The sequence below is a fragment of the Macaca mulatta genome, chromosome 13 (genome assembly GCF_049350105.2).
Source record: "Macaca mulatta isolate MMU2019108-1 chromosome 13, T2T-MMU8v2.0, whole genome shotgun sequence".
In the NCBI taxonomy this organism is placed as follows: domain Eukaryota; kingdom Metazoa; phylum Chordata; class Mammalia; order Primates; family Cercopithecidae; genus Macaca; species Macaca mulatta.
The window spans coordinates 56,312,735-56,384,823 of NC_133418.1; the positions used below are offsets into that span (position 1 = coordinate 56,312,735).

The 72,089-nt window shown below is 42.0% G+C and overlaps 1 protein-coding gene across 1 annotated transcript; it reads right to left on the reverse strand.

The window, feature by feature from the left end:
• Window positions 1–18,598: 18,598 nt before the first annotated feature.
• On the reverse strand, window positions 18,599–52,329 carry PLEK (pleckstrin). Its single transcript, XM_001094492.5, has 9 exons — window positions 52,227–52,329; window positions 37,294–37,449; window positions 36,874–37,055; window positions 34,165–34,256; window positions 30,133–30,317; window positions 28,315–28,419; window positions 23,157–23,240; window positions 22,231–22,300; window positions 18,599–20,677 (listed from the first exon to the last, which is right to left on the reverse strand). Exons 1-9 carry the CDS (start codon window positions 52,266–52,268, stop codon window positions 20,541–20,543), a joined length of 1,053 nt encoding a protein of 350 aa, XP_001094492.1. The 5' UTR covers window positions 52,269–52,329; the 3' UTR covers window positions 18,599–20,540.
• Window positions 52,330–72,089: the final 19,760 nt, after the last annotated feature.

Genomic DNA, 72,089 nt, shown 5'->3' on the forward strand with positions numbered 1-72,089 from the left:
GTTAAGTAACTGGCTGAAGGTCACCTAACCAGGAAGGAGCTGCTCTGCTGCTAAACTGCCTCTCAGTGACCACTCCCTGGAAGAGACGAAACTTCTGGGAGACACCCACAGCCATTATTCTGCTCCTTCTAGTATCATAACAAACCCTAAGAATGTGGCTGAACGTTAGTCTCTTTTTCATGCGTGTCCTTAGTTTCTACTTCTAAAACAAGTGTGCAATGTTTTTTAAAATCAGAAAAAGATGAAGATATATTAAAAAGTAAAATACATCAAATTAATCTACAAGAAAGGTCTTCTGGTCAGTTTTTTATTTCAAAAAGTATTTAAGACCGGGTGCAGTGGCTCATGCCTATAATCCCAGCACTTTGGGAGGCTGAGGCAGGAGGATAGCTTGAACTCAGGAGTTTGAGACCAGTCTGGCCAACATGGCAAAACCCCCGTCTCTGCAAAACACACAAAAATTAGCTGGGCGTAATGGCGCGCACTTGTAGGCCCAGCTACTCAGGAAGCTGAGGTGGGACGATTGGTTGACCCTGGGAGATGGAGGCTGCCGTGAGCCAAGATCACACCACTGCACTCCAGCTTGGGTGACAAAGTGAGACACTGTCTCAAAACAGATAAAATAAAAAGGATTTAACCTTTTAAAGCCTCATTCCTTAGAGCAGCATATCCTAAACTCTATGCATATGACATCATCCAGGAATCTGGCTAACATGCCCTCTTTGATTCAGCTCCTGTGTTACTAATAGACTCCCAGGGGATGCTGCTGCTGGTGGTCTGTGGGTGATGCTTTTAGCAGCACTTTCACACTCCTATGTTGTGGCAAAGATACCCAGCATTTTGTCTATGCCACAAGCCCAACCCCTCACCCCCACTCAGTATGCTAAAGCCCCCTGGCTCCTCCAGACTCCCTGGAGGGTATCCCACACATATCCTTAACCTAATCTACCGACACACTCTTAACCTGCTGCTAAAGACTCCACACTGGCCCCTGGCACCGAGACCATTCCCACTGACTTCCTCATCCTTGTCTTCAGATCACTAAGGACTTCCGAAGGTCAAGGGCTTTTCTACCTCTGCACTGCGTAGAGATAAATGCTCTCAATTCTCAGCTGAGGGGCCCCACAGGTCTGTTCTAAACCTCCTCTCTTCTCAAGCTACCAACAATTCTTCTCACCCAAATCTCACTCAACAGATGACCTCATTTTTTATTTTAATTTAGAGCCATGTCTGGGGCCATTTGACACAGCGGTGTCCTCTTTCTTCCTCTCAACCTCTGTGGAACTCTATTTCTACATCCATCTCTACTTCCTTGTTCACATGAGTGTATCCTCCCTGCTTTCCATAGTCAATCCACTCTCTGGGCCATTGGTTCAATACTTCTTCACCTCTGCCTCCTCCACCTCCTCCCAAATGCTCCTTCCTCATTTTCCTCTTCTCTTCCCATCTCTAGCATATTCCTATCCTCTATCTGCAACCTACAAATGTTCAGTTCTCCACTAAGAGAAACACCTTTCACTTGGTTCTTACCACTTCTCTGAGCCCCACCACTACTTAGATGACCCAGGTGCATCATATACAAGCAAAATGAAACCCCTGATTCTTCTCACCCTGCCAGGCCATAGCCTTGCACCTCACCCCATCTTCCCAACTCAGGAAATGGTCCTAGCTTTCACTCAGACCAAAAACCTATGAGTCATCCTTCGTTTGGCTTTCTTCTTAGACCCTCTCCCTCCAACATCATTTTGCACATCCTATTAATGTTTCTACCACCATAATATAGTCCAAAGCTGACCCCTTGTCGCCATTTGTGGTGTACCAACTGGATCTAAACCACTTTTATTCCTTGAATGAATTATTCAGCATCTTCCCATCATGTTTCCAACTTCAAGCCTTGCCCTATACAGTCCATTCTTCACAAAGCAGCCTAAGAGAGTTTAGAAGTTATAAATCTAATCACGTTACTTCTCTACTTAAAATCTATTGATAGCATCCCCTTGCATGTAGAGTAAAACACAAACTCCTTCTCTGCCTCTCTGATGTCTTCTACCACTTTCCCCATAGTTTATCAAGCACCAGACGTACTGTGCTCAATCTATGCACTTTCTCTTTGTATAGATTGGAATGTGCTTATTGTGTGCCATGTTTCATTTTCATCAGAGCACTTTTAATATCTGCAATTGTCTTCATCATTTACAGACTATCTCTCTCACACTAGAATGCAAGCTCCATAATAGTGGGGATCCTGCCTGCCTTACTCACCTAGCAGTGAACAAGCACCTAGTGGGGTCTAATACATACAGGCCTCTTGAACAAGTAAATGAATGAGTTAACCTCTTACTCCTGGAAGCTACAGGCCAGTTCTCTACTATGTAATTCACTGTAGCAAACTTCTGAAATGAATAATCTCTGACCATTGCTTTCCTTTTTTCACCATTGTTCCCCATTTTCTCTGTAGTGTAACTTCTCCCTTCACCATTCTTTGGAAACTTCTGCCCTGAAGCTCACCACAGTGCTTTAATGACCAAACCAAACTGTCTTTTTTAAGATCTTGGCCACCTTAACCTTTGTGCATTTGACATTGTGACCACTTCCCTTTTTTTGAAGAATCTCTCCTCTCCTTAGGCTTCTGAGTCACTTCTTCTGCAGAACAAATCTTTACCAACCCTTTTGCTGGCTCATCTTTCTACTACTGATCTCCACTCCTGAGTCTTCTCAGGTGTCCTGACACAGAGCTGTATCAGTTTCTCAATTCTACATATTCGTTTCTGGTGAACACATCTCCTAGAACTTCAGCTGTTACTTCTTTGCTCATGAGTCTAAGTTAATCTCTGCATCCTCACTCTCTCCCCTTACCTTCAAACTCATGTTCCAAACCCATCCTCACGCTATGACTTTCCTTTTTCTGTTAAGGAACTGCTCTTCCCAAAGAATGGAGAACACCTCTTAACTCTCACCATCTTACTCATTGCAATCTGTAGATTCTTCCTTTGAAATGGTTCTGTTCATCCTTCTTTCTAGTACCGACATTCTTCTCACCTCCCATAGAGATATACTACGGTAGTCCACTAATTAATTTCCCCATCTCTTGAGTCACCTTCTGATATGGTTTGGCTGTAGTCTCATCTTGAACTGTAGTTCCCATAATCCTCACATGTCATAGGAGGGACCTGGTGAGAGGTAATAGAATCAAGGGGGCAGTTTTCCCCATGCTACTCTCATGATAGTAAGTTCTCGTGAGATCTAATGGTTTTATGAGGGGCTTCCCCCTTTGCATGGCTCTCACTCTTCTCCTTCCTGCTACCAGGTGAAGAAGGATGTATTTGCCTCCCCTTCTGCCATGATTGTAAGTTTCCTTAGGCCTATCTACCCCTGCAGAACTTTTAAACCTCTTTTCTTTATAAATTACCCAGTCTTGGGAAGTTCTTTATAGCAGCACGAGAACGAACTAATACACTTTCCTCCAAGCTGGCTATATCCAGGCCCCCTTTAATAAATGGTTCCCCATTTCCTACAAGGAAAAAAGGCAAAGCTCAAGTTCTTTAGTTATTCATTCAACACAAATAGCACCTAAAGTCAGTTTTCTGGACTTTCCTGAACATTTCCATTTGCTTACTTCTTAGGGTATTTTCTAGAAGTGAAGGTATAATTTCATTACAGTGATCATCTATGTGGTTCCGTGGCATTAATCTTTATAAACAGCTGCTAAGCCCCAGAGGGCAGGATTGGGTCTTCACTTTTCCACACCTGTGTAACACATCCAGCTCAGGAGATGTTCAATTAACATTTGTTCTATCAATTTCTTTTGACACATAAATCTTCTACATCCATTATTTGCAGAAAAGAAGAATCAGATAATAGATAGAAGTGAATAATTACATTAATAAGTATGATGGGCTGGGCACAGTGGCTCATGCCTGTAATCCCAGTACTTTGGGAGGCCAAGGCGGGTGGATCATGTGGTCAAGAGATCAAGACCATCCTGGCCAACACGGTAAAACCCCGTCCCTACTAAAAATACAAAAATTAGCTGGGCATGTTGGCAGGTGCCTGTAGTCCCAGCTGCTCGGGAGGCTGAGGCAGGAGAATCACTTGAACCTGGGAGGCGGAGTTTGCAGTGAGCTGAGATCACACCACTGCACTCCAGCCTGGTGACAAAGCAAGACTTCGTCTTAAAAAATAAATACATAAATACATAAATACGATGAAATCACTGCAAATTTTAACAATATTAACAGTTATGTGTATGATCAACTGAAAATGTTTTTTCTTTCATTGACAGAAAAGTTTCTTTCAAGTGTAGATTAAAAATTCAACTAAATTTTCAATTCCAGCATGCTTCTTTTATCCTTAAGTACTCCCTTGGTTTCCTTTTCCACCTAACTATCACTTTATTTGTTTCTTTCCCCACACAATCAGGTTTCTTGAAAAAAGAGTCTACACTCCTGCTTGTCTTTAAGGAATGCACTCTACGGGTTGCTCTCACATTTCTTCAGTCACCACACAGTGGACTCTCAATGTATACTGAACGCATGAGGGAATGAATGCAGGGGCTCTTGTTTTCCCCGGGCATTTTCCCCCATTCTTACCACTTCATACCCACAGAAATGACTCCTTAGTGTAAAACTCCATCATGACCTTTCTCCTTTGCTCCAGTCCTGTAGATCTCTAACTGCTACTGGGCATTCTCTCCTGGATTCCTAAATGGAACTTTCAATTCAGTATTTCCCTATCTAAACGCATCATGCTTTCCCCTAACAAAGTTGTTCTTTTGAATTTGTTATACTCATCAGTGAAATGACCATCATCCTGGTCACTAAGTCCTAAACTGGCAATCATCTTAGAATCTTTCCTCTATTGCTGGTTCTTCCTCTTAGGTGGTTTTTTAATCTCTCTTACCTTTTTCATCCTATTCACCCTTTAAAGCTGTGCTCTGTTACCATCATTTCTAGGAAGCCCTCTCTGAACAGTGCATTTGTCCTCACTCATCTGCCCATTATAGCACTTAGCAACCAGGGGATGCTGAAATCATTAACTTAGGAGCTCTTCTCTCCCCAAGAAGGAGGGGTTCTTGAGGGCAGACAGCAAGGCTCGGTTACCTCCCATCTTAGCACAGTTCTGACGTAGGGTGGAACCTCTAAATATTTGTGGAGCTGTCAATCAAACTTAACTCCCACCTGCCCTACCTTCCCTGCTCTGATTCAAACCTAGTCACCTCTCACCTGGATTATGACAACAGGTATGACTGCCGTTATTCTCCCAGGGATGCCTAGCTCCAAACAGTCTCCACAATGTTGTCAGAATGAGCTTAGAAAACTCTAATGTTAATATGCCATGGAGAGGCCCAAAGAGCCAGAGACTTGCCCAAGAGCACACAACTGGTTAATAACAGTAGGAAACTCTACTGATTGTCTATCACCAGGCCTTAAATGCAACCGAGAACTCCAACCCAGCCAATACTATCCATAACCATCCACCAAGGATTTTTCAGAGTCAGAAGATTGCAAAAGTGACTGTTTATACTGAATTCCTTAAGCAGCAAGATAAAGGCTAGATGCTGCCATCCCTAATGTCTTCAAATGTGCATTGTTTCCCTATTGAAACACAGTTTGCTTAAGAATCAAAGGAAAATTCCCTATGAATGTTCTCAAGAAAATATGAACAAGCTCAAATTCCTCAAATGAAGTTACATCTGCTGTGGCAATCCTAGCACCTTACAACTTTGCAGGAAATGGGAAAAGAGGCACAACAGAAAGAGTGTGTCTGCTTTATCCAACAGCACCACTCACTGTAACAGGAAACACATGGCCAAACTAAGGCAGTGAGTCTTCTGGCCTTACGATGGCCTCACTGGTACCCAAAACCAAGACAAGCAGAAAGTTATCTCCCTTGTGTGTCCAGACATTGATGATAAAGGAAAACGCACACAGTGATATTAGATTTGCCATTCTCCTGAATTACTACTCAACCAGAGTCCAATACAGAGGATGAAGAAAAGTCTAAAATGATTCTGACATTTCCAGTTGTTGGGCATGGAGATGAGGGATCTAAATAAGAAAAGTAAACATTTGTGGAGATTTCAGAGGATAGGATGGTGAGTGAGTTCACTTCTGCTGCATTTCTCCTCCCCGCTAAATCAACTGAGATAGCCAGGGTATACATGATGCAATAACAAGCAACCTCAAGCCCCAGTGCTTTAAAACAGCAAACACTTATCATTGCTCCATTATGCACCCATTGTCGGTTGTCTGTGGTATCTACCCATGTTTTTGACAGCCTCACTTTAGGAACCATGCAGACTGAAAAAGGAATAACTGTCAGGAACCACATTGTCCAATTAAAACATAACACAAGGCACGAATGTGAGTCACCTGTGTGATTCTAACTTTTGTAATAGCCATATTTTAAACTGTAAAAAGAAGCACGCAAAATTAATTTCAGTAATATTTTTAATTTACCCACTATATTCAAAATAACATCTTTTCAACAAGTTGTAAAATATAAAAATTATTGATGAGATATTTTACATGCATTTTTGTACTAAGTCTTTGAAATCTGGTATGTCCTCGTCACTTATAGCACATCTCAATGTGGACTAGCCAGTTTCAAGTGCTCAGTGGCTACATGTGGCTACACAGTGGCTGTAGGGTGGGTCTGTACATTGATAGAGAAAAGAGAGCTCCAGAGGATCTTACACCACAATGAAATGCTCAACAGCGAACTGATTGTACTTCCCAAACCCAAGGGCTGGGAAGTACAGCCCTATCATGTCCCTGGAAGACAGAGAGCTGGGAATATGCGGTGAGCAAACCTTCAAGACTGCCACATTCGTCTTTGTGAATAAGATCTCCCTATAACAATAGCTACTATAACAATTATGTTGAATAAGCCAGGTTCCTAGGAGGCCATCAGAATAAGCCTTTAATTTTTTTCCTCCCATAACCCACTCAAATCAGTTCTTTCCCCACCCCAGCATGGACTCTCAGGCAGGTTCTATCATATTCCCCATCTCTCTTAGAGAATAAAAAGACTTTCAGCTACTTTGAGTCCCAAAACCATCTTGACTCAGTAATTAAAATATAACATTCCATCCAATACCCTGAATCGCATATAAGGTTAAGAAATCTGCCTTTTTCAAGTCGGGACTGCGAGGCTGGAGAAGCCTGTAGTGGGCAGGGTGGCCAATGTGGCAAGGTCCTCTCTATTTCCCTGTCCTGTGCCTGTCCCTGCTTTCTTCAGCTCTTCCAGAAATGAGGCAGGCTGGGGGCAAATGGGAGCCAGGGGCAGGAAAGGTCGTACTTTCTTGGTGCCAACCTAACCTAGTATTGGTCTCCTGTCAGCTTGTAGGTATTCAAAGCTGCCTTTTGGAGGAGGGCTTAGAAACATTTATTCTACCCCTCACCCCCACCCTCACCCCAGCAGCATTCAGATGCACTTCCCGTGAGGCAAGCCACCTGTGTTCCTGTTGCTGGCTGCCTACATTTTCTCTTTCAGCCTCTGAGAATCGGGTGGTCACCCCCTTTGTTGAGATCATACCCCTGCTGTTCAGGCAGTCCTCTTTGGCAGGATTTTCGCCAGCCCCATAGGGCCTTATTCTGCTTGTCTGCAATGGGAAGCACTCACTCAGGCATCCTTTACCCTGGCAATACAGGAGCACAGGCTGATTCCAGTGAAACCATTTCCTCCACCACCAGGGCACCAGTCAGCCACAGCCTCTGGCCTTTAGGCTGTTTCCAGGCATGATCTGCCACCAGCCTCTGGGCTACACAGATTCTGGTTGACACAGGTCAAAGTCAGAGGCTTCTTGAAGCACCTCACAGTCTGCTTGGGGTAAAGGGTAGCACCCTCCCACCACCCCATGGAGGGGAAAGAAAAATTCCATTGCGCTGCAACTGTTTGCCCCAAAGAAACTATTTCTCTAATTTTCACCTAGCCTCTTGAGGTTCTTCAGTCTTTTTAGATCTTCCAGATGGGAGAAGAGCTAAGAGTTGCAGAACTGGCTTTTGGCCATCCCTTTGCAAGTCCCTCATTGCTTTGATGTGGGAGTACTTGCCACCTACTATTGGTTCTGGTTCTTTTGAGAGCTTCAACTGAATAGAGACAAAAAGAATCTCATGTTAACATCTTGTTAAACTACCATATATTGAACATCCACGTTAGTGTTGCTTTATTTACATTATCTTATTTAATCCTCACATCAACAGTGCAAGCTAAGTATCAATATCCTCATATCACAGATGCATATACAAGGCTCAGAGAGGTTAGTTAGGAACCGATGAAGCAGGTCTGGTATTTAGCCTGTCTACAGATTATGAGATATTAAACCCTTCTGTAGAAGTGGTAGAAAAATTCAGAATCATTTAAAATCATTCAACTCCAGCAGATGATCCTCTGTTAGTGTCTTCTACAGGCTCCCTGTCTGAACACAAAGCAAACAGTGCTTCTGTCTCAGTGTGAGCTCTCCACTGCTAGGTTCGCCACCTCTGTGTCACTCTGGTCTTGTTTGGGAAGCTGTTTGGCTTTACGGGTTTGCACACTTCAGAAACTCTATTTCCTCTGAGCTGTCATTCAGAGGGAACTTCTCCAGTTACAAGAAACTTTTAACTAAGCAAAACTCCACTGATCAGAGCTCCAAAATAACAGGAATTTTCAGCTACATTTCATTTTTAAAAGAAAAGAGGCAAGTTACAGCAAAGCAGGTCAATGTGAGAGATTTGGGGTTGGGGGTGTTTAGGAAAACAACTTCCTGGTGATGTCTTGACTCTGCTCAGACACGCCTCACTCCCTTCCACATTCCCCCATTTCCTCCTCCATCCCTGCACAAGCGAAATTTGGATATACCACAATGCTTTGGGGATGCAAAGTTCAGGCTAACTAAGAGTTCTCACTCTTTGAGTATTAATCAGTCGCCCTCCTAATATTAAGTCTTTAGCTTGACAATCTTTCTAAAGCTGCAAGGCCAGGCTCCTGCCATCATAAGAACTGGAGTGAAGCTGCCTGAGATTCCCTCTGCTGACAGACAATCTTGCTGCCATTGGATGCTGCTCCCCTCACCAGACATGAGGGATGGTGCTTTAAATCCTGCTGACTTCTGGGCCAGCCCCTGAAAAGTGCTGAGAGCAGGGCAACTCAGCAAAGAAAGTCCTGGGCAGCTACTCACACTACAGGGCGCTGTGTCTGCCAGTCCCCAGATTCACAGCCTTGTATGTGCAAAGCATGGCTTCATTGGGATATAACTGACATACAGTAAACGACATCTATTTAAAGTATACAGTTTGTCAAGTTTTGATATATGTGTCTACCTGTAAAAATCATTACTGCAATCAAGCTGTATGGGCAAATCCATTCCTCTCAAAAATTTTATTTTCCCTTTTTAATTCCTTCCACCAATTATTCCTCACTGCCCTCCCCTCATCCTCATGATAGCAACAGGAGACAGACAAATTCCTAGGCAAACAGGGACAGGTCCCCAGTGAAACCCAACCATCAAGCCAAAGATGGCCTGAAGTCTGATAAACTGAGCCGCCTGTTCCAGATAGGGTCCATGACCAGAGTGAGACCTCCTATCCCCATCTTACCCTGTCTTTCTTGATTGGTTCCTTCTGGATGATGCTTTTTAACCAATCGAATGGTGCTTTTTCCAAAGACCACCCATGGACCAATCAGCATGCATTCTCCCATTCTAAGGCCATGAAAACCCCAGACCTATCCACACAGACAGCTACCAACTCAGGATCCCCTCACAACTGAGAGCTTTCCTTCTGTCACTCAATAAAATTCTTCTCTGCCTTACTTACTCTCCAGTGTCCATGTACCTCATTCCTCTTGGTTGTGGGATAAGAACCCAGAACCTGATGAATGGAATGAAAAAGGTGAAAACAGCTGCTGGTGCTGCACCCTCCCATTCATCAAGCTGCAGGCAGTGGAAGCAAATGGGCGCTAATCCTCCTGTTCACCTAGCTGCAGGTGACAGAAATGAATGAGCTGTAACCCATCCTTCTGCCCACTGAGATGCAGGCAGTGGGAATAAAAGGGTTTGTAACACACACACCTGCTCACCAGACTATAGGAGAAAGAGAGCTGTGACATGCTCCCACTTGCCAAGCTAGGGGAGTGAAGAGCTGCAACATCTCTTAGGGGCTCAGACCTCGGGACTCCCCGAGCAAGAGCTGTAACACCCTTTGGGGCTCCGTGAATGCTGCCATCTCTGAGTTTTTGGGCACCACCACGTTCCCCTTGTCTAGATTCTGGTGTCCAAGGTGGAAGCCGCTTGTGGCACACCCTATTCAACCATGGGCTGAGAGTGGAGCCACAGTGGGTGCAGGATCCCAGCCTGAGCATGAGCTGAGCCCAGCTTGCCGGGCTGAGCAGACAGAGTGAGCCCAGCGGACCCCAAGCAAGGCCTGGGCAGAGGCAAAAGCAGCCACAGAGATTTCTGGCTGGCAAAGCAGCACTAAAGGAATCCTGTAACACCCAGGCAACCACTGGTCTATTTTCTGTTATTTGCATTTTCTAGAAATTTTCATCAAAGATACACAGAATGTACTCGTTTTTATCTGACCTTTTTCACTTACCATACTCATTTTGAGATTCATTCATGTTGCACATAGCAATAGTTCATTTATTTTCGTCGCTGAGAAGTATACCATTGTATGAATATACAGAATTTGTTTCTCTGTTAACCTGTTGTTTGACATGCAGGTTGTTTCCTGTTTTGATAATTACAAAGAAGGCTGCAATGAACATTAATGTACAAGTCTTGTATGGACATAGGCATTCGTTTCTCTTGGATATATATCTAGGAGTAGAGTACGTGCTGTGTGTTTAGCTTTTTAAGAAACTATCAAGCTGTTCTCCAAAGTGGTTGTACCATTTTACTTTCCCACCAGCAGTGTATGAGAGCTTCAATTCCTCCACACTCTTGTCAACACTTGGAGTTGTCAGTCCTTATAACTTTGGACATTCTAATCAGCATGCAGTAGTATCTCATTATAGGTTTAATTTGCATTTCCCTAAAGACTGATGACAATGAGCATCTTTTCATGTATTTATTTGCCATCACATATATTTGGTAAAGCACCTCTCCTTTTTATTACGTTCTTTGTTTTCATGCTATTGACAAAACACGGCTTTTGCTCACACAGCAGTTTTTTCTCTTGGGTGTATATCTATGAGTAAGTGAATGGTGTGCGTTTAACTTTTCAAGAAACTATCAAGCTGTTCTTCACAGGGCATAAACCTAGTGCTTATCATCAGTAGACTTAGGCTTAAAAAGTTGCAAGTACATACACACATGCACAAGTATGTATATATAAATAGACACGTGCATGCTATCAGGAAAATGTTTTGTGGCATGATGTTAGAGAATAAAATCCCCAGAAGCCTCAAAACCAGTATCAGTAGGACAGAGCTACTTGCTTAGCTGTATCTGACCATAGAGGTTTTCCTTTAAACAAAGAAAAGCCTAGAACACAATGTCATGGCTGGCTGTGGCCTAAGGGGAAATGTTGCCGCAGCTGATAGGACATGAGTGGTGGGTACAATAATCCAGGGGTTCCCATGGCAACAAGATAGCTAGCCAAAGGGTGGCATGAACTAAATAGACCCATGACGGAGCCAAGTGCTTCAGTGCATGGATTCAGAAGCCAGGTGGACCTGGATTTGAATCTCTTTCCACTACCGGCCTAGGGCTTTTGAGCAAGCTGATTAACCTCATTTTCTTCATGTGTAAAATGTGAATGAAGCTGCCTCAGGTGATTGCTGTGCAAATTAAGTGAGAAATTTGTATGGTATACAGCAAAGACCCTGGCAGTCACAGTAAGTGCTACCTAAACTCTAGCTGATATAATGAAGGGGAATTTTAAAATGAGAATTAAAAGCATGAACTCTGGGATCAGCCAAAATGAGCAAGAACACTGACTCTGTCAATTCCTAGTTGTGTGACCTTGAACAACTCACTTCACCTCTCTGTGCCACAATATCCTCATCTGTAAAATGGGAATAATATGGTAAAACCTGAGGTTGTTATGAAGGTTAACTGAGTTAACATAAAGTATGCAGGACGGCGGTAGCAGACAGGACAGGTTTTCTATCACAGCTGCAGTGATCTTCCTAAGCTCACATCAATACACGGGATACCTTGGAGATATTACAGGTTCAGTTCCAACTACTGAAATATCACAATAAAGGGAGTCACACAATTTTTCTGGCTTCCCAGTGTATATAAAAGTTATGTTTACACTACACTGTAGTCTATGAAGTACGCAATAGCATTATGTCTAGGAAAACAATGTACAAACCTTCATTTAAAATTACGTTATTGCTAAAAAAAAAATACTAACAATCATCTGAGCCTTCAGCGAGTCATAATCTTTTTGCTGGTGGAGAGTCTTGCTTCAATGTTGAGGGCCTTGCTCTGGATTAGGCTTTAGCTGAAGGGAATGTCGTGACTGGTTTGATTTTCTGTTTTGAGACAGGGTCTCCCTCTGTCACCCAGGCTGGAGTGCAGTGGCACAATCTCACCTCACTGAAGCTTCGACCTCCGGGCCAAAGAGATCCTCCCACCTCAGCCTTCCAAGCAGCCAGGACCACAGGCTCATGCCACCATGCCGGCTAATTTTTTGTATTTTTGGTAGAGACGGAGTTTCACCATGTTGCCCAGACAGGTCTCAAACTCCTGAGCTCAGGCGATCAGCCCACCTTGGCCTCCCAAAATGCTGGGATTACAGGCGTGAGCCACCACGCCAGGCCTGATTTTCTATTCAGGCCACTGAAACTTTCTCCATGGCACCAATAAGGCTGCTTCACTTCCTTATCATTAATGCATTCACCACAGTTACACTTACTTTTAATTTCCTCCAGGAGCTCCTCCTCTGAACTCCCAACTTGGCTAACTGTCTGACACACGAGTCCTGGCTTTCAGCCTGTCTCGGCTGCCAGCACGCCTTCCTCACTGAGAGTAATCACCTCTAGCTTCTGATTTTAAGTGACAGATGTGGGACTCTTTCTGTGACTTGAACACTTAGAGGCCATTGTGGAGTTATTAATTGGCCTAATTTCAATATTGTTGTGTTTCAAAGAATAGTGAGGCCTGAGGAAAGGGAGAGAGATGGGGAACAGCCAGTCAGTGGAACAGTCAGCAGACGTTTATTAAGTTTGCAGACTTAGATGGGCATGGTTCATAGTGTCCCAACACAATAACAATAGTAACCTCAAAGATCACTGATCACATAGTAACCTCAAAGATCACCATAACAGATAGAATAAGCGTGAAAAAGTTTGAAATATTGCAAGAATTACCAAAATGTGCCACAGAGACACAAAGTGACCACACGCTGTTGGAAAAACGGTGCCGATAGACCTGCTCCATGCAGGGTTGCCAGAAACCTGACATTTGTAAAAACTGCAATCTCTGAGGAGCGCAATAAAGCAACACGCAGTAAAACACGGTATGCCTGCGTAAGGAGCCTCCTCATGATGACGGTGATTACTTCATTCCAACAGCTATTGATAGGCACCCACTATGCATAAGCACCGTATTAAGCATTAGAAAGGATTGAAACAGTTATGAAGCATGAATACTTTTCTGACCCCAAAAAACACAAACCCTAAAACATCCAACATGGTATGTGACTATTCGTAAATGCCTGGTGCAAATAGATAGTAGAGAAATTCTGTGGCAGAGGATCTACCATGGAAGTGGGGAAAAGTGCAATGAATAACAGGGAGGGCTAAGCCTTCAAGAATAAAGAAGAATGAGAGAAACAGAGCTGGAGCAGAGAATGTTCTAGGCCATGGGGTTATATAGGCAAGACAAGGTTGCAAAAGCTGACAACCCTCCAAGGACCATGAAGAGGCCGGTATGTCTGGAGTGAAAGGAAGGCAAAGGGGACATCCTTCTGGAAAGGGAAGTCAGGGCCAGTTTGTGAAGGCCTTAGATGCCAGGCTATTGCACCAGTGTCTGAACTGTAAGCAGTGGAGAGTCAAGCAATTTATCAGTAGCTTTTAACTTTAATTTTGGTGAAAATTACCGATTTTTTTTTAAAAAGCAGTAGTGAAAGTATATAGACCCTACTGCACGCTTAGGAAATCAGAATTCCTAAATTTGGGCCTCAGGCGTACGTTCCATGAAAAAATTCCACAGGCAATTCTGACACAGACCAAAAGTCGAAAGCCACTGCTACAGAGTGTAGATTGCCATGAGTACCTTCTGCAGCAGAGGGGTCAGAGGAAAGGAAACCAGAACTTGTGGAGTGCCCACCTGTTTCAGGTGACTTACAGGTATTCTTTCATTTAGTCCTAACAACCCTATGAGAGGAATATTACTTTCATTTTAGAGACAAAGAAACTGATACTCAAGAGAGGTCACAAATGCAGTAAAACCAGGGATTCAAACTGAGGCTCCAGGCTCGAAGACCACTGCCTTTCTCACTCTATCATTTGACCTCCCGTTAATGGCCCTGTGCATTTTCCCCTTGAAACTTACTACAGCTCAAATTAAATAGCAAATGTGGTGTTAGAAAACTTCTCCTCCCATCCTCTTTTTTCTCCCTCAGTGACAGCTAAATTTTACCTTCCGTTTACCCTGAAACTGAGCCAAAACCACCGAGGGCTATAATTTCACACTAAGTTTATTTTTTTAAAGAAGCTAAATTAACTTCCTCATAATTTTCTTTCTCTTTCTTCTACCCTTTCCTCTGTGACATCTCCCAATACACCTCGCAGTTCCAAAATTCCTTATTTAAAGCAGAACACACAATGAAATCCAAAATATTAAGTAATTACTTTAGTGATTTTCTTTTTACCCTAAGGCTGATGAGGACTGTCTATATCAGGCTTCACACAACATCCAAAAGAAATGATGATGACGCTCTGCTTAGCTTGATACAAACAAACATGAAGAGACTGGGGTTTTGTTTGTCTGCTTGTTTTTTAGAGATGGGGTCTCACTATGGTCCACAGGCTGGAGTGCAGTGACTATTCATAGGCATGATGATTGCGTACTATAGCCTTGAACTTCTGGTCTCAAGGGATCCTCCTATCTCAGTCTCTCAAGTAAGCTGACAAGCGTATACCACCTCGCCTGGCTCACTGTTGCTATTTTAACCCAAGGAAGTTCCTCTTTCTGCTTTTGGAAACCATTCTCTGTGGGTAGAATTTTAGCCACTGTATGTGTGTATATTTCTGTGTGTATCTACAAGAGAAGCTTAATATCTCTCCTTAAATCAGTAATGTATTTTCTGTTTTTTTCTTATACTTGAAGTTCTGGGATACATGTGCAGAATGTGCAGGTTTGTTACATAGGTATACAAGTGATACAAGTGCCACGGTGGTTTGCTACACCCAACAACCCGTCATCTACATTAGGTATTTCTTCTAATGCTGTCCCCTCCCTAGCCCCCAACTCCTCAACAGGCTCTGGTGTGTGATGTTCCACTCCCTGTGTCCATGTGTCCTCATTGTTCAACTCCCATTTATGAGAGAGAACATGTGGTGTTTGGTTTTCTGTTCCTGTGTTTGCTGAGAATGATGGTTTCCAGCTTCATCTATGTCCCTGCAAAGGACATGAACTCATCCTTTTTTAAAGGTTGCATAGTATTCCATGATGCATATGTGCCACATTTTCTTTATCCAGTCTATCATTGACGGGGATTTGGGTTGGTCCCAAGTCTTTGCTATGGTGAACAGTGCTGCCATAAACATACATTAGCATGTGTCTTTATAAACATACATTAGCATGTGTCTAATTATTTATAATCCTTTGGGTATATACACAGTAATAAGATTGCTGTGTCAAATGGCATTTCTAGTTCTAGATCGTTGAGGAATCGCCACACTGTCTTCCACAAAGGTTGAACTAATTTACACTCCCACCAACAGTGTAAAAGCATTCCTCTTTCTCCACATCCTCTCCAGCCTCTGTTGTTTCCTGACTTTTTAGTGATCAACATTCTAACTGGGGTGAGATGGTATCACATTGTGGTTTTGGTTTGCATTTTTCTAATGACCAGTGAGGATGAGCCTTTTTTCATAGGTTTGTTGGCCACATAAATGTCTTCTTTTGAAAAGTGTCTCTTCATATCTTTCACCCACTTTTGATAAAGTTGTTGGTTTTTTATTCCAAATTTGTTTCTTTGTAGATTCTGGATATTAGCCCTGTGTCACGATGGATAGATTGCAGAAATTTTCTCCCATTCTGTAGGTTTCCTGTTCACTCTGATGATAGTTTCTTTTGCTGTGTAGAAGTTCTTTAGTTTAACTAGATCCCATTTATCTATTTTGGCTTTTGTTGCCATTGCTTTTGATGTTTTAGTCTTGAAGTCTTTGCCCATGCCTATGTCCTGAATGATATTGCCTAGGTTTTCTTCCAGGGTTTTTATGGTTTTATGTCTTACATTTAAGCCTTTAATCCATCTTGAGTTAATTTTTGTATAAGGTGTAAGGAAGGGATCCAGTTTCAGCTTTCTGCATATGGTTAGTCAGTTTTCCCAACACCACTTATTAAATAGGGAATCCTTTCCCCCATTCACTGTTTTAATCAAGTTTGTCAAAGATCAGATGGTTGTAGATGTCTGGTGTTATTTTTGAGGCCTGTGTTCTGTTCCATTGGTCTGTATATCTGCTTTAGTGCCAGTACCATGCTGTTTTGGTTACTGTAACCTTGTAGTATAGCTTGAAGTCAGGCAGCCTGATGCCTCCAGCTTTGTTCTTTTTGCTTAGGATTGTCTTGGCTATACAGGCTCTTTTTTGGTTTCATTGAAATTTAAAGTAGGTTTTTCTAATTATGTGAAGAAAGTCAAGAGCAGCTTGATGGATAACTACTTTAAATTTCATATGGAACCAGAAAATGGCCTGCATAGCCAAGACAATCCTAAGCAAAAAGAACAAAGCTGGAGGCATCATGCTACCTGACTTCAAACTACACTACGAGGCTACAGTAACCAAAACAGCATGGTACTGTTACTAAAGCAGATATATAGACCAATGGAACAGAACAAAGGCCTCAGAAATAATGCCACACATCTACAACCATCTGCTCTTTGACAAACCTGACAAAAACAAGCAATGGGAAAAGGATTCCCTATTTTATAAATGGTGCTGGGAAAACTGACTAGCCATACGCAGAAAGCTGAAACTGGATCCCTTCCTTACACCTTATACAAAAATTAACTCAAGATGGATTAAAGGCTTAAATGCAAGACATAAAACCATAAAATCCCTAGAAGAAAACCTAGGCAATACCATTCAGGACATAAGCATGGGCTAAGACTTCATGACTAAAACACCAAAAGCAATGGCAACAAAAGTCAAAACAGACAAATGGGATCTAATTAAACTAAGGAGCTTCTGCACAGCAAAAGAAACTAACATCAGAGTGAACAGGCAACCTACAGATTGGGAGAAAATTTTTGCAATCTATGGATCTGACAAAGGGCTAATATCCAAAATCTACAAAGAACTTAAATGTACAAGAAAAAAACCAACAATCCCATCACAAAATGGGCAAAGGATATGAAGAGACACTTCTCAAAAGAAGACATTTATGCAGTCAACAAACTTACGAAAAAATCCTCATCATCACTGGTCATTAGAGAAAAGCAAATCAAAACCACAATGTGATACCATCTTACCCCAGTTAGAAGGTTGATCATTAAAAAGTCAGGAAACACCAGAGGCTGGAGAGGATGTGGAGAAATAGGAACACTTTTACACTGTTGGTGGGAGTGTAAATTAGTTCAACCATTGTGGAAGACTGTGGCGACTCCTCACGGATCTAGAACTAGAAATGCCATTTGACACAGCAATCTTATTACTGGGTATATAGCCAAAGATTATAAATAATTCTACTATAAAGACACATGCACACGTAGGTTTATTGCAGCAATCTTCACAAGAGCAAAGTCTTGGAACCAACCCAAATGCCCATCAACGATAGACTGGATAAAGAAAATGTGGCACATATACACCATGGAATACCATGTAGTCATAAAAAAGGATGAGTTCATGTCCTTTGCAGGGACATGGATGAAGTTGCAAACCATCATTCTCAGCAAACTAATACAAAAAGAGAAAAACAAACACCACATGTTCTCACTCATAAGTGGGAACTGAACAATGAGAACACATGGACATAGGGAGGGGAACATCACACACTGGGGTCTGTTTGGGGGTGGAGAACTGGGGGAGGGATAGCATTAGGAGAAATACCTAATGTAAATGATGAGTTGATGGGTGCAGCAAATCAACAAGGCACATGTATACCTATGTAACAAACCTGCATGTTGTGCACATGTACCCCAGAACTTAAAGTATAATAATAAAAAAGAATCATAAAGCTATTGTGATGATGAAAAATAAAAGATAGTGTTACCCTTAGTAAATAAAACTGAGTTGTAAGAAAGGAGAGTCATTTGTTTGTTTGGTTTTTTTAGTAGAGATGGGGTTTCACCATGTTGGCCAGGCTGATCTCGAACTCCTGATCTCAAGTGATCCACCCGCCTTGGCCCCTCAAATGTTGGGATTACAGGCATGAGCCACCATGCCCGGCCAGAGGGGAGAGTTATCAATAGAAGGGAAAACAGAGTCATCACACCAAAAATGCATTAAACAGAGTCATATATTTATTTCAAAACATTAAGTTGACTTCCCATTAATAAATAACACTGAGTGTAGAAAAACTTGTGCACATTCTATAAAGACAATTTATTAAAGAATCAGAGAAAAAGACAGTTCTTTACCTCTAGGCTATTGATAAAACCATCTAGGAGTAGGAACAGCCTCAGGAATGTTACAGGGGAATTGAGGGAGGGCAAGAGAAGAGTTGATAAAATGAGGAAAAAGGTTCTACTCTCCTTTCTTTCCTGGGGCCTTAAAATTAAAAATCTGGAATTGAAAAATATACTTTCGGCCAGGTGCGGTGGCTCAAGCCTGTAATCCCAGCACTTTGGGAGGCCGAGACGGGCGGATCACGAGGTCAGGAGATCGAGACCATCCTGGCTAACACCATGAAACCCCGTCTCTACTAAAAAATACAAAAAAGAAACTAGCCGGGCGAGGTGGCGGGAGCCTGTAGTCCCAGCTACTCAGGAGGCTGAGGCAGGAGAATGGCGTAAACCCGGGAGGCAGAGCTTGCAGTGAGCCGAGATCCGGCCACTGCCCGCCAGCCTGGGCTACAGAGAGAGACTCCGTCTCAAAAAAAAAAAAAAAAAAGAAAAATATACTTTCACACACGTATCTGCTTCAATGGGTGCTGCCTTTCTCAGTCTTGGAGAAGAATCACACTAGTTAGTGGTCAGGTCAAAAATTGCACACAAGTTCCCAATTTTAGTCTAGGTTAGATCACTCTGGTTAATCATAGGGCCACGATGCCCTCAGAACTCAAGCAGGAGCTGCTGCTACTTGTGCTTAAAGCTGAGGCACAAACAGAATATCATTAACTGGAGAACTGAAGATGCTGCGCAATGCTAACAGTCCCTCTCAGAGGTTCTGCGTGGCTCTGAGTCCTTTCAGTGCAGTTGTTGAATTAACCCATCATCCAGCGAGCTGGCTGGTAGTTCAGCCCCTCCACTTCCTGCAGCTGCCGGAAGACACACTCATCAGGCAGTTGCCCAGGGCTCTCACCCATGGGGGGAACCCATCTGACCACTTTTTTTTTTTCTGTAAACCTCAACTGAAACAGAATCTCACAGATGTGGGGTCCCCCTCCTAATTGTAATAAACGTTAGAGAAATGCTCCAGAAAGGAACAAAGGGAGACCCTCTCAGATCAGCCTCAACCCAGGGTGGAATAGGCCTCCTCTGGGCGGCTTCAGGGCACAGAAAAGACCCTCAGCTACTCCTGGCCTCCCCGGGTCTCTTTCCCAGAAGACACAACTTTCCAGGCTGTGAAAAGTAATAGAAGCCAAAACCCTCAAAGCCACCACTGCTCTCGGGAAGTTTTTGAGTAGGATGAGGAAGAAAGAAGAGAGCTCTCCTTCGTTTTGTTACACGATCTTGAGGCCAAGAGCAAGTAGAAGAGAACAAAAGAGGTTTCTTCCTGGTACTACAGATCAGCAACAGTTTCAGAGGGAAGCCTTGGCTCCGGTTCTGGTGCATTTCAAGATAACCGAAGGCCAAGACTTAGCCAAGGAAGGACACCAGCAGATCAACTAGATACGCTTTCACTTCTGTGAGTGTTAGAATCACAGGGGAGACTTTTTTTTTTTTTTTTTTAAGCTGGGGGAACCTCAGGAATCTCCTAGTTGAATTTCTTCATTTTCCAGAAGAGGCCCTGAGGCCTGGAGAGGGCAAGCAGCCTACTGAGGCTGCACAGCTTGTTTTATCTGCTTGGGGGTCATGGAGAGGGGCGGAGCGGCTGCAGTGAGCAATAGGATGCAGGGGAAGCTTGTGCGCCACGTGATGAGTTACATTCAGCCCCCCTGCACATGAAAACTTCCCACCCCTGGGCTCTTTCCCGTTGATTTGTCACGGAAGTGGACAGGTCCTGGACTAAGCTTGTCCGTGGGCTTCCCGCAGGAGGGGAGGAGGAATGCAGGAGTGTCTTTACTTCCCAGTTCGGGAGGCCACCTGGATGGCTTTGATCCACTCTGTGCGCTCTTTGGGGCTGGCCGCTTGCAAGAAATAGTGCACTTCATCTGCTGTGATGATCTCAAAAAGGTTCTCTTCCTCACTCTTCCTGCCTGGGGAAAGAGAAGGAGAATGGTAGCACACACGGGCATCAGAAAGACCACTTGGTCCACCCTTCTCTGCAAGCCACGAAATCTCTGTTTTCTTCGTGTTCTAAGGAAATTGACTATGTGGCTTTCAAACATACAAACAAGGTATGATTATAGAATAATTCATTGCACAGTTATATGTATAGTATTGATACAGTAGATACACAGTATGATTGTGTGTGTATATGTATTTTTAAGAAACAGGTAAAACACTTAAGGAGAAACATTTTCTTTCATAGTTTACAGGCAAACTAAATTTCTCACCTTGGTATAGCAACAGTGTTTAATGAGTAACCTCTAATAGTTCCTAATGGGTACCTTCCCTCTGCTCATAATATAAATCAAGGGTTGCTCCTGATATCTATCTATCTACCTGTCTTTCTGTTAATATAGATTTATATTTATAATATACATTTATATATTTATATTTATAATATGTGTGTGTGTGTGTATATATATGTTTACATACATACACAAAGCCAGACCTACCAATAGTACCACAAGTATAACCTGAACTGTTTTGCATCAAGGGCTAAGTCAGAGTTCTGCTGAAGACTAAAAGGCAATAACCTGGTCAATACTGTGACAAGGCTTAAAACATCACAAATCAAATAAAGAACCAGCATGCTCTCTGCCCCAAAACCAAAGTATAATTCTAGGTGGTGGGAGTGGAGGTGGGCAAATTCAGGCACAGTTAAACTCTAGGCATTTGCAATCATGATGTTTTCCTGTCAGCCTTTATCATACTACAAACCAAAATGTCAGGACAAAACCAGGGTATGGGATGTCAAAACCACATCTCCCCAGATATACCATTTGTCCTCAGCACCTGAGAAGTCAAACTACACCCACGTGGTTATTCCATGCACCAAATCATAGCCTTGTGGTCTGGGGTCCTCTAGTACAACCCCTTCATTGCTCTTCTTCTAAGCCATTGTGAAGTGATGGAGTTTTCCCAGCATTGCTTATGGACTTGCTTGAGGCATCCACAAAGCCATCCAACTCCCCAAGGCCTGGACAGCCTGGACAGCAGTTTGGAGACAAAAAATAACTCTTGGTTTCTCCAAGGTTTTCAGACAGGAAATTCATTCCTGCTATTTTTTTTTTCTTTTCTTTTCTTTTTTCTTTTTTTTTTTTTTTTTTTTGGCAGTGGGGGAGGGGGACAGAGTACTGCTCTGTCACCCAGGCTGGATTGCAGTAGCACAATCTCAGCTCACTGCAACCTGCCAAGTTCAAACAATTCACAGGCATGTGCCACGACACCCAGCTAATTTTTGTATTTTTAGTAGAGACAGGGTTTCACCAGGTTAGCCAGGCTGGTCTCGAACTCCTGACTACAAGTGATCTGCCCTCCTCAGCCTCCCAAAGTGCTAGGATTAAAGGTGTGAGCCACCATGCCTGGCCCATTCCTGCTTATCCTGATTAATTAATTGATTGATTAATGTTGGCCCAGGATGTCCAGGTGTGGGAGGGGAGTCTGAGCGGACACACCTCTCTCACACAGAAATTCATCTTACCATTCGAGTTGCTCTCCACTGAAGTCACCACACAGCCTCTCAAGTGAATTGCTCCCAGGGGATCTTCTGCCTAAAGAAGAAAGGAGTTGTTTGCTATGTTTCCAAAATACAGCATACAGACAGACCTCATCCTCTTGGTGAAAAAGCCAGACTCACTCTGGTATACATCAGGGTCCCCAAAATAAGTAAGAGCAGAAGGAGATTAAAGAAAACTGCTTCCAAATCTAGGGTCCTCCCAGATCCTCCACACCCTGCTTCAGTGGGCCTAGGAGGCTGGATGAGAAAATGCAAGTCAATCTGGACTTCAATCTAGAGAAAAGTGACAGGAGAGGTGGTGACGCTCAGGTCACTGTATCCCACCAAAAAAGAGCTACATGTTTCCAGAGCTCTTTGGTCCCACGCACCTGATGCAGCAATATAACCATCAAGGGGAAGTCAAATAGCCCAGTGCTACAAGCAGAGGCTGAGCACCCTACCCAGAGTTGTCTTCATGCTTTCAAAGTGGTTCATTTTACGGTGGAAAAAGCCCTCTTCAACAATCAACAACCCAAATTGCTGGATTTCATACCCTCTTCCAAGTTGATCTGGATGAGGAATTATCACCTTTATGCATATTAAACCATGGACTGATTTCATTCCCCTGAAAATATCAGACTGGGGAAACAATATGTTGAGTTGACCAAATAAATTACAATATAGTGATATTTTGTTCCATCCCTAAGCTTATACTGACCTCAGAGGCCCAAGATCTCAGATCTTTGCATTGAAAGTAGATAGAAAAAGGTAGAGGAGAATGGGAGAAAAAAAAAGTGGGCCAGTAAAGAGAAAAAGGGGATATCAACAGAGTAGAGGGGGAATAGGAAGCCCCGATTATAAATGAAGTGGATTTATTTACTTGAATGGATGTAGGAACCACAGGATCTTACCCCAGCAGGGTCGTAGTAGTGCAGGTAGGCAGGGTCTTCTCTCAGGATGAACTTCCTCACTTTCCAGTTTTTCCTCCTATGCCCCTGTATCCAGGATCAACATCAAAAGAAAGGATGGTGAATTCCCAGCATCACTCTGCACATACAATACCTACAGGATAATTATTTGCTGAATTGAGAAAAGAAAGAGAAAATGAAATACTAACTCCAGGATAACAATACCCCAGCCTAGGTCTTTGTCAGGGAGATAGTGCTACAGCCAATTAATAATTTGGATGTTATTAGATCAAAGAGGTGGATTGAATTATTTCTAATTATTGTCTTCCAGCTTTAGTATGATATAAGGCAGTATTGAGTACAATGTACTATGTTAGGTAATGTAGGGGGAATAAAGAGGCTTAAGATGAGTTTATGATTTTTTAAGATTTAAAAAAGTTTTAAGATTTAAAAAATCTTTAAAGAGTTTATGACTTATGTTGAAATATAAAGTAGCAAATGCCCAAATCAAATAATTGGTATAGATAATGGATCCCAAAGGCATTAAGTAAGAAATGTGTGATTGTGGGTTTTGGATATCAAAGAAAGCCTCATAAAGATCTGCACTTATCCATGTGGGATGCAGGATTTAGATGGGCAAGAAAAGGTGGGTAGGAGGACAATTGACAACACAAGAGCAGAGGTGGGAATGCAAAAGACATACTCAGGTATTGCTGAATAAGACCAGTCTGGCTAGAATGTAGGGTTTGTGAAGAGCAACAGAGGCAAGGTGGGAAAAGTGGACAGGGATTCAGTGGAAATAAAATGCAGGGTTTGTTGTTGATGGCTTTTGAGTAGGAAGTGAAAGAATGACAATTATATTTAAGAAGATTAATATGGTGACAAAACACAGGATGGACCAGCTGGCTAGATTAAAGGAAAGCCAGGAAAAAGATAATAAGTAAGAAAGAATTCATTAGGGAAGGATCACAACAATCCAGCCGTAAAATTATTAGGAACTAAATCTTAGGTAGTTGCAGTAGGAGTGGAAATGCATGTTCCTATAACAGACATGACAAAGAAGGAATAAGAAGAGGAGGAAGAGGAGAAGGAGGAGAAAGAAGAAGGAGGAGGAGGAGGAGGAGGAGGAGAAAAGGGGGAGGAAGGTAGGAGGAAGGAAAGAGGAAGGAAGAAAGAAGAAGAAAGAAGGTGACGACTTGTCCTTTCCCAATAGAATTAAACACTGACATTGTCTAGACTGAGTTTTAAGGGCGGAATTTGTGTCTTGCTTATCTTTGCTCCCCAGGGCCACAGTGCCTGGCATACAGCAGCTGCTTCATATCTGTTTGTACTTGCCATGAGTTGCCAAGTTATTTCCATTAGTGTATAGCAGATTTTAAACTGTCACGGTAAACCTGACTCTATGATTTCCCACAGAAAATTCAAATAACTTAACTCCAGAAGCCAAAAATAATATTATATTAAAAGATACATGGTTTCTATCTTGCCAATATAAGGAATATTATTTGTAATTTTTTTTTTTTTTTTTTGAAATGGAGTCTTGCTCATCGCCCAGGCTGGAGTGCAGTGGTGTGATCTCGGCTCACTGCAAGCTCCGCCTCCCAGGTTCACGCCATTCTCCTGTCTCAGCCTCCTGAGTAGCTGGGACTACAGGCGCCCACCACCACGCCCGGCTAATTTTTTGTATTTTTAGCAGAGACGGGGTTTCACTGTGTTAGCCAGGATGATCTCGATCTCCTGACCTCATGATCCACCCGCCTACGGCCTCCCAAAGTGCTGGGATTACAGGCGTGAGCCGCCGCACCCGACCTTGTTTGTAATTTTTAAACCACCACATATTGGCAAGCATGTATACAAATTTTCCAACATTTTTCATTGTACTTGTGCTGAAAGCAGTAAAACGTGTGTGGTTTTAGCAAACAGTGCCTCCTTTATAAATCCAGAGGAGCTTCAAGGAAGCTTTCAGAAATGGGCCTAAGTTTTTTAGCGAAACATTTGGTGAAGGAACTCATTTCCAAAGAACTTTCTGCTTCCTGAAGGATGGAGCTGGAACCCCTGCAGAGTCATATGCAAGGACAGAAAATATTCCTACCTGCTATATCATGTCCAAAATGGCTTTTGCAAAGCATCGACTTCCAAAAGTATACATTGCTGCTCTTTGCCTTAAGTAATGTTGCCCTTCAGAATAACGACACAAAAGTTGCCACCCCATACCGTTTCCTCTTCACTGACAGACACACATATCATGCTGTATTGCGCAATTGCTGGACAATCACCAACTTATTATGAGTTAATGGAAGAGGAAGGCAACAAGAGGATGTGAAATCAGCCAATGTTGCCCAACCACCATATTCCCTTTAAGCCCTCACTGACATCACAATGTGACACACTGAAGAGTTGGATGTTAGTGGTACATTTCTGGTCATCTTTCACTTAATGAGTATTTTCTAAAGAATATTAAGAAATGCTTGTATGCCTCGGGTTTCCAAGAGTTGCCACTGAACTGTCAAAGTCATCTACTTATATTTGACTTAACTAGCTCCCCACGTTTTCATTGCCTATGATAAATCAAGAAGGATGCTGAACTCTGCAGCAGATACAAGAGAAGCATATATAACACATTGTTCCTCTCCCTCAAGGAATCTAAATGTGGTTGAGAATTAAACAAGCAGATACTTTATTCATTGTTATAGCAGAAGCAATTACATAAAAAGGGATTATATTGAATGTAATCTAAGATCATTCGTCCTCAAACTTGTTGCCAAGTAAGATTATTTATCCTGGGATGAGAAAAGTGGAAATAATGGGGCAGGGGTGATGGCCTCCAGTAGGCCACAGCTACTTCCCATCTGTGAGGTGTGGAGCACAGGTGTCCTTTTTCATTATAACAAGGCTTCTATAAGGTTAATCCTGGCTAACTCCCAGCAGCAAACACCAGGGAGGCTTACTTTTGGATTTTAAAACAAAGTTTTAAAATTCTGAGAATTCCCTTGGGTGATTTTGATGTAAACCATGGTTACTAACCACTGAGCTAAGAGATTAGAAACATCAAGGGGAAGTGTCAATTCAAATTGAAAAGGTTTTTGCTCCCCATTCCCTGAAAAAAAAAATAAAAATCAGAGGAAAGAATATTGGAAAAGAACAAAATTCCTGAATGCACATAGATATCTGTTTTCTTCACATAAAAAGGAAGCTTCTAAGAAAGACTATTTAACTTGTATACTGATAATAGAATAAATTCGCTTTTAAGAAAAAGGCTGGCTCAGTGGTTCTCAGCCTTGGCTGCACATCAGAATCAACTGGGAGCTGTAAAAATCCAGAGGCTCTGATTTAATTGGCCTGGCATGCAGTTTTAACAGTTCCCTAGGATATTCAAATGTGCACCAACTAAGCTAGCTAAGGCAAAATTGTACCTATCAAAGGCCAGGCAAAGGAAGGCAAAGGAAAACACGTAAGTTCAATCCTTGTCCCTATTGTCTTCAAAATACCTCGAGCCACCATTACCTACACACAAGTTTTGACCATCCCAGGTCTCCTACTGGGCTGCTTCACTGAGACATGGCTCCAGTCCAACTTTATCTACTCTTTATTAACCTTCTTCCTTGGCTTTCCAAGAGCCCCATTCTAGATTAGGGCTTGTCCAATCAACTAATTCAAGAAATAGCTGATAACAATATAGAATGATGGAAGAAATCAACAAAATAAGGAAATTCCCTCCCAAGTTACTGTTCTTGCTTTCTCCCAAGTTACTGTTCTTGCTTAATAGCCACATTCCAGCACCTGCAATCAAAGAACCAGGAACATAGGAATGTTTGTCAGAACCAACGAGAAAGCAACAGCAGGCAAACTGTCCATGGGCAACTGCCCGAGCCTTCCCGGTGTAAGGCTGGCCCTGCCCCATGCCTTTCCTTTAATCTAGCCCGCTGGTCACCCTGTCATCAAAAATATTACAATAGTCCATGAATTCTTTATAAATCCTTGCCATATACTTCTTAGGATACTGTTCTCTTAAAACCTGATGTGAAGGTAATTTTTCCATTCGAATGTCCCACTTCCCCCAGTGAAACTCAAAATCCATACCTACACCTCCTTTCAGCTAGCCCAGCCCAGAGTCCCTCTTTATAAATGTAAATATGGGCTCTTCTCTGGTTCTTCCCTCCTTGCCCATTCCATTAATCACTAAGATGGACATTCAGGGTCCTAACATGAAGTAAATCAAATCCCCGAGTCCCATGGAGCCTATAGACAGTACGTGGAAATCTCCTGATGGTAACCGATTCTCTCCATTATATACTGAGCAGCGCTTTTAAGGCAGCTCACAGTGCAGCCAGGAAGGCAAGACCTTGGTCCTGCAAAGCAGCCTTGGCCTCTAAGATGCCTTGTACTAGTATCAACTAGCTTCCCCCTGAATATTCTCATGTCTTCCTGCGACTTCCTCCACCAGGTGCTGGCCCTGGCTTCCTCAGTCATCTCGGCCCCTGTCTATCTCTTACCTCTTGGCATCATAGGCTCTGGCACCTGGTAACCGACTGGGGCTCCTCAGCACTCCCCAGCCCTTGCCTCCAAGACTGATGGTGGCCTGTACCTTTGGACACCTGGACATCCCCCCAGGACTCTGTCCATTCCCTCAATCTGCATTTGACTTTTGCCTGCTGTTCCTGTGAACTGGCCTCTGCACGCCCAGGTTTCGGTCTTGCTGTGCCCTGCCCACAGACTGGAATGACTCTTCTCTGCTCTCAGTGGTGTACTCTGTTCCTCTTCTGGGCGTGGCCTGTTCCTGTTTTCCTGGTTGTTTTGAAGGGAGGAGGGACAGGTAAAATGGAAGTACTTTTACCATGGGACAGCTTTGTCTTTTGGATGCCATCTCTTAGACAATTTATCTCCTCCGGCCATATTTTTCTTGAAACATCTTTTTTTCACTATGATATGGATAAAAGAGGCATTTTCCTACTTGCAGGGACATCTTCTGCCCTGTCAAACTCAATCTTCCTGACCTAAAGCCACTTTCATATCTACAGAGCTACTCATCCGTCTTTCACTCCATGAGTTTCATTTTCTGCTCGACTATTAACCAAACAAACCAAAAGTCACTGGGTAACTTAGAAACAAAAAGGACCTTGTAAAGGGAGAAGGCTAGACGGGAGCAGTGGTGGCCACTCACCTGCTTCAGTAAACATCCCTGCTTGATAATGACCCCTCTGAATTCTTCTTTCAGAATCACGTCATCATCACTGGAATTCTCTTCACAGAAGAACCCACTGTCTGGCTGTTGGGAAATCAAACAGCAAGCTGACGTCACCAGTCTTTGGCACATTGCGACTTGTGCCATCTCCATTTCCCCCCTCCCCTCCAGCCATAAGGGCAGCCTCCTCATTTTCCTCCATTCCTGTGTACATCCCAATCTGAACTTTAAAGGTCCTTGATAAGCGAGTTTCTCCTCCTCCTTTTACTTGTTTCAGGGGTTGTTCCTTTCTTGCCTCCACTCAGGTGTGATTTTGTCAATATCCTTTTATTCTGGAGGGTTTCCCAAGCTGTATACTAACTTTAGCTCCATCTTCCTAACCAGGCACATGTCTGCCTTCAAAGCCTTCCTTCTCTTGGGATATCACAGTCACATCCTTGAAAGCAGGACAGGCTAATTTCTCATTCACAATACTATCACCAGCTCAACATTAGCCACTGAGGCCCCTCTTGGAGAAAAGTGAAAGCACGTGTCCAGCCTCTTCCCCTGAGGTTATGAGGGAATGGGGACTTGCTCAGCAAAAGTGGATGATGAATCAGACCGAGGAAGAGGAGCCACTGTGATGGGTATTTTTAGAATCCTGCATTGAAATGGCTATAAATGGCCAGATCAAAGGACCGAAGAAAAAAAAACAGAAACAGACTGTGGAACTTCCCCTAAAGTGAAATGAAACTCTCTAGGGTGTTCACTTCATGTTTATAAGAAGGATGGTTCTCTTAGGCAACTTCCTAACTTCTGTGCTCTGATCCAAAATAGAAACAAAACTGCCAAAATCCCCCAAGAAATCCACCATTGCTGAATTTCTCAGGTGGCCTAAGAATAGGTTGACATTGTATAATACAGTGTTTCCCAATCCTGGGTAAGCATACTGTGGGAGGTACACAAGATGACTGCAGGAAGTGACATCTATGGACACATTTTGAATTAAGAGTCACGTGTTTTAATGTACATTTGGAACAATGCACCTAACACATCAAACCTGTGATTTATAGCTTCCCCTCTGGAAAGGAAGTTGCAGGAGGGTGGGATTTTTGCCTGTCCCCCCAGCACGCTTGTCTATATGGCTGTATCTTCTTGTCTTAGAGAATGCTTGCCATGGACTAGGGTCTAAGACAGTTTTATAAATGAATTACTGCTTAGAATAAGAATAGATAGTTGGGAGGCAGAGGCGGATGGATCACTTGAGGTCAGGAGTTCGAGACCAGCCTGGCCAACATGGTGAAACCCTGTCTTTACTAAAAATAGGAAAATTAGCTGGGTGTGATGGTGCATGCCTGTAATCCTAGCTACTCCGGAAGCTGAGACAGGAGAATCGCTGGAACCCGGGAGGCGGAGGTTGCAGTGAGCCGAGATGACACCACTGCACTCCAGCCTGGGTGACAGAGTAAGACTATGTCTAAAATAAATAAATAAATAAATAAATAGATAGGAAATAATAAACTTTAAAATATCCATCAAAAATTTTTTTTTCAAGTAAACAGTAGTATCCTTTTATAATAACAAATTCACTTGGACAGGGCGAGTGTTGTGGAGAGGGCAGCTGTTGAGTTGGGAAATGCTGGTATAACAGAAGCTCTAAATGGGCCTGGAAACTTCAGGTATTTCCTTGTTCTTCCTGGCTGACGTCCCTACCCGCTGCCTAACAGCGCTCTGTAGACGTCTACGACCTGAAATCAATCTAGAATCTGCTCAGGGCAGCCTCCCTTACAGGAAGAAGAGATGGGGAGCTTTTCTTACAAAGTAGTAGAAGGCATCAGGGTTGTCCAGGAAAGGGTTTTCAGCAGTTCCATCCACTGCACTCTTGGACATGTCTCCAGCAGGCTGCAGATACCCCTCATTGAGCAGTGATGAAGCGATCATGAGGCCTTCCTGGCGATTCCTAACAGACTGGTTGGATACTAGCCAATCAATGACGCAGTTACCTACATGGGACAAGCACAGGGAAGGTTAACTCTTCCTTACGGAAGAACAAGCCCCTGACAATCACCCCTGAACTGACTCCAGCGCACCCACAGGTCTGACTTGTCTTGTCTCCCCTGTTATTTCAAGAAAGAGAAAACAAAATCAGTGGGATAGATACCCACTAGAAACAAACAAACAAACAAACAAACAAAATTTTGTAAAGGGTTTTTAAGAACATCTACATGCTGCTTAAGAAGAAACACACGACCAGGTATGGTGGCACACCTGTTGTCCCAGCTACTCTGGAAGTTGAGGCAGGAGGATCACTTGAGCCCAGGAGTTCAAGACCAGCCCAGGCAACATAATAAGACTCCATCTCAAAATATAATAACTTTAAAAATAAAAAAATAAAAAAGTCTTTGTCAAAAAAAAAAAGCAACATATGCATCAAGGAAATGGGTTTTACTAACCCACTCACTTATCCCATTAATGGACAAACATTTACTGAGTACCTACTAGATGCTAGGTACTCTACTGGATGTTGGAGAAATTCCCTCAAGGACTGTAAAAGGGCATGATGGGTGTAATAAATAAGTCTTGTAACAAGTACTCTGCTATAAGTCAGTTGCGAGACTACTGGGTCTAATCTGAAGGTGTGAAAGAGGTGGAGGAGGTGAGAGAAGAGGGTTGTGCATGCACCATCAGGAAAAGATTCATACAGGAAGTGACACTGGGCAGAGGCTTAAAACATGAGTAGGCGTTTGCCAAGCATGTGAGGCAAGATGCAGAGGGACCAACACAGGCTGAGGGGGCAGCAGTGTGAACAGATGCACTCAGGCACAAAGCAGCCCCACGGGGCAGGGGAGGAGTTGGTGGAAAGAAGGCAAAAGGAAACAAGAGGAGGAGGGAGGTGAAGGGTGGGTGGGGAGAGCTTTGATGGCACAGTAAGAAATTTGACTAATGGGAAATCATTGCAAGTTTTTAAATAGGAAATAATGTGATGGCTATATGTCCTAAATTAAAATTTGATGACATCACCTGCACTGATTGTCATGCCTTTGCAGAGTCTAGCAGGGACCTTGAGAAATCATTTAAGCAACCTTCTGCCTCAAGAGATGATTGCAAAGAGAAGAAAATGAAATTGACCCATACTTTGGATTATTAGCAGGTTACAATGAAGCTTTCTATTAAAAACAGCATGTTTGTTCTTACAACAAAAAAAGGATAAATATTTGAGGTGATGGATACACTAATTACCATGATTTGATCATTGCACAATGTATATGTGTATCAGAACATAATTGTGCCCCATAAACATGTACCATTATGTGTCAATTTAAAAACTCAAAAATAAAAAGCAGTGTGTTCCTTACAAATGTAGCCAACAAGGGAGTCAGCATGACAGCCTGCCTGTCCTGTCATCCAGGCAAAAGCAGTAGGGATGCCGCCCTCAGAACAGGAGTGACAGCAGTTGGATAGCGAGCCTTCCGTGAATTTCATATATGAAAGGCTTTTGCTCACTTTTCTTTCTGTACAAGGATAAACTAAGTGACACTGCATTTCTTCTTTCTATCTTCATAGCAGCCTGTAAAGAGGCAGGGCAGTAAGTGCAGTCCTCATTTTAAGGATGAGAAAACTAAGGCTCAGGGAATTTGAGTGATCTTAGACCAAAGTCACAACTACCCTGGGCTGTCACTTTTAAGTGTTCCAACCCTTGCATCCATGCCCACTCGGTGAGGCATGCTGAAGCCTGAAAGATAAGTTTGGTCTAGTCTCCCAGTCGTCGGACATTTAAGGTCTCCCATCACGTGTCAGCACTGCTGGGTCCCAGGCTCTGCTGCAGCCTTCATCTCCCAGCCGAGGCCACCTGACTCCCCCATGAAGGCTCCACCCATAGAAATGTCCAGAATCCACCCTGATCTTCAACAAGAGGGATTTAAGAGGTACTAGCCCACCTGGAATCTTAGGGATTACAGGCCACTTTCAGAGGCCAAGGAGGGCAGATCACCTGAGGTTGCGAGTTTGAGACCAGTCTGGCCAACATGGTGAAACCCCATCTCTACTAAAAATACAAAAATTAGCCACAAAAATTACAGATGTGGTGCACATCTGTAATCCCGCTATTCAGGAGGCTGAGGCACGAGAATCACGCTTGAACTTGGGCAGCAGAGGTTGCAGTGAGCCAAGATTGCGCCACTGCACACCAGCCTGAACAACAAAAGTGAAACTCCGCCTCAAAAAAAAAAGAAGAGGAAGAGGAAGAGGAAGAAGAAGAAGAAAGAAAAAGAAGAGGAAGAGGAAGGAAGGAAGGAAGGAAGGAAGGAAGAAGAAGAAGAAGAAGAAGAAGAAGAAGAAGAAGAAGAAGAAGAAGAAGAAGAAGAAGAAGAAGAAGAAGAAGGAGAAGCAGCAGCAGCAGCAGCAGCAGAAGAAGAAGAAGCAGCAGCGGCAGAAACCACCCAATACTCTGGGACTCAGTAACACATTACACAGGAAATCAATCTGACCTGGATTGTATGCCCGAGGTGACACTGAGATCCCCTCCTGTTCCCTTTGCCCAAGGTGGTTGCAGTGACCTCGGTCCTGCTAGAGTTAGGACCTTGCCTTGCTCTTGTCACTTTCTCATACCACCACCCACAGCTTGGTGTCTTGATCCCAAATCTCAGCCCTGCCTTGTCTGATGCTTGTGGGCTGCTGCCTTAACTCTGAGGCTCATTCCCCCGGAGGACTGATCATAGCCTTTTCTCCTTAGCCTTGCCAATCCTGACCTGGACCAATTTCATGGATTATCTGTTGACGGCACATCCTCTTAGATTCCACATTTGCTGTATCAGCTCGGAGTTTTCTTCCTTTGATCTCTCTTGTCACCATAAGAAAGCCAGGCCTGGTATCTGACAAACTCAGTACCAAATTATACATCCCATTTTGCTCCCCCTGATGAACCATCAGCCCTACTAGGCTGGTCAGTTTCTTTTTCTAGATGCATATTCCGCACACGTCTGTCTCATAACTTTGTCCTCACCATCCTCTGCCCATCCTCTGCCCTGCCACCTCATCAAAAATCCTTTCAAAAGTATTTAATGAAATTCTACCCATTTTTCAGGGTCAAATTTGGGTGCCACATCCTATTCATCCCATCAACCCCTGAGTTCTTTCTCTTTTTCTGAACCCCTGGAATTGGTTGTACAGACATGTGACCCCTTAAAACACAATAACCACTTGAGCTTGCACCATATAGCACTGAGTGTGTGCCAGGAACTGCTCTACACACATAATGGCAAGCCTGTGAGGTAGGTGCACTGTGATTATCCCCACTAAATAGACAGAGAAAGTGAAGCACAGAGAGGCTAAGTCATTGAGCCAAGGTTTTGTAACTAGTAAGTTGCAGAGCCAGGATTTGAATCCAGGTAGTCTGGCTCTAAAGGACATGTTTTTAACCACTACACCATACTACCTAAACTCATAGCACCTAATACCTGACCCTGTGCAGCCTCTGATAGCCCTAATATTGAACTTACATTGTATGCTTTAATCCCTGTTTATCGTAGTAAGGGTTGCATCTTATCCAATTCTGTGTCTATTTTTAGTAAGCCTCAACATAATGCCATTTATTGAGGAAAAGAATCCTTTGATTGGAACGTTAGCTTGAACAAATGTTAACTTGAACAAATAAAGCTTGAACAAAATCGTTAGCTTGAACAACAACTTTCTATTTCACTCTGCAGGAGCTTCATTCTCAGGCTCACCAGGCTGCATTCTGGGACCCCTTCCAACCCCCATACCTCATACCCCGACCTCACAGACGAGGCCAAAGGAGGACTCCATATCGCCTTCCCAGTTGCCCTATTTCAGGCCCGCAAGTGCTTTTACCTGTGAAGCAGTGATTAAAAATCTTCTTGTCCTTCTCTAGATTCAGTTCTTTTATTCCTTTTTCAGTGTCTTTCATGGACAAATATAAGGCACTGCACAGAGATTAAAAAAAAAAAAAAGAAAGAAAAGAAAACCCAGTTGGATGAGTGGGGAACATTTCAGAATGGTAAGTTCTGTCTGGGAGGTGAACACAAGCTCCCCATCCCCAGGTATCCCCTGAGCTTAGTCTCCCTCCATCAGATCATAAATAGTGGAGGGGCAGCATTCATATCTGCACGACTCTGTAGCCTGCACGGCGTTTAGCAATGCTGGGAGGTACTTAACGACTCCTAAATTCTCTTAAATTCATTCAGCTCTTTGTTGATTTAATTATTGGCGCCTGGGATGGAAAGTTGCCCCAATTTAGAGGTCAAAGATGAAAGGTTCTCAGGGTCCATTTTCTATACATTCTAGATCTTTAATGTCCCACAATCCTCATGTGGGGAAAAGAAAGAGATCAGACTGTTACTGTGTCTATACAGAAAGAAGTAGACATAAGAGACTCCATTTTGTTCTGTATTTGAGATGCTGTTAATCTGTGACCCTACCCTCAACCTTGTTCTTGCAAGAGACATGTGCTGTGGTGACTCAAGGTTTAACGGAATTTGGGCTATGCAGGGTGTGCTTTGTTAAACAAGTGCCTGAAGGCAGTATGCTTGTGAAAAGTCATCACCATTCTCTTAATCTCAAGTACCCAGGGACACGTACACTGCCAAAGGTCACAGGGACCTCTGCCTAGGAAAGCTCGATATCGTCCAAGGTTTCTCCCCATGTGATAGTCTGAAATATGGCCTTGTGGGAAGGGAAAGACCTGATCGTCCCCCAGCCTGACACCCGTGAAGGGTTTGTGCTGAGGAGGACTAGTATAAGAGGAAAGAAGGCCTCTTGGCAATTGAGATAGAGAAAAGCATCTGTCTCCTGCCCGTCCCTGGGCAATGGAACATCTCGGTGTAAAACCCAATTGTATGTTCTGTTTACTGAGAAAGGAGAAAACCGCCTTAGGGCTGAAGGTGGGATGTGCTAGCCGCAATGCTGCTCTTTATGCACTAAAAAGGTTTGTGGAGATGTTTGCATATGCATATCAAGGCACAGCACTTTTCCTTAAACTTATTCATGTCCAGAGATCTTTATTCATATGTCTTACTGCTGACCTTCTCCCTACGATGATCCTATTATCCTGCCACTTCCCTTTTTCTAAGATGGGAAAGAAAATGATCAATAAATACTGAGGGAACTCAGAGACCGGTGCCAGCGTGGGTCCTCTGTATGCTGAGCACTGGTCCCCTGGGCCCACTTTTTCTTTCTCTATACTTTGTCTCCGTGTCTCATTTCTTTTCTCAAGTCTCTCGTTCCACCTAACAAGAAACGCCCACAGGTGTGGAGGGGCAGGCCACCCCTTCACCTCATATCCCAATTCTTTAATGCTCTTCAAGGGACCATCTGTGGTAGACATTTGCCTTTAAGAAAGCGAATGCTTCCACTAAGCATGTCTTATCTTTAAAATGATGAGATATAAGGCAAAACGGTGAGAAGTTCTCGTTTTTGTCCTTGAAGTAATACATCAAAGATAGCCTAACGAGAGAAGTTCTAAGCAACAAAACAGAAGGCCCCTTCCGTGTAGCCTGTGGCTCCCTGTAGTCCCAGCATTTTTCCCACTTAGTTCTGACAGCCCTGGCCAGGACTGTGGTCACTCGATGGCCCCCGTCAGCAGCTGCAGCTATACTGGGTGCCTCCTTGGAGCTCTTTGCCAAAAAGCTTTTGTGAGGAGGGGGGCTGCTGAGTCTTATTCAGCTCAGTTGACAAACTCTGTCAGACTCCCGTGCTATGCCAAGTCTTGTGTTCGTCATGCAGAAGTGCAGAAGGGGTGTCTTTAGGCTCCTCTCAGTGCCTCTCCCCACCCCGCCCTCCATAGAAACAAAATTCTTGTTGGCCATTTTAAGCAGCCAGCATGGGATTCTTCCCGACAGGTCTCCTGTTTCAGGGAATGCTCAACAAAAAAGCAAAACCACCTAGAAGAAAAGGATTCCTAACGAAAGGAGCTCATGTGACAAAGATGTGAGATATCCAGGAAGGAAGAAATCCCATTCCCAACCTCTGTCAGGGGCTAGATCTTCCTGTTGGCCTCTGACCACCTTTAGGCTACAACTATCACCTGCAATTCCAAGTCAGCCAACATCAGAGGCCATTAAACCAGGTCAGGACATAAATGGCTTCCACCAGGATGGCTGTTTACCCTGGTTGGCCTTTCCTGAGTGTGTAAACGCGTGAACTTGAACTTGAAACCTTGCTTGCTTGGATGCATAGCCCCTGCCTTTTCCTTTCTACCTGAAGATCCTAAAGCTTTATTTCAAGACTAACTTATTATGGCTACTTTATAAATGCAATGATTATGTTTCTCTCTCTCTCTCTCTCTCTCTCTCTCTCTCTCTCTCCCTCTCTCTCATACCCAGTGTGAGGGAATTTGTACTCCATTAGCTTCCTCTCCTCAGCTGGTAGGCCTTGGATCACTCCTTCAGACCCAGGTAAACATTTTAGTACACCAAGTGCCAGTATTGACCTGGCAGAGTGGATACAACATCAGAGGCAGCCAGAGCAAGCCTTGGAGCGGGATCTGCTATGTTTGTGTCTATCAGAAGGAACGGGTAAAGAGAAGTAAACACAGAAAATCACCCTAAGTCAATGGTTTCTGGCAGTCGAATGGACCTCCTGGTAGATTTCCTGGCAAACTTCTGGCCTCCTTCAATGCATTTAATGGCCTTCTTGATATCCCGAACCCAGGCGTCTCTCTCCTCCAGGAAGGCTGCCTGGAAGAAGTGGTCCTGCTGTTTGGTCGTAGTGATCTTAAACACAAACTGAAAATCAAAACATGTCCCATTAGGAATGACTTATTTCAAGGGCTTGGGGCCCCTCATGAAGCAGAGGCCATTGGCCTAAAACTGTTCTGGTCAAGAGAAACCCAAATGCCAGGGTGGGGTGTGGGTGGTGGTGAGAGGGACCAGCCCAAGGAGCACCACCCACATTGTAGGCGATGCTTGCACCAAAAGGTGAGTGCCTGACCAGGGGTTCAGGCAGCTCTTGATGTCAACTCACCATCCTTTTGCCAAAGTCCTGACAAGGGCTAGTCAGAGTGCTCCCTTTCAGTGGGATCATTCCTTTGGGGCTGTTGTCACTTTTCTTCTTATAGAATTCAATTCCATCTTCTAACAGTACAACCCACATGGGTTTCCACGTATTGAACACGCTCCCCTGTAATGACAACCAAAATAGCTGAGATGGGCAGGGCTCTTTGCAAACTGTATTTTCTTCCTAACAGGAAAGATTCTATATTTACTTACAGTTGGTTTTTAAAATGTTTTGTGACGTCATCTCTGTTCCTTCAACACAAATCCTCTGAAATCAGTGGCTTCTTGGGGAGCCATTCTCATTTCTACTCCCAGTTCTTTGCCCAAGCTGACCCCGCTCTCTGGAATACTCCTTCCCAACTCTGCCATCTCCTCTTTCTCCCCTTGCCTAACCTCTCCCCATCCTTCAGGGCTCAGCTTAGCCACCTCATGGATGAGGCTTCCCAAACTGCACAGACCGACCCTGATCTCAGGGGCGCCTCCCGCTTTTCTCACTGAATGTGCCACACGTCCTGGAACTTGGTTATATACTTCCTCATATAGTTCTTCAATTGTCTTCAGTATGGTGATCTTTCCTTCTCCGTGGCAATTGCACTATCATCAGGTACTTTCCTTGGCTCATGATACTGATCACACAGGGGATGTTCATTAAAATAATACAAAAGAAGATCATTTCCGAAACTGCCAAATGCTAGCAGCTATCACATTTCATTGAAAAGAGCAATCAGTCCTTCTTATTGTCTACTTCATCCCCAACCAAACCCTTTCCTGCTATGATTTCCCCTGCACCTTCCTTTTCATGCCTGGTTCACACCATTAAGAACCACAAAAGAGCCACCTCATAGTAACATTCTCACCCCCGCTATGTGTAAGAACTGCCGGCAGATCTTGCTTCTGAAACTACATCTTACACATGATCTTAGAGTATAGTTCTTTTTTCGAACTATATCATGTATTTTTACATGTTTAACTGCCTATTTTGAGGAGAAAAAAACACAAAAATGATAATTATTGGTGTTCAGTTGGAAGGGTTTTATTTTTAAGGGTTTTAGAACATTTCAATTCTTGGGAGGGTTAGTCAGAATTGGAGAAAGAATTAAATATCCTAAAGCCTAGTGGTTTTCAAAATATGGCCTGCAAACCAACTAATCTGACTCACTGAAGACAGGTATAAATAAAAGTTGGTTTTACCCCAAATCTGCCTTCACTTATAAGCTCTGGCAACGCTGCTGAGATGGCTGGTTGAATCTTAGATGATCTAGCTCAAGCACTATCTCTCTCTCTGTCTCTCTGTTATTTTATTTTATTTTATTTTATTTTATTGAGACACGTCCTCTCTGTGTCACCCAGGCTGGAGTGCAATTGCACAATCTCAGCTCACTGCAACCTCTGCCTCTCAGGTTCAAGCAATTCTCCCACCTCGGCCTCCCAGGTAGCTGGGATTACAGGTATGCATGACCACACCCAGCTAATATTTGTGTTATTTTTTTTAGTAGAGACAAGGTTTCACCATCTTGGCCAGGCTGGTCTTGAACTCCTGATCTCAAGTGATGCTTCTGCCTCGGCCTCCCAGAGTGCTGGGATTACAAGTGTGAGCCACCGTGCCCAGCTGGCTCTATTGCTTTCTTACTGCCCACACTTGTGTAAGCCACTTGCCCTCTCTAAGGCTCAGTTCCCAGCACTAAAATGATAAGAATGACTACCTCCGAGATTTCTAGCACATATGAAATGAAATAATTTGCATAAGACTTTATAAGTTCAAATGTGCTCTACAAATGAGAGGTTGTATTATTAAATATCTTCACAGATGGCCATGTATGAATGTCTTCCATGCTTTGAGTTTCCAACACAATGAACAGCTGCTCCTTCATCCTCCCTATTCTCAGAAAAATGATAATGAACTGGTATCACTATCATCCCAATGAGGAAGAGTCAAAAATATTTAGCCAGTTGCCATGTGGAGTAATGAATGGGAAAGCTGAAGGCTCTGAGGATCTGCATGAATGTATTTGTGAGGAAACACACCTCCCTTTGGTTTCTCTTCTGGTGGAATAAGGTTTGGAGTTGTGAATAATCCAGCCTGCCTCAGACTTGCAGGCCTCCTCCGTTATTGTATGACAAGTCATACAATGATGCTTGAAGTATTTAGGATGCTTCAATGTATGCTATGATTTGGGGTCAAACCTTGAACCACATTTGAGCCTCATGTCAATCACTTATTAGTTATACATGTCTTTGGGTAAAATGTTTAGTATTTCTGAGCCATAGTTTTTTTATTTTCTAAGAAGGAGACAATAATTCCATCTTAAAGCAAAATAAGTATTAGATTTAGATCATGTATAAAAATATATATAAGTATATAATGCATGTGATATGCTTATATGTGAACAATGTACATATGCATTATACTATATATATTTTTAAATACATATGTATACATATGTTTTATATATAAAGTGTGTAAAATCACTCTGTCAACTATTGCCACCCAACTATATGTTCCAGGAGGGCAAGAACTTACTTCACCATGATATTGCCAGGTGTTCAATCAATAATTTGTGGAATGAATGGTTGTAATTAAAATCACATTATGACCATAAGAAAATATTGGGGAAAATCTACAAGACATTGGTCTGGCCAAAAATTTCTTGAGCAATACCCTACAAGCACAGACAACCAAAGCAAAAATAAGCAAATAGGATCACATCAAGGTAAAAAGTTTTTGCACAGCAAAGGAAACAGTCAAGAAAGTGAAGAGACAACTCACAGAATGACAGAAAATATTTGCAAACTACCCATCTGACACAGGATTGATAGCCAGAATACATCAGGGGCTCAAACAACTCTAGAGGAAAAAACCTCTAATAAACCATTCAAAACATGGGCAAAAGCAGACATACAAATGGCAAATGGGCATATGAAAAAGTGTTCATCATCACTGATCATCAGAGAAATGCAAATCAAAACTACAATGAGATATTAGCTTATCTCAGTTAAAATGGCTTTTAACCAAAAGACAGGCAATAAGAAATGTTGACGAGGATGTGGAGAAAAGGCAATACTTGTACACTGTCAGTGGGAATGTAAATTAGTAAAACCACTATGAAGAACAGTTTGGAGGTTCATCAAAAAACTAAAAACAAAACTACTATTTGACCCGGCAATCTCACTGGGGGGTATATCCTGAGAAGAAAGGAAAACAGTATATGGAAGAGATATCTGCACTCCCATGTTGGTTGCAGCACTGTTCACAATAGATAAGATTTGGAAGCAACCTAAGTGTCCCTCAACAGATAAATGGGTAAAGAAAGTGTAGTACATATACACAATGGAGTGCTACTTAGCCATAAAAAAGAATGAGATCCTGTCATTTGCAACAGCATGGATGGACCCAAAGATCATTATGTTGAGTGAAATAAGCCAGGCACAAAAAGACAGACATCACATGTTCTCACTTATCTGTGGGATCTAAAAATCAAAACAACTGAACTCATGGACACAGAGAGTAGAAGCATGGTTACCAGAGGCCAGGAAGGGAAGTAGAGGAGATGAGGGGAAGTGTGGATGGTTAATGGGTATCAAAAACAAGCCAACAGAAAGAATAAATGAGACCTACGATTTCATAACACAACAGTGTGACTACTGCCAACTTAATTGCACATTTTAAAATAACTAAAAGAGGGTAATTGGATTGTTAGTAATACAAAGGATAAATGCTTAGTGGGGATGGATACTGCATTCTCCATAATGTGATTATGACGCATTGCATGCCGGTATCAAAACATCTCATGTACCGTAAAAATATATATACCTACTATGCACCCAGAAAAATTTACATTTTAAAAATTTAAAAAACTTAAAAAATAAGATCACGTTATGTATTAATTAATAGATAGGACTGAATAAAGAAGGCATAATGATATGATTAACATAAGAATAGACACAATAAGTCTGACAATATTTCCTAAAATGATCCTATAGACCTCTGCAGGACAATATGTAGCGCAGCTTTGGCCAGTGTGGAGGCAGGTGGTTCACATTTGCACAACAAGGCTGTGCAGGAAAGATGCCTTCAGGGGAGAGGAGGACTGTCATTCTACCGGAATTTTTTAAAAAATTAAGATAAAATGTATATACATTGACAGTCGACCATAAGCTCCTCATGGATCTCTACTTTCCATCTGGTGCATTTCAGGCTGGCTTTCTGTGGTTTGTTTTCTGCTCCCAAACCTGTCCGTTGAGTTCAGTTCAACTCAAGAGTGGCAAGCAGAATCTATCTCAATTGTCAATTCAGACTGAGTAGTAGTGGATACTTGAGGCTGGACTCAGTGGAAAAGTGTCGTGATCCAACAGCCGTGTCTCCCATGGGCAAAGCAGCCATAAGTGGTGGCATGCACCCTGCAGTTGCTTCCATTTCTTGGGCTAATCAGATTTTATCTGAATATGAATGCCAAAAAGAAACTCAGACAGCAGCCTTGTGGGCAGGCATGCCTTAGTCGTATGAAAATCACTTGCAAAAGGTCTCTAATGCCAGAATGAGGATCTCCACATCAATGTAGCCCCTAAGAAAATCCTTAATGAAAATGTTTTCAGTTTGGGTTCATGCCCCTTTATCAATAAATTGACCATCCTGATTAAAACAGGGAAGTCTCTATTTCTGGTCTATATTTTGGGAGAATTTTGGCAAAGGCCTATTCTTTAACCCATGGTGTCACCCTGTCATGACTACCACAAAATAGAATTATCATCCAGTTCCCAAGAGACCCTACTGCTTATCTCAAAATACAAAGGGCCTCTATATAAAGGTCCAGTTGCCCAAAAGGAAGACTATTTATGCAAAGATAAATACTTGTGGGACTATCACTTTGCTTGTCCAAACATTTCCTTTGCTCTAGTTACTAAAATAATTTTCTAAATTAAAATACCCTATCTCTTTTCTGCCTGGGCAGAATAACTATTCCAGACCAACACTGGATTATTTCCCCTTTTAAAAATGAGCAAGATCAGACACTGTGCCAACACATGAAATAATTCCAGTCAAATGTCTTTCTGTTTTGCATCTGAAGGAAACATATCTTAGAATACAAAGAGCTCCTGCAAATCAATAAGAAAAATACAAACAACCCTATTTTTAAGTGGGCAAAAATTATCAAGGAGGCACTTTGGTAAAGAAAACATCCAAAACTTATGAAAAGTTGTTCAACATCATTATTTATCAGGAAAATGCAGATTCAAATCACAATGAGATACCTGTACGCACCTGCTGGAGTACCTAACATTTTAAAAGACAGAGAAGAATAAGACTTGACAAGGAGGTAGAATAACTGGAAGTCCCAAATATAGCTGGCAGGAGTGCAGAATATCACATCCAATTCAGAAAAAATATCTGGTGGTTTTATGCTAAAGCTAAACACATATATGTCCTTTGCACCAGCAATTTCACTCCTGGGCAAAGATCTGAGAGAAATGAATGCATATTGCCACAAAGGTTACATGCAAGAATGTTCATGACACCTTTATTCATCATAGCCAGAAACAAAGACTAACCTAAATGCTCATCAACAGAATGAATAAGTAAACTGTATAATATAATATATGAACCCATTATTAACACAGTAAATGTATACTATGGAAAAAAACTTAGCAATTTTTAAAAAATGAACCGCTAGTACCTGGAATATTATAAATAAATATCATAGATGTTGAGTGAAAAGCAAACAGGCAAAACATGTACTCAGAGTATGAGTGCATTCACATGAAGTTCAACAACAGGCATAGCTTATGAGAAAATGTTACAGTAATGGTTACCGAGGATGGGAGTATAGACTAGGAAAGGAACAATGGAACTTTATGGCATATTAGAAATGTCTCCATCTTTGTCTGTGTGTTGTTTACATGAGGTATAGGTATGTAAAAAATTATGACACACTTTGTGTACCTTATTGTATGTAAGTTACCCTTCAATTAAAAAACAAAATTGTTAACTCCAGGTCCTGTTAATTAACTCCATGGAGGGGTATACAGTGATTATAGTAACACCACCCTTCAAGTTGCTTCTATAGAAGGAAACTATTCCGCATTAGTTACTTCTCTCACTTAATCACTAGAAAAACAGCATATTCATGCAATGAATTGTCCTTGATTGAATTGTGGATTCTTTTCAAAGTCGCTATGCAGAATATTATTGAGTGATCTGGCATCATTTGAACGTAAAATGTGTATTAGATAATGGCGTTTTATCAGTAATAAATTTCTTAGGTGTCATAATGGCATTGTGATTATACAGGAAAATGTCCTTTTTCTTAGAAGATGTATGTTGAAGCATTTTGGGGTGACATAGCATAGCATGATGTCTGCAAATTGCTCTCAACTATCTCAACCTAAAATGATACGTGTGTATATTTACATAAAAATATAGAGATAGGGAGAGACAAAGCAAATGCGCCCATCCATTATCAATTGATTAATCTAGGCAAAGGGTATATGAATAATGGTACTAGTTTCCTCAGTTTTCTGTGGGTTTGACTTTTTAAAATAATTTGGGAAAAGTATTAAATGAACGAATAGCATATGACTCTGCTATGTATTAAAATTTAGAATATACTTTTAGGGAAATGGATAGACAAATCTACTTAATAAAATTTTTAAAATACCTGGAAACAAGAAAAGAAAGACATGTTCTCAGAGCTAGAAATGAAAAGTTGCACTAGATGATTGCCAGAATCCCTTTTAAACCTAATATTTAATATTCAACCTCAGGACTCACTGAGATTATTAACTGCCATCATCACTCAGGGCTTTTGACCTTGACATTGGGATGCATCAGCAGCGACAAGCCAGCATTGCATTCCTTCAGTAGACAAAGCTTCCAGAGTCAACTGTCCAAAATGAGTCTGTGCTTTTCTAATCCAAGTGCAGCCTCAGGGGTCTGACTCCGAGGAGGATGTGTTGTTTGGGATTCAGGGTCATTAGGCATAATGAAGAGGCCGATACTTTATGAAACAAGAGAAATCTGACCACTTATAAAGCTTAAACATTCTTCCACGCCTGATAGTGCTGATTTAGGTCAGGATGATGGAGTTTGAGGAAGTTTCTCTCTCCTCTTCACCACTACTGCAGCTACCAGTTTCTCACTCGGGTAACCTGGCAGCACCTCTCCCTGACCATCCCTAAATTTTCCCTTTTCTGGCCCCGACCCACTTGATGCTCACCCAAGGGCAAACCTGGAAGTGTGATTATGGAATGTCCAAATGATAGAGGAATTTAGGATCATCTACCAACACTGTCACCATATTGATAAAAAAAAAGTGGAGGCCCAGTTAAGTGATTGGCCTAGTACATCTGACCAATTAATGTTAAGTGATTGACCTAGTACATCTGACCAGTTAATGTAGAATCCAGGTCTCCTGATTCTCAGTTTTATGCTCTTTCCCTTCCCCTCAGATGTCATTTTCATTTTGGTTCTTGCATAACATTGAGGCATTCTGGAATCTGAATCGATTTCTTTAGACCACTTAGCTAGTTATTTCACTTTAATGGAGATATAGATACAGATATAGATATAGACAGAGATAGAGATATCCATATGCTGTGTGTGTGTGTGTGTGTGTGTGTGTAGCATATGTGTGTTTTCACCCATTATATGCCAAAACTTGTGCATCTCCACAATGGGATGCTGAGTCAGATTTAAAGTTTTCTGGTAAATAGTTGTTCATCATCACGGGACTGGTATAATTTAGCACCTAAGAGTCTGACATTGCATGACACCAAAAGAAGAAATCATAAAGAATGGGAGATTTAACCATATTAAAAATAAACTCGGCTGGGCGCAGTGACTCATGCCTGTAATCCCAGCACTTTAAGAGGCTGAGGTGGGTGGATTACTTGAGGCCAGGAGTTTGAGACCAGCCTGGCCAACATGGTGAAAGCCAGTCTCTACTAAAAATATACAGGAAGTAGATGGGTGTGGTGGTACACACCTATAGTCCCAGCTACTTGAGAGGCTGAGGCAGGAGAATCACTTGAACCCAGGAGGTGGAGATCGGGGTGAGCCTAGATCACACCACTGCACTCCAGCCCGGGCAATAGAGTGATACTTCGTCTCAAGGAAAAAAAAAAAATGAACTTCTCTGTATTTAAAAAACTGCAACTACTGAAAAGGAAATGAAAATGCATAGATATTTGTATCATCATATGATTAAAAATTAATATCCTTAATTTTTTAAACTCTTTAGAACCAGTAAGAAATATAAAAGCACTTCCAATTTTTTAAATGGGCAAATAATATAAATAAGGCATTCTCAAACGAACAAATACCTGGGTCCAGTAAAATATAATTGATTGCTTCAACAGCAATCAAAGAAATGCAAATTGAAATTAAATAAGATACAGTCTTTAATAATATTTTTTAAAGACTTATAAGGTGTGAGAAATGAGCATGTAGGAAAAAAAGGAGCTCTATGAGTCAGTAGTTTGATGTGGGCTGTCAAAAAAAAATCTAAACTCATTGTGGTTGTATAAATAGAAGTGTAAGATCGAAAGCAAGGAAAATGATAATTCTGTCTTTAAACAAAGCATAGCCTGCACGTGACCATGGGGTCTGGAGCTGGATGGCTCAGGCTCAAATCCCAACTCTGCCACTTTCTAGTAATGCGGCCCTTGAGCAAGTTTTGAAACCTCATTTTCTCCATCTGGCAAGCAGATATGATGATATCTACTTCTTAGCATTGTTGGGAGATGAAAACCATCCATGTAAATTGCTTAAATCAGTAATTGGCATATGGTAATCACTTGTTAAATGGTACCTATTCCTTACAGTTCTATGCTTATCAGATGCCCCTGGAGACCTACACTGAGTTCAAGGGACCTCAAAGCTGCAGAGAAACCAGAGCCTGTTCAAAGCAGAACACCAAGATGGTATCATTTCTCTAACTGTTGGAGAAACTGACTAGGTTTTAGCCCATAAAGGAACAGGTAGAGCAGGTGTGAACGCCTGGATAATTTTGAAGTCCCAGCAGGTGGAGGTTTCAGGAAAACAGTTTTCTGCATAACTTAAGGGAGAAAATTTAATTAGTGAGTTCTCTAACAAGAGAAGTATTCAAGCGTGCTTCTTAACAGATGAATAAAAGAAATGCAAGCCACAGATGAGAAGTTGGATTAAATCTGTAACATCTATTTCTACCCTGAGATCCTACACATCTATTCCAAGGTGCCTTTTGTCCCTCTTTTCCCCCTTTATTCTTCTATTTCCAGGTGTCCCTGCCAATCCTTGGGTTTGCTTAAAAGCCAAAAAATAATAATACATCTTTGAAATATATTCTATATGATCATCTAAAACTGACTGCCCCCATTGAAATTACTTTTCTTAAGACTTAAGAAGTTACTTTGGTCTCTATGAAGTCTATTTTAGGCAAATTTCTTTATCTGGGACATGTTCATTCAACAAATAATGATAGAATGGCTCTTATGCTTTCAACACTGGCCTGGTTGTTGGGGTGTAAAATTAAGCAACTCCAGGTGCAGTGACTCGCACCTGTAATCCTAGCACTTTGGGAGGCCAAGGTGGGTGGATCACTTGAGGTCAAGAGTTCAAGACCAGCCTGGCCAACATGGTGAAACCCCATCTCTTCTAAAAATATAAAAATTAGCCGGGCATGGTGGCACATGCCTATAGTCCCAGCTACTCGGGAGGCTGAGGTAAGAGAATCACTTGAACCCTGGAGGTGGAGGATACAGTGAGGCAAGATTGCACCATTGCACTCCAACCTGGACTACAGAGCAAGACTCTGTCTCAAAATACATAAATAAATAAAATAAAAATAATAACAAAAATAAACAAGACCCTGTCTCGGCTCTCAAATAGTTCACAATCTCACATGGGAGACAGTGACCTCCAGGTCAGTGTGATGAATGCACAAATTGAAGTGTGCCTTCCTGTGTACACCCAGCATCACAGAAAGAAGCCACAACCAATGGCTGAGGGTTGGGGCAATCGGATATTTGTGTTTAGAACCCCTCTCAGACACTCCTTACAAAGTGAAGACATCTCTCTTAACTTTCCCTTTCCCTCAAATTTCTCTTTTCACATACTGATGTATGGCTGGAATTCAAAGGAAAATCACACTGTGATCAAAACTACATATCTAAAGCAGAACTGTCAGTTACTATTATCTATTCTTGCACACCCATGGGACATGTTATTTTAAGTTGATGTTGCATTCAATTAAGCCCTTATGTTGGCTACAACACAAATCACATCATCTAATTTTCCAATCTGATCCATCAAATCACTGACCTAGCACCCCAAACAAATGGTTGTGCTGTGCCTATATAAACTCACTGAAGGCAAAGGAACTAGTCTATTCAGTAGCGTATTTTTTTACATAAGTGAACTCTTCCAGGTTGGAAAATTTATCAGTGAAAACATATTAAATAAGCAATACAGAAATGGCACCGAGAGTGCTTAGCAGCATGATTTCTGGAGCCTTAGATTTAAGTTCAGATCTCAACTTTGCCTCTTCCAGGCTCTGTAATCTTAAGCAAGTTACTTAATTTTTCCAAGCATTAGTCTCCTCATCTGTAAAATGAAAGTAACAAAGTACCTGCTTCCTATTGTTGTGAAGATTAAATGAGATAATATATACAAAGCATTCACCACAGTGGCCAGCACGCAGTATACATTTGAAAAATGGCGACCACAGAGACAGGTAAGAGTATGGTTTTGGGGGAGGAGGTTGTGGTGAACTGAGATCTCACCATTGCACTCCAGCCTGGGCAATAAGAGCGAAACTCCATCTCAAAAAAAATAAAATAAAATAGTACAGTTTTGTAGGCAACACTGTGGAGTCGCTCTGGCATAAGGTTCCCCTGGGTACCCCTCATCATCGTGACAGTGCTTTAGAAAAGAATGTCACTACAATACGAGCCCATGAGGGCCACATAGAAAGTGGTTAGGTTCTGCATAATGCTGAGGCCACACTGCTGGACTGCAAACCAGCTCTCCCACTTATTAACTGTGTGACTTTGGACAAGGTCCTTTGCCTCTCTGTACCTCAATCTCCTTATCTGTTAAGTAAGGATAATAATTGTCCCCATTTTGTTGAGTTGTCATAAATATGCTGTATAAATGCATTAAGGCATGAAATGCTTGGAACTCTTCCTGCTTCAGGGTAAACACCACATGCATTAGCTATTACAATGATGAATCAGTAGGTGCAAATCGCTTGAGATTATTTCATCCTGCCTAGAAGACAAGGTAGATGCAGGAAAGAACTTCTGGGCCAGGACCCTGACTCTCCTGCTCTCTTCCACTTCTACCACAACTTTCTTCAGCCCTTTCCTTTCCTGTCCCTGCCGCTTGCCCTTCCCTTTCCCATCACCCTGATTCCTCTGCTTTCTCCCAGCCTCAATGGACATCCAGATCCCTCAGCCACTTTCTGAGTCAGTGCCGCTGCACCAAGTGCTTGTGAGCTTGGTTGTCCTGGCAACAACAGCTTGCTCCATAAACCTCTAGGAACGAGGCTGGTTTGAGACATGACTTGGAGGAGTCTAGGTTATGCAGAGCATATAGTTTGCTCCTCTCTCATTTTTTTCCAGTTATGATGATGAACATATCTAATTCAGTAGCAAGTATTCGAGGACCTTCCAAACATGTTTATTGGCCAGAAAGAAACCTCCTAAACAGAGAGAAAGGGAGGCTGAGGTTATTAAGCCCAATCTTGCCCACAAAACAATTTGTTCATGCCTCGCTCTGGCTCTAGTGAGTTCATCTGACCTTTCTTCTGTGGGCCAGGGTAAGCTGCCTTTCAGAATGCTGCCTGGGATTAATGAGATGGTAGGCTTTGCTGTTAGGCAGGCCTGGGTTTGAATCCTAGGTCATCCTCTTGCCACATGTTTGACTGTGGGCAAGTCACTTATTCTCTGTGAGCCTCAGTTTTCTTGTCTGTAAGATGAGGATCACAGAGGGTGGTTAGGATTAAATGAAGTCATGTTTGTATAGCAGCTTGCTGCTCCATGGTTGGCTAGAAGGGCTGTTTTTTAAAACAAAAAAAGTAAATTGAAAGAGTCTGAGGCAAAGAGACATGGGTATTACTTGGAATGAAAAAGCTGGAAAATGACAGAATCGTGTATTTTCCCTCCCCCTCTTAACCACTGTCTTTATTTGGAGATCTTATTCAGGAGGCAAAAGAGGAAACCTGGATTGTGAAATGTCAACAGTTATCTTACACAGAAGAAAAGCAGAAACATTTTACAGTTAACGCTATTGACCCCAAGATTTCTAACTTGACAAAATTCCTGCACCAGCATTTCCTAATGCTATATTTTTTCCACCCAAAACATCTTATCTGCAATAAAATTATTTCATAAAACAAGACACAGGACAAAGATGTTCTCTGTTACTACCCAGGTATCTTGAACTGCATAAGAGAAAAAGGTGAATGAAGGAATATTCACTATTATTATTTTTCATGCTTTAACATCAAAAACCACAGCCAAGGCTTCTAAGAGCCTTTTCAAAGATTTTTATGGCCCTTCCTTCATAATTAATTTGGCAACCAACCCAGGAACCAGTACATGACCCCATTAACATCTAGGAGGGGCCCCACCACCTACTAAAGTGTATACTGATGCTGATACAAATAATCAGTGTCTCATGCAGCTTGTGTACACCAATTATGTGTCAGATTCCTGACATATACAGTTTTTAACTCACACATGAGGTAACTGAAGGAAACTTAATGTCTACAGAAGTTAAGAACTTCAATATCTTCTTGGGAAATTCTGTCTTTAGGTTTAGTTCTACAGCTGACAAAGGGAATATTTCTGAACCAAACATTTCTTAAAAATATCAAATGAGATGCTGGGGGCTATGTAAGAGTGGAGGGTTAGAGAAGGGAGAGGATCAGAAAAAATAACTATTGGATACTAAGCTTAGTGCTTGGGTAACAAAATAATCTGTACAACAAATGCCTGTCACAGGAGTTTACCTATATAACAAGCCTGCACAGATACCCCTGAACCTAAAATAAAAGTTTTAGAATAAAAAAAAAGAGAGACTCTTAATGCATTATATCAGAGAGTGTTCATAAGGTTCCAGAGAAAAATGCAGTAATTATGGAAGATGTAACTTGTAAACATGAAAATTATGGAAGATATAAATTGTAAAACTATCAATACAAAATTTCACTATTTAATTCCAGGCCCATTTTCTAGATTGGCTTTTACAATCTGAGAGAACTACTCTCACTAATTAATAACTATTTATTAATTTAAATCCACGTGCTTGACAACCCTGACTCTATCATCCCCATTTTTTAGTGAGACAGCTTCACTTATTAGAAATTTAGTCTTCATATTTTTGTAATTTAGGGAGATTAAAATATGAGCATACAAACTTTATAACAGCAATTTTCATTGCAAGATGTTTTTAATTGTTTAACAAACAAACAAAAACTTGCGGAAATGTTTCCATTCACTTGCTCTTCTCAGGATACTAGCACAAGTGATCGGGAAAGGAGTAAGTCAACACGAATTATTACTAGGTCTCACCAATTATTATTGGTGCCTATTGCAAGGAATCTTTTACATCTCTATGTATATGTGTGTCTTTTCCAAAGGATGTTTCAAAGTACAGCTGGCTAGAGAGGTTAGCAGCTGAGAACCCACTTATTCTCCAGTACCAACTCAGCTCTCACCATCACAAATACCCCACAAATCCTAAGTTGGAATAAATTTGCTTTAAGAAAATGCTAGAGTAATGAACAAAGTTCAGTGCCATGAATCAGAAACCTAAGCATCAGAGGAGTGGCTGGTCACAACTGTCATGGCCATGTGACTTTGGGCAATCGCCAAGCCTTCAGGGTCTGTCTCCTCTTCTGCAAATGAAGGAACTAGGCCAGATGACCTAGGGTCTCTCCAGCCTGAAGTCAAAATGGAAGCAGGCAGCAATGTGCGCTATTTAACCCCCCTCACAGGTAGAACATTGTAGGCTAAAACATGAAACAAATGAATAGCCTAAAATAGACTCACACATTCGCTGTCCATTCAATTAAAAAGCTAAGCACCTGAAGGAAGGCACTACATTCAGCTCATTTCTGAAACAATCCACTCATTAAGGTTAGTGTGAGCATATCTGTGTACATAGGCGTTGCCCACAGGACGCCAAGTCTATGTGTGAATTCACATCCCAGGGAGCTTTCACGACCACACAGCACACACTCAGCATCTGAAGAAAGACCAACACTAAGAAAATTCCATTTTCCTGATGCATGCCAGGGAGGCTAAGCCTTTTTCAGTACACTAATCTTTAAAATGGTGCATCTACCACCTCGATGCCACATTATGCAAATTTACTAAGAATTGTGAGTGAAGAGATTTCAGCCCAATTTTAAAAAGCTAAGGATTTTTTACCTGTCAATTCCAAGGAGACGGCCCAATAAACAAGCCGTAATTACTCTATCATTATATCAACTCTTTAATCACTTTTTCTCCCTTTCCTCCCAAAAAAAGAACTGAGGGGAAGGGAGATTTCAATAAAAAATGGATAGTCTCTCCAAGTAACCTCTATAGAGGAGGAGTATATCTTCTGACAGAACACATCTGTGTGCCTCTTAAAAAGGATATTCTAAATCTGGAGGGAGTTAGCTTAGACCCCCACCTTCCAGGCCCTGCCATCTGGAATTCTCAGACCCATAAAATCAAACTGTAAGGAAGCCGGGGCTGGATGAGTATCCCCGCTCCCCTAACCCCGCTCCAACATTCTATGTGCTACCATGTTCCCCTATTTCAACCCAACTGGTTGAGCAGGAAACACTCCTAAATGAGCAGGTAGCCCGTGGAGCTGAACCCAAGCCTCCCCAGTCGGTGTCCACTGACACCCTGGTAAGTGGCACCTCTGCTCACCCTCTTCACAAGGTAGCCCTCTCTGATCCGCTTTGGTTCCATGCTGGCTGGACAGGCAGATGCAAAGGTCACTCTCCTCTCAGCAGCTGGGCTTCCTCTGCATACTGAGGTGGCTGTGGGCTGCCTTTTCTACAGTGCGTCGCTTTCACAATTTCCCTTCTGCTGGCGGTCGCATGATCACATCCTCTTCCCCTCACTGGGGTGGAAGATCAGAATAAGGAACTGCAGAGTAAACTACCCATTCCTTGCTAATCCTGGAGACTTATTAAAACCACAGTTGGGTTGAATACTTACCTAAGGGAAATTCTTAGTACCCTACAGAAACTCACTCTTTTAAAGAGAAAAAGAAGTGATGAAAGGAAGAGGAAGATGAATAAGAAAAACTTGTTGGTGGAAATTGTCCTGATTAGGGATTAGTCTTGAGATCCTGGAAATGCTTAATAAAAATGCCAAGAAATTCAGAACCATCTGGTTAGCATAACAAAGTTAACTACTAAATGAATGCCTACTTCTCTCTATGCCAAGCCCTGTATCAAGTGTTTCTCAGCCTACTTATTTAAAACTAAAGTAGTCTGCACATAGGCCGGGCATGGTAGCTCACGCCTGTATTCCCAGCACTTTGGGAGGCCAAGGCAGATGGATCACTTGGAATCAGGAGTTCAAGACCAGCCTGGCCAACATGGTGAAACCTTGTCTCTACTAAAAACATAAAAATTAGCCAGGCATGGTGGTTTGCGCCTGTAGTCCCAGCTACTTGGGAGGCTGAGGCAGGAGAATCACTTGAACCTGGGAGGCAGAGGTTGCAGCGAGCCGAGATCGTGCCACTGCACTCCAGCTTGGGCGACAGAGCAAGACTCCGTCTCAAAACAAACAACAACAAAAATGAGTCCACACGTGAAACCCATAGGGAAAGTATATTATTTTCCTTATCTTAGAGATAAGGAAACACAGGCTCAGAGAAGAAAAGTTGTCCCAAGTTGATGCTGCAGGTCACAGGGGAAAGCAGAAGACCAGGGAGGGACGTGCTAGGGTGCCACTGCCTCGCGTCAGGCATGCGAACAGCTGTTCCACATTGACTGCTGATCCCACAATCAGCCTGTAAAAAGAAGTTCATCATCAAACAGGTTTTTGAGAAACTGCACATAATAATCCCAGGCTGGCAACTCCTCTAAACGATGAACAAACTAAAGACCCTCACCCCGCCAAAGTACTATAGCAAAGAATCCTATAATGGTGTTTCCCAAACTGACTTGGCTGTAGAATTCTTTTCTGCACAATTTATATTAACATTTTTTGTCATAGATTGGATTAGATCTCCCAAAAAAGAAGTCCTAACCCTTAGCACTTCAGAATGCATCCTTGTTTGGAAACAGGGTCATTGTAGATATAATTAGTTAAGATGAGGTCATACTGAAGCAAGTGGGCCCTTAATCCAATGTGACTGGTGTCCTTATAAGAAAAGGGCACACAGAAAACAGCCATGTGACAACAGAGTGATGCATTTACAAGCCAAGGAACGCCAAGGATGGCCGGCAACCACCAGAAGCTGGAAGAGGCACGCAACAATTCTCCTAGAGCTGCTATAGAGAACATGGTGCTCCCGACACCTTGATTTCAGACTAATGGCCTCCAGAACTGTGAGACAATAAATTTCCATTGTTTTAAGCCACCAGTTTGTGGTAGTTTGTTATGGCAGCCCCAGGAAACCAATACAATCCTGAAAAACCAATATTCCATAGAATAAACTTTGAGATACGTTAATCTGGCCCTGTGAAAATGAGCAAATTCATTAATTACTTTGTGCCTCAGTTTTCTCATCTGTAAAATGGGGATAATAACACTTATCCAATGAGGTCATTCTGAAGATTAAATAAGATACACATGGAAGTATTTAGAAGAGTGTCTGAAACATAACTAGTATCCATAAATATTAGTTACTCCTCATCTTCAAGGCAAATCTCCGTTATCCTAGAGCTGATCCTTTTCAATGATAACTTCAACAGAGATGATAAAAGCAATCGTAGGGCTAGAATTTCCTCATTACACCCGTCAGTGTTCTTTCACTGCAATCAACAGATAACAACTCTGGCTAATAGAGGCGAATAGGAATTTACTGGAAGAGAATGGGGTGGCCCACAGACTGAAGGAAAAATGAAGACTGGGGTCTTTGAAAGGACAGGAATCAGGGCAGTTGTAGGGTTCCAGGAAGCAAGACACCAAGATGAAAGAATGCCAGTGGTTTTCAGACTCTGCAGTAGTCTCCAGGGATCAGGCCTCTGATTGGCCTAACTCAGCTTCTCTCTTGGGTATCTGGAGGGGGAACATATGAACCGACAGCCCTCGCAAGACCATGCTCAATGGGGGAAGGGAGGGTGTCCCCTAAAGTAAAACCAAGATGCTATTAACAATAGACGAGTGATGGCCTCGAGAAAGGCAAAACTGACAGACATCCACGAGGGCATCTGAGGAGCCAGGAAAGTTAGGGGAAAGAAGTTCTGTTCTTGGGGTTTTCTGAGAGCTTCCTGATTCCCTCTCCTCTTCCCTCCAGCTGTGTTTCCAGCCAACAGTCACTGCCCCTGTATTTCTCACTTTTCGTTTTATGCTAATATCCATTACATAAAATCGTTGATGGTTTCTTATCAGTTTCTCATCGCACCAAAATTAATTAGAAATTATTATAAAGTGTTGGGGGCTGAGAGTAGAGGGATCAACATTTGATGTCACCTGAGCAAAACAGGAACAAATAAAAGGGTAATGTTCTGTATCTGCACTCAAACAAGTATTTTGCTACGTCTGTACAGTCAATGGAAACCACTCATAGATTTACCAAGTCTGATTTCATAGTTAAACGTATCTCCCTTTGTTTAACTGACCAAGTGACTTCTAATTTGGAATGTCTTCACCGTCTGTCCCAGCATGATCGGAAGGCTTTAAAGAACCCTCACTTAGAAACCTCATAGTGTTTTTGGATGCTTACCGTGTAAAAGCACCCCTGCGTTCCGAATAATTCATTTCAAGAAACGTGGTATTAAGTCCTTACTATGTGCCAGGGGCCTGAATAGGCGCAGGGGTAAAAATGTCTTGCCACCAAGGAACCTCCCGCATTTGTGAATCTGCTGAACGTCACCACTGATGGATTAGATGATGCTGCCTTTGCCCCTTCCCCGCCTGCCACGTGTCATCGCGCCTGCTTAGCGACACCTAGTGGTCAATAAAGAGAACTATCTGAATCAATGACGCCATTTAGGACTTGCTCTCAATAGAGTTTGAGCAAGTTTTCTCCTGCTGTGTCAGATCCCTCTCCCAGATCAGATCATTAGAACCTCTTCCAATATCTTAGTGTGTGTGTCTAGAATGACTTTTTTTTTTTTTTTTTTGAGACAGAGTCTTGCTCTGTCGTCCAGGCTGGAGTGCCGTGGCCCCGATCTCAGCTCACTGCAACCTCCGCCTCCCAGGTTCAAGTGATCCTCCCACCTCAGCCTCCCGAGTAGCTGGAATTACAGGGACATGCCACCATGCACGGCTATTTTTGTATTTTTAGTAGCGTTTCACCATGTTGGCCAGGCTGGTCTTGAACTCCTGACCTCAGGTGATCTGCCTGCCTCTGCCTCCCAAAGTTCTGGGATTACAGGTGTGAGCCACCACACCCAGCCTAGAATGACTTTTTAAGATCTCTTTCTGTACACATTTGATCAATAACCTTGGAAACATTATTCTTGTAGTACATTTTATTGCTGTAAGGGAAAGTTAAGACTTCTGAATAAGCAAAAATGATTACTTAGCATCTCCAATGGAAAACTATGCATTCTTTACAGCACACCTTTCTAAGTTATTTGTTTCTATGGAGTCTGTGTCTTTTCTTGTCTTGGAGTTATTTTAGAACTCTGTAGATTGTGGATAAATACGAATAATTCTTGTCTATAAACATGCAAATAAATTCTGACTGATGGAAGTTCAGTAGACTCCACCTCACCCCACACCCTCGCTCCACCCCACCTCCCATGGAAAAAGTCAATTTTGTGTCCACTGGTAAATGAATTTCAACGTTGCTTTACTCTATATAAATTGGCCTTTGACCTTTCCTTTGAATCGGTTGTGACCTCTGGCTAGTTTCGCCTTTAATTCATGAGTTAAATAAAATTTTGACATGTTTTCATTTTATTATATGTAAGAGTCATAGTTTTATCTTTTTAAAAGTTATTCTTTAGCATTGGTAATTCAAAAGAGACATTAAATTTAGCTGAGAAATATCAGACCACCTCTAGAGCTAAATACAAATTAAGTAAAAGGTGTCAAAACCTGTGAGAAGAGTCTGAGATGTTACCCTACTTGTAAGCTAACAAGTCAGCCTGCCTGTTTCAGGGATGCTCACAGAAGACACAAGACTTCTGGGGTTTGGGGTAAGACAAAGGACTTTGCTACTCATAGCACAGTAAACAGAATGAGCTCCATATTGGTCTTGATGCTTGTTGGCCCTAAGTCTACCAAGGACAAAGTGGAGCAGCCTAGATGGATGCTGCACATACGGAGGGTTTGCATCATAACTGAGGACCCAGAGCTTAGGGAACATGAATCTTTTGTAATGCGCTGCAAGCAAACCTGCCCAAACTTTGTCTCAGAGGTAGACCGTATCTTTATTATACTGGACAGTAAGTGAATCTGCCCTTTACTCTGGAAGGAGACAACCTCTGTCTTCAAAGCTGTTGTTCACTGTACAAGCATCCATAAAATAGAGTGCCTCTGCTTGCAAGTTGTATATATACACAAAAGACCCATGGAGAACTTTCTCCCAACAAAAAGAAACCATTAAGTTGTCTAATTCACTTAAACATATTAGAGAATATCTAGTTGGTGCCCAATGGGCTTCCAGGTCAAGAGAGGGAGCTGAGCCCACAGACTGAGTAATCCCCTTTCAACAGATACACAAATTCATATGGAAATGATTTAAGAATATATAAAAGTGTGAACATATACATACCCACTTGCTCAAAAGAAAGCACTTTCACACATACATTTCCTTGCTCTGTTAGCGGAGAAGGCCTAGAAGCAACAACAACCTGGTAGTGTCAAGCACATCTAGCTCCCAGATCTTGATTACTAATACGATTCTCCAATAAAAGGAATGAGAGGTCCTTGGAGAAATAGATGGCTCTAAGATTTCAGCAGGAAATGTAAAAGATGACCCCGAAGCATCCTGCAGTACCAGAAAGTAAGAAAGTGCTAAAAATGTTTAGCTAAAAACACAAAAGACTGAAACCATGATGGTGATCAAAAGGACCCAAGAGCCAACTGAATGAACTCCTACTGGCCAAAGCTAGAAAATTTGGAGCAAGAAAATAAAGAAAATAGTATTGGATTATAGCCAAAGTCTAAAAATAAATAAATTTATGATTGAGTAAATAAGAGAGAATACACAAATCTATTCCAAGATTCCAAGAATTCCAAATAAGTTATCTAGATTCTCCACCCTTAAAGAGGTGGAGCACGAATCCTTGCTCCTTAACTATAGGCTGTGTATAGCGACTTTTTAAAAACTATGGTACAGAAAGGAGAAAAAAGGAGTAACTTTATAGTGGAGAAACATGATAAATGCAACCTCAGCCAGAGCCAGGTGATCAAGGTTAACATCATGGTCATAAATCAGATTATAGTATATACCCTTGGTATCTAATCATGAGAAAAACACTAGACCAAACCTCAATTGAGTGATAGTCTATGAAAGACCTGACTAGTGCCCCTTAAGACTGTCAAGGTCATCAAAACCAAGGGAAGTCTGAGAAGCTGTCACTCCCAAGAGGAGCGTAAGAAGACATGCCAACTAAATATCATATAATATCTACATGGGATCCCAGAACAGAAAAAGGACATTAGGGGGAAACCAAGTATATCTAAAGAAAGTATGAACTTTCACCAGAAGTTGGGAGTTCAAGACCAGCCTGACCAACATGGAGAAACCTCGTCTTTACTAAAAATACAAAATTAGCCAGGCGTGGTGGTGCATGCCTCTAATCCCAGCTACTCCGGGGGCTGAGGCGGGAGAATTGCTTGAAACCAGGAGGTGGAGGTTGTGGTGAACCAAGATCATGCCATTGCACTCCAGCCTGGGCAACAAGAGCGAAACTCTGTCTCAAAAAAAAAAAAAGAAGAAGAAGAAGAAAGTATGAACTTTTAAAATGATAAACGTATCAAATTTGGTTAATTAGTAATGACTAATGTGCCATGCTAATGTAAATGTTAATAATAGGAGAAACTGGATGCAGGGTAAATGGGTATGCTGTAGTATCTTAATTGTTCTGTAAAACTAAAATTATTCTAAAATAAAAAAGGGCTGAGAGTGGTGGCTCATGCCTGTAATCCTAACACTTTGGGAGGCCGAGGCAGGCGGATCACCTGAGGTCAGGAGTTTGAGACCAGCCCGGTTAGCATGGTGAAACCCTGTCTCTACTAAAAATACAAAAATTAGCCAGGCGTGGTGGTGGGCGCCTGTAATCCTAGCCACTCGGGAGGCTGAGGTGGGAAAATCACTTGAACCTGGGAGGTGGAGGTTGCAGTGAGCCGAAATCGTGCCACTGCACTCCAGCCTGGGCAACAGAGCAACATTCTATCTCAAAAAAATAAAAATAAAAATAACATAAAATAAAAAATAAGAAGGTCATTTTAGTAAAAAGAAAGAAAGCATTTCCAATTCTTCTCTACTTTCTCATATTCATCATGTACAGATGGAGATTCCAATGCAACCATTTTCATATTGTTATGTTCACATTCTCTTCATTCAGAAAGGCTTTTAATTAAGAATTCTTTTTGCAGTGGGATCTTTATTTGATCAGTTCTTCCTCTCCCCTTGAGGATTATGGAGTTATAGAAGGTTGCTTTTTAAAGGATGTGGCTTTGTTAAGTTTAAGATTTTAATTCGGGGTATAACTCTCTGGTTGGAAAGCATTCAGATTTCAGGTTTTTTATAGTATTCTTAAACAGAGGCATTACACAACTAACAACCAATAACTAAGAGAGTGAATCCTCTAGAAGAATCTCATTAATACAGGTGATCCCAGAGCTCTAACTACTGGAGGTGTGAACTGCTGAGGGTCGATGAGGACCAAATACCAGTCCTGCTGGAAATTCAGGGAAGTGCAGCAGGCCCAGTGCGTGGAACAGTACTGCCGGGCACTGGCTGCCAGCTCGCTCTTGCAGAGTCAACCACCTAAAGAAGTGTGGCTACTATGCCTGCGAATGAGGGCAATTGCTCTCATGAAAGGGCATGCTAGGGGGAGCTGCAGGTTTACAGAGCACCCTGTAGTTTGTTTACTGAACAGTGATGGCCATGAAGGCAATTGAAGGCTGAGATACAAGCCGTGTCTAGCAAGCCCTCAAGTGCTGCACTCCAGCACAAGACAAGGCTGCCCTGGGGAAGAGGTACCTTGTTATTGTGTGCAGTAGTACCCTCCCCCAGCTAAACCCTGTGCTCATGGGGTTGCTCCTGCCCAGATTTAATGAATCTAAAATTTACTCTACTTTCTGTTTGGGCTCGAATGATAGTGAGACAGTGAGAGAAAGGGCTCCCCAGAGAACCTCTGACCGGCCTGTGCACTGGGAGGATGGGGTGGGGCCTCGGGAGGTTCACACCATTTGCAGCAGGGAGGAGCCTGACCTCTCCTATTCCTGGGTGGCAACCTGGGATTCAGTCTGTGAGATGGGGGCATGTTAACAGGAACCCCTCTTGCTTTGCTGAGAGAGTCTTTTTCCTTTTCTCCTAATAAATTCTGTAACCCTTCACCCTTCAAATTGTCTGCATGTCTAATCTTTCCTGGTCGTGTGACAAGAATCCGGTTTTTTTCCTACAGCAATAGGAACAGGAACAGAAGTTAGCACCAATTCTAACATTGAAATATAGAGATCCACCTCTTGAAGGACAAAGAGTAAACAACAACAACAACAACAAAAACTAGCCCATATAAAGAGCTGATAGCTGAAAATGCAGCACATCCATAAAGGAGCTGAACCCCATAGGGTACAATCATAAAATCATATTTTTTTTCTCAGTACTCCCCATTCTGACAATCAGGTTTTTCTCTGTCCCTTGGATGAAATCGTAGGCAGGTTTCACAGATTTCCTAATAGCTCCTAGCTTTAATAAAATCCAGATCAGTCTATTTGCCATATAACTGTAGTCCAGTGTAATATAAAACACTATAATCCTTTTTTTTTTTTTTTTTTTTTGAGACGGAGTCTCACTCTGTCGCCCAGGCTGGAGTGCAGTGGCGCGATCCTGGCTCACTGCAAGTTCCACCGCCTCCCGGGTTCAAGCCATTCTCCTGCCTCAGCCTCCCTAGGAGCTGGGACTACAGGTGCCCGCCACCACACCCGGCTAATTTTTTTGTATTTTTAGTAGAGACGGGGTTTCACCGTGTTTGCCAGGATGGTCTTGATCTCCTGACCTCGTGATCCGCCTGCCTTGGCCTCCCAAAGTGCTGGGATTACAGGCTTGAGCCACCACACCTGGCCTACCTTTTTTTTTTTTTTTTTAATTTACATGTTTCCCCATCTCCAACTTAAAAACCGGAGTAGAAGGAGAAGGTAATGATCAGCATCTTCACCACAGCCTAGCTCCCTGTCCAGCCCCATTTGCTAGATCTGATTTTATGATTTCTCCAGGATCCAAGGCGGAAGGTGAAAGATACATCATCAGGCTTGTCTCTTGGCAGTCCCAGTGCCTGAGGAAAGGGGACAGTCTATTAGGCTTTGGGCCTTAACTCCTCATTCCTACACATCACTACAACTTAATTTGAAAAATTCAGTTTTTCACGATAACCTAAGGGACCATCAAGATGCCCTACAGTGGAGCCCTTCAAGTGGCCCCACTCATTCGGTTGCCCCAGGCCCATGCCCCACTAGGGACAGCCCTCCCTGCACTAGGTCTTGCCTGGTGACCTTCATGGCTGGTGTACCATGGCTGGCTCCTTCTCTCCTGGGATGTTCATGCTGGTTCTGCCATTGGACACAGATGATGACAAACCTTTCAGTGTGGACAAGGTGGCCCTTTCAGTGGTTTGATTCCCACTCCCTGCTCAGCCTCTGGAGCGAGTCCCTGCAGGAAAACTGAAGAGTCCCTCATCCTTCCTATTGGTCCTCTTGGACAGGATCCTTTTTAAGCCAACCCCAGGTATGCTTCCCTGAAGCGATCTGCATCTGGCCTCAGAATCCCAGCTCCCAGGCCTCCAGCAGTGGGAGTGCAGCTCTGTTCCAGTGCCTCCCGTCTTTAAACCTTTCAGGTTTGGAACACTCTGAAGGTCCCCCTGAAACCTCCCTCCCTTGCTCTGAGGCAAGGGAAGCATGTCCTTCCCTCCCAAATAGGGAGAAGTAGAGGAGTGGAGACTCCAGCACACTGACCAGGCTCCAGAGCAATCCTCTCTTCGATCTTCCCAATCTCAGTACACAGCAGTAGCCCAGCACTTGGCTGACCTAGTAGAACCTTTTTACCCCTTTAGCAAGTCCTACGTGAATGGTGAATGGCTTAACACAGGGGTCAGCAAACCATGGCCTGGAGATGACATTCCCCTCCACTCTTTCTTTCTTGTTAATTCTTGTCCATGAGCAAAGAATGGTTTTTCCATTATTAAGTGGTTTTAAAAATCAACAGAAGAATAACATTTTGTGACACATAAAAATTATATGAAACTCACATTTCAGTGCCATAAATAGTGTTCCTGGGCCAGGTGCGGTGGCTCATGTCTGTAATCCCAGTACTTTGGAAGGCCAAGGCAGGCGGATTACTTGAGGTCAGGAGCTTAAGACCAGCCTGGCCAACATAGTGAAACCTCTGTCATCTTTACTAAAAATACAAAAGTTAGCCAGGTGTGGTGGCACACACCTGTAGTCCCAGCTACTTGGTAGGCTGAGGCAGGAGAACCACTTAAGCCTCAGAGGCAGAGGCTGTAGTGAGCTGAGATCATGCCACTGCACTCCAGCCTGGGCAACAGAGCAAGACCCTGTTTCTAAATAAATAAATAAATAAATAAAAAGTGTTCTTGGAACACAGCCGTGCTTATTTGTCTCCGTATCATCAATGGCCATTTTCACACTACAAAAGCAGGGTTGAGTAGTTGTGACAGCAATTATATGACCTAGAAAGCCTAAAATATTTATTATTGTGCTTTTCTCAGGAGAAGTGTGCTGACCCCTGGTCTAGAAACTTAGTCAGAATGTAAAAGTATTTGACACTAGTGAGTTCCTTTCTTGCATGGAGCTTCCGGCAAAACTCCAAGATCTGGTCCGATAAATGGCTACAAATTCAATAGTTCAAAAGCAGGGCAGAATGGAACTGCAGAAAGCCAAACTAACAAATCAGAAAACTAGCAATGAAATTTCCCAGACTCACAGCCAGTCTATCATATGTATTTGAAGACTTTTCAAAAAGACATTTTCATATGTTTAAGGGCTTGGAAAGTATACACGCATATGCCTTTTTGACTTTTTAGAAAAAGAACTTGATGAACTATATGAGCTAACCAAAAAATTAATTACTCAGAATAACCCTAATCATTTGGAGGAAGAAATATCAGTAAGAAGCCTGTTTCCTCACGCCCAGAGAATGGGCTCTGGCGAAAGAATATATTGGAAAGCCTGTTTACGGGAGTTAAGTTGATTCCCACTCTCTCACGACCACAGCCCAATAATTGGCCCACTTCTGTTATAATAGGAGAGGAGAGGTTTACCTCGTAGAGCAATGGTTCTCAAACATTACTGGTCTCAGGACCCTTTCATACTCTTTTTTTTTTTTTCTTTCTTGAGACAAGGTCTCACTCTGTCTCCCAGCCTGGAGTGCAGTGGTGTGAGCTCGGCTCGCTGCAACATCCGCCTCTTGGGTTCAAGCGATTCTCCTGCCTCAGCCTACCAAGTAGCTGGGATTATAGGTGCCCACGACCACACACTGCTAATTTTTGCATTTTTAGTAGAGATGGGGTTGGTCTCAAACTCCTGACCTCAGACAATCCACCCACCTCAGCTTCCCAAAGTACTCGGGTATCAGGCGCCTGGCCTATACTCTTAAAAACTGTTGAGGACCCCCAAGGAGCTTTGAGTTATGTGGATTCTACTTATTGACATCTACCAATTAGAAATTAAAAACTGAGAAATTTAAAAGGTATTCACTCATTCATTTTAAAATAACAATAATAATCCATTACAAGTTAACACAAATAACATTTCTTGGTGAAAATGTTGTGTTTTCTGAAACAAAAAAAAAAAGGTCAATAATGAGTGATATTGTTTTACATTTTTTAAAGCATGTTAATGTCTAGCTCAATAAAACAGCTGGGTTCTCATAGCTGCTTCTGTGTTTGAACAGTTGTGATATGTTGTCATGGTTGAAGTAAATGAAGAAAATCTGACCTCACACAGTATGGAAAAGGAAACAGTATTTTAATAGTCTTTTGAGATAATTGTGCATATTCTTCTTACAAACACACCAAAACTCAAAGCTTCTAGTCATGATGTAAAATTTAAAGCCATATCAATAAACTTTTGGTGTGCTGTTATTTATTGATCTGCCTTGCACTTCAAATAGATTTATGTTATCCTTGCACCATTTTGTAGCATGATGCATTGCTCATTTGAAAAATATTGGCTCACCAAGTTATACAAATCTTCTAAATATTGATGGATCATTCCACAATATTTTTTAAAATCATATTTTTGAAAATATCATCCCCAATTTCATCACAATAATATTAAATTATTGGGAAACTGTAAAGGCTATGGTAGCAAACAAGCTTTTCAAGATTCTAATTTTCACTTGAAAGTTTGAATCATATCATTGGCAACCAATACCATTTTGTCTGAAGTGACAGGATCATTTTATTCATTTTCCAGAAAATGTCTACCGAATACCCAAGTCTGAATAACCAGATTGCCATTTCTTTCAAGCAAAAATTATGTTTCCACAAAAAAAAAGTGGCTAGTTCAGCTCACAGCTCCAAGAATCACACATGTATGTTTTTCCTTTAGATATTATAATAACACAGAGTATTATAAAGACATGCACTCAAGGGTAAAGATTTCATGAAACTAATAACTTTTACTGCAACTTCAAGGACATTTCGAAGTTTGATTGCTTTTTTTTTCCACCCTGACTGAATCACAGTGAAAATTACACAGTTTCTGCCTTGATTCATGCCAAGGTGTCAGCAATTTTACTCACCATTTTTTTGCACTGTCAGTGCAAATGTTAACATAGTAAAAAAAAAAAAAAAAAATCAAATAACATCTTGGTATTACTATGAAAATAGTTTTGACCTCTTAGACTCTTGAAAGAATCTCAGAGACCCTCAGGAGCCTGTAGACCATACTTTGAGAACTGCTCATTTCAGAGATAATGAATAAGGAAGACGAGAGGATTCTAAGACAACCATCACAGCTAAAAATGGAGATAAAGCACATATGAAAACAGATAGATAAAGTTTCCATGCCAGACAGTGAGATAACAGTCAGCTCACCCCCTCTTCTTGGGTCTGGGATGTTGGTAGCCAGGTCAACACCCATCCAGGGGATGATTAGGGTATACCTCTCTGGGTAAACGACTATCAGATATGAACACTGAGGAGGTCTCCAATGAACGACCAGGTCTCTGCCCAGCCAGCCAGTGGGAGCAAGATAAGTTGAAAAATACCACCCAAGCACAAGTAAGACTTTTAGTGCCTTATTTCTGAACATGAATGGCACCAAAAGATAACTAGGCACAGGAAGAAAACCGTTAAGATGAAGGTAGAAATGAAAACAAGCAAATCACAAAGAACTGTGTCAGAGAACAATGCGAGGAGGAAAAGAAAAAAAATCTATTTCTCATAATAACCTCAGAGAATGAACAGAATATATTGCACAAGAACTGGAAACATAATATTTTATATATATATTCTTTTGTAACTTGCTTTTGTTACCCAATATTACATTCCTAAAGTTCAGACATCACAGGCATTATGTTAATGCATATAGCTGTACATGTATTCACTCATTTACACCTCTGTATAACATTCTGTTCTGTGAATATACCTGATATTATTTATAGTTCTCCTGCAAATAGACATTGGAGTTATTTCCAGTTCTTTGTTTTTACAAATGTTTATTCTATGAGCATTGTCCTCTTGTGCCTATGTGCTCTCATTTATGTTGGAGATATACTGAGGACTGGAACCACAGATATACTGAGGACTGGAATGGAGTTTCGCTCTTGCTGCCTAGGCTGGAGTACAGTGAGACGATCTCTGCTCACTGCAACCTCCGCCTCACAGGTTCAAATGATTCTCCTTTCTCCTGCCTCAGCCTCCCATGTAGCTGGGATTACAAGTGCCTGTCACCACCTCCAGCTAATTTTTTGTATTTTTGGTGGAGACGGGATTTCACCATGTTAGCCAGGCTAGTCTCAAACTCCTGACCTCAGGTGATCCACCCACCTCAGCCTCCCAAAGTGCTGGGATTACAGTTGTGAGCCACCGTGCCCAGCCCACAGCATCGTATTTTACAGGATAACAACCATCAAATTGTTTCACAAAATTTACACATTTATTCTCACATTGGCAGGATTCTATCAACAATTAGTATTGTCAGACTTTACAATTTTTGCCAATCTAGTGGATATAAACGGTATCTCATGGTTTTTTAACTTGTCTTTTCTCAAATTACCAATAGTTATATGCTTATTAGCTGTCTCAGATGAAAGTGTGTATTCGTTAAATAAAACACAGGCTTACCCAAAATGCATCTCTCATGTGACAAACTATCTAAGGCCAGGATCACTGTACAATCTCTGGAGCCAGGTCCCCTCAATCTGGATGCCTGGTCCCCACCATAAGGTAAGTTTTCTTGAAGGGTGCCCATGATAAAGACCCTGAAATCTCTTTTTACAGAGATGATGTATTCTAGCACCACCTTCCCCCATGCTCTCAACTCATGTTTCCAAAAGCAGAAGTGGGTAGGGGGCAAGCCGTGGTCCAGAACAAGGGAAAAGAGGTCCTCTTAGATGCAAGTAGCCTACAGACTCCAGTGTCCCATTAGACACTGACCAGTGCAGTATGGCATATCATATTATGATGCACGTTCAGGTTTAGGATAGAGGAAGGGAGTATTCTATATCAGCGCAGTCAGAAAACTGGGCAGGTCTCTAAAGGAGCTTAGAAGTCCTGAACAAAAAGCCCTATGACCCCTATGACTCTAGCAGTTCCTAGCAGGGTCTTCCCAAGCTCACCTCAGTTTTTACCTTTCTTTTATCTTTCAAGAGAGGCCCTCAAGGTAAAAGAAAGATGCCTTGGAATTGTAACATGGAGAAACATCACGTGTTTTCGACTCAGACAGAGTTGCATTCAAATTCCAGCCCTACCTCTTATCCTGGGCAAAGGGTTTTCACCTCTCTGAGTCTCAGATTCCTCACCTGTGAAATGAGATCTACCACAGAGCGCAATCGTAGCCACCTCTAGGGTCATTGTGAAGATTAAATGAGATCTTGACTAATGCCTGTGAGGAAGGCAATATAGAAGAGTGGTGAAGATTTTGCCTGGGTTCTAACCCTAGCGCTGATATTTCCTAGCCATGTGACCTCGGGCAAGTTACTTGGCTTTTTTGTGATACAGTTTCTTTGTTTGTAACACCAGGGCAATAATAGTTCCCTACCTCATAAAGTTACGATGAGAAGTAAATGAGGTAGGTTGGGCACGATGGCTCACACCTGTAATCCCAGGACTTTGGGAGGTCGAGGAGGGCGAATCACCTGAGAAGGGTGAATCACCTGAGGTCAGGAGTTCGAGATTAGCCTGACTTACATGGTGAAACCCCATCTCTATCAAAAATACAAATATTAGCTGGGCCTGGTGGCACACACTTGTAATCCCAGCTACCCGGGAGGCTGAGTGAGGCAGGAGAATCACTTGAACCCAGGAGGCAGAGGTTGCAGTGAGCTGAGATTGCACCACTACACTCCAGCCTGGGCAACAGAGTGAGACTCTGTCAAAAAAAAAAAAGAGTAAATGAGGTAATTTGTGTACAACTCTTAGCTGAATGTCTGGTGGATAGTAAGGGCTTAGTTAATATTAGCTATTATTTGTGTTTTTTTAAAGTTAAAACCCAAATGACAGCCTAGAAAAATATTTGAAATAAGTATAAAATACAAAAAGCTACTATTTACAACATACGAAAAACTCCTACAAATCTAATATGAAAAGAAAATCTAAGAGAAAAAACGGGACAAAAGACAGGAAAACGTATTTTACAAAAGAAATATAGATGGACAATAATGATGAAAAATGGCCATCTAACTAGTAATTTTTTTTTTTCACTTTAACTTCCAGGATACATGTGCAGAATGTGCAGGTTTGTTACATAGGTATACGTGTGTCATGGTGGTTTGCTGCACCCATTAACCTGACCTCTAAGTTCCCTTCCCTTGCCCCCCACCGCCAGCAGGTCCTGGTGTGTGTTGTTCCCCTCCCTGTGTCCATGTGTTCTCATTGTTCAATTAGCACTTATAAGTGAGAATATGCAGTGTTTGGTTTCCTGTTCCTGTGTTAGTTTGCAGAGGATGATAGCTTCCAGCTTTGTCCATGTCCCTGCAAAAGACATGATCTCGTTTCTTTTTATGGCTGCATAGTATTACATGGTGTATATATACCACATTTTCTTTATCCAGTCTATCAGTGACAGGTATTTAGGTTGGTTCCACGACTTCACTATTGTAAGTAGTGCTGCAATAAACATACTTGTGCATGTGTCTTTATAGTAGAATGATTTATATTCCTTTGGGTATATTCCCAGTAATGGGATTGCTGGGTCAAATGGTATTTCTGGTTCTAGATCCCTGAGGAATCACCATACTGTCTTCCACAATGGTTGAACTAATTTACATTCCCACCAACAGTGTAGAAGTTTTCTATTTCTCCACAGCCTTCCCAGCATCTATTGTTTCTCGGCTTTTTAATAATCACCATTCTGACTGGCGTGAGATGGTATTTCATTGTGGTTTTGATTTGCATTTCTGTAATGATCAGTGATGTTGAGCTTTTTTCATGTTTGTTGGCTGCGTAAATGTCTTCTTTTGAGAAATGTCTGTTCATATCCTTTGCCCACTTTTTGATGGGGTTGTTTCTTTCTTGTAAATTTGTTTAAGTTCCTTGTAGACTCTGGATATTCGACCTTTGTCAGATGGGTGGATTGCAAAAAAGTTCTCCCATTGCCTGTTCACTCTGATGATAGTTTCTTTTGCTGTGCAGAAACTCTTTAGTTTAATTAGATTCCATTTGTCAATTCTGACTTCTGTTGCAATTGCTTTTGGTATGTTTGTCATGAAGTCTTTGCCCATGCCTATGTCCTGAATGGTATTGCCTAGGTTTTCTCCTAGCATTTTTATGGTTTGGGGTTTTACATTTAAGTCTTTAATTCATCTTGAGTTAATTTTTGTATAAGGTGTAAGGAAGGGGTCCAGTTTCAGTTTTCTGCATATGGCTAGCCAGTTTTCCCAGCACCGTTTATTGAATAGGAGATCCTTTCCCCATTACTTGTTTTTGTCAGATTTGTCAAAGATCAGATGGTTGTAGACGTGTAGTGTTATTTTTGAGGTCTCTGTTCTGTTCCATTGGTTTATATGTCTGTTTTGGTACCAGTACCATGCTGTTTTGGTTACTGTAGCCTTGTAGTATAGTTTGAAGTCAGGTAGCATGATGCCTTCAGCTTTGTTGTTTTTGCTTAGGATTGTCTTGGCTATATGGAGTCTTCTCTGATGCCATAAAGTGTGTTTTTTTTTTCTAATTCTGTGAAACATGTCGATGGTAGTTTGATGGGAATAGCATTGAATCTATAAATTACTTTGGGCAGTATGGCCATTTTCATGATATTGATTCTTTCTGTCCATGAGGATGGAATGTTTTTCCATTTATTTGTGTTCTCTCTTATTTCCTTGAGCAGTAGTTTGTAGTTCTCCTTGAAGAGGTCCTTTACATCCCTCGTTAGCTGTATTCCTAGGTATTTTATTCTCTTTGTAGCAATTGTGAATGGGAATTCATTCATGATTTGGCTCTCTGCTTGTCTATTGTTGGTGTAAAGGAATGCTTGTGATTTTTGCACATTGATTTTGTATCCTGAGACTGCTGAAGTTGCTTATCAACTTAAGGAGTTTCTGGGCTGAGATGATGGGATTTTCTAAACATAGAATCAGGTCGTTTGCAAACAGAGTCAATTTTACTTCCTCTCTTCCTATTTGAATGCCCATTATTTCTTTCTCTCGCCTGATTGCCCTGGCCAGAACTTCCAATATTATGTTGAATAAGAGTGGTGAGAGGGCACCCTTGTCTTGTACTGGTTTTCAAAGAGAATGCTTCAAGCTTCTGCCCATTCAATATGATATTTGCTGTGGATTTGTCATTAATAGCTCTTATTATTTTGAGATATGTTCCATCAATAGCTGGTTTATTGAGAGTTTTTAATATGAAGTGATGTTGAATTTTATCAAAGGCCTTTTCTGCATTTATTGAGAAAATCTTGTGGTTTTTTCTTTGGTTCTGTTTATGTGATGGATTACATTTGTTGATTCACGTATGTTGAGCCAGCCTTGGGTGAAGCTGGGTTGATCTTGGTAGACAAGTTTTTGGATGTGCTGTTGGATTCAGTTTGCCAGTATTTTATTGAGTATTTTCGCATCAATGTTCATCAGAGTTATTGGCCTGAAGTTTTCTTTTTTTGTTGTGTTACTGCCAGGTTTTGGTATTAGGTTGATGCTGACTTCAGAAAATGAGTTAAGGAGGCGTCCCTCCTTTTCAATTTTTTGGCATAGTTTCAGAAGGAATGGGACCAGCTCCTCTTTGTACCTCTGGTAGAATTTGGCTGTGAATCTGTCTGGTCCTGGACTTTTTTTTTATTGGTAGACTATTAATTACTGCCTCAAATTCAAAACTTGTTATTGGTCTATTCAGGTATGCAACTTCTTCCTGGTTTAGTCTTGGGAGGGTGTTATGTGTCCAGGAATTTATCCATTTCTTCTAGATTTTCTAGTTTATTTGCATAGAGGTGTTTACAGTATTCTCTGATGGTAATTTGTATTTCTGTGGAGTCGGTGGTGATATCTCCTTTATCATTTTTTATTCCATTTGATTCTTCTCTCTTTTCTTCTTCGTTAGTCTAGCTAGCAGTCTATCTATTTTGTTAATTTTTTCAAAAAAACAGCTTCTGGATTCATTAATTTTTTGTAGGTTTTTGTATCTCTATCTCCTTCGATTCTGCTCTGATCTTAGTTATCTCTTGTCTTCTGCCAGATGTTGGATTAGTTTGCTGTTGCCTCTCTAGCTCTTCTAATTGTGATGTTAGTATGTCAACTTGAGATCTTTCTAGCTTTCTCATGTGGGCGTTTAGTGCTATAAATTTCCCTCTTAACACTGCTTTAGCTGTGTCCCAGAGATTCTGGTATGCTGTCTCTTTGTTCTCATTGGTTTCAAAAAACTTCTTGATTTTTGCCTTAATTTCATTATTAAGCCAGGAGTCATTCAGGATCAGGTTGTTCAATTTCCATGTAATTGTGTGGTTTTGAGTGAGTTGCTTAATCCTGAGTTCTAATTTGATTGCACTGTGGTCTGAGAGACTGTTTGTTGTGATTTCACTAGTAATTTTTTAAATGCAACTTAAAACAATGAGGATATGTTATTTGTTGCTCTTCAGGCTTGGAAATTTTTTCATATTGGCGAGAGCCCACAGGCACTCTCATATACTATAGTGAGAATATGAATTAGTAAAAATCTGCTTGGAGAGCAATGTGTTAGTACCTTTCAAAATTTTAAATGCGCCGGGCGCGGTGGCTCACGCCTGTAATCCCAGCACTTTGGGAGGCCGAGGCGGGTGGATCACGAGGTCAGGAGATCGAGACCATCCTGGCTGACACAGTGAAACCCCATCTCTACTAAAAATACAAAAAAATTAGCCTGGTGTAATGGCGGGCGCCTGTAGTCCCAGCTACTCAGGAGGCTGAGGCAGGAGAATGGCGTGAACTTGGGAGGCGGAGCTTGCAGTGAGCAGAGATTGCGCCACTGCACTCCAGCCTGGGCGGCAGAGCGAGACTCCGTCTCAAAAAAAAAAAAAAAAAAAAATTAAATGCATGCTATGAGACAGATCAACTATATATCTCAAGAGTCATATACTTCCCATATTTGCTTGTCCCTGAAAGAACCATTGCATTGATCCTTGTAAGAAAAGTCCATTCATTCTTCAAGATTTCACTTGTGATCTGCACCTCAAATGCAATACTCTGACTCCTCTTCAAAATCCACCATGGGATTACTCATCTTCTTTAAATGTATGTTCTGGAGTGGAACTTAATCTATTTTTCATTTGAAAATCTAAATCAAGGGTTGGAGGATTACTTACCCATCCCATCTTCCCTCAATGTGTTCCTTTACCCTTTATCTCTCTTTCATTTGTGTTAACTGCACGGCTGCAGGAGAGAATCGTAAGGAGGGGCAATAGAGGAAACCCTATTAGATAGAATTAAGCCCATGAGTCCATGTGAGTTATCCACAGAATCTCCAAAATATACAGGAGACCCAGAAAGGGCACCAGAGTCACCATCACAGAAGATATGGGCAGAGCGATAGAAACACATGTGTAACTGTTCTTGTGATGCTAGATTTTCCGTAGACTTGCACGGCTGGAGACACACTGGATCGATAACTACATCATGGTCACTAGATACCGAGGGTGTCTTCAATCTCCAACTTGTTCAGACAAGTTCTTTCCTAAAATGAGCTTCTTAAGATAACAGCTGCTTCGAGTTCCAGTTGTCACCTATCCTTCTTACATTTCCTGCCTATGTCCAGATGAGCTAACTAGCATTAAGTGTAGCTG

Coding starts and splice junctions, on each gene's coding strand:
- PLEK (XM_001094492.5), bottom strand. CDS start 52,268: ATGGAACCAAAGCGGATCAGAGAGGGCTACCTTGTGAAGAGG. Junction 34,257..36,873: donor CCAGAAACCATTGACTTAGG/GTGATTTTCTGT, acceptor ATCTCTGTGCAG/TGCCTTATATTTGTCCATGA. Junction 22,301..23,156: donor ACTACTACGACCCTGCTGGG/GTAAGATCCTGT, acceptor TTTCTTCTTTAG/GCAGAAGATCCCCTGGGAGC.